General features: G+C 36.5%; 1 long non-coding RNA gene and 2 pseudogenes across 2 annotated transcripts; all 3 read right to left on the bottom strand.

The window, feature by feature from the left end:
• Positions 1-13,692: 13,692 nt before the first annotated feature.
• LOC114421292 lies at positions 13,693-22,928 on the bottom strand (annotated as a pseudogene).
• A 4,437-nt stretch (positions 22,929-27,365) lies between these two features.
• Positions 27,366-29,076, bottom strand: LOC114421380 (annotated as a pseudogene).
• Positions 29,077-52,010: 22,934 nt separating this feature from the next.
• LOC114414464 lies at positions 52,011-52,910 on the bottom strand. Of its 2 annotated transcripts, XR_003667217.1 has the most exons (3): positions 52,778-52,910; positions 52,631-52,689; positions 52,011-52,537 (listed from the first exon to the last, which is right to left on the bottom strand). It is a non-coding gene; the product is annotated as an uncharacterized LOC114414464 (long non-coding RNA). The 2 variants fall into 2 exon arrangements; XR_003667216.1 differs by having other exon boundaries at positions 52,631-52,908.
• Between the last annotated feature and the right edge of the window lie 19,179 nt (positions 52,911-72,089).

Genomic DNA, 72,089 nt, shown 5'->3' on the forward strand with positions numbered 1-72,089 from the left:
CTGTTAAAACGAAATCTAACTGATCGTTCACGCTATAACCTCGGTTAAACCATAAAAAGTAAAATAATAATAAAATAATCAAAATATCTTGAAAAGTAATAATAAAATAATCAAAATATCTTTGAATAAAATAATAAAAAAAATCAATCGGACGTTTTTCTTTGGAAGTTTCCTTGAATGAATTGATTAATAACCAAAGTGAAACTAAGACTAAAATCAACTCACAAATCAAGTTTTTTTCCGAAAAATCACTAAAAACCGTTTTAAGGTCCAAACGCCTTAAACGGTCCTCTTTGCTTTTATCGGTTAACATGGACCGTTCAAAAGCATAAAATCAACATGTGACTTTACCGCTTTTGCAAGAACTACGTAGGTCTGATTTCCTCATCGCAATTGAGGATACGTAGGAGCAAAAGCCCCGCTTTTGTCGACCACCCCAAGAGATCGTTAATGGTCCAAATGCCTTAACGTTTCTCTCCTTTCAAAAACAAGAGATCGTTAATGGTCCAATGCCTTAACGTTTCTCTCCTTTCAAAATCAAAAGACCGTTTAATGGTCCAACACCTTAAATGACCTTTTGTTCAAATAAAAAACATATTTTGCAAAAAAGACAAAAAACAAACTTAAACCAAACACTTTGTTCCAAAAGAACTACGTAGGTCTGATTTTCTCATCCCAAATTGAGGAATACGTAGGAGCAAAGGGAAACACCCTTGTCGACCACAAAAAGAGAAAATATAAAAAGGGTATAAAGGATATAGAGACATAAAAAGGGAACATAAAAAATCAAAGTCATGTTTGCACATTCGATTAAAGGCTGCCGTCCCTTGGGGCGGACGTGTGGGGTGCTAATACCTTCCCCGTGCGTAAATACAACTCCCGAACCTTTCACTTAAAAGTTCGTAGATCGCGTCTTTTCCGGTTTTTCCGACGTTTTCCTCAAATAAACATTGGTGGCGACTCCGCGCGTATTCCTTTCGTGGAACACGCATCCCGCGAGTCACGCGTCGCCCTCCCGCCGAAGGGTAGGTTGCGACACGTAGTACTAAGCGTAGAATTGATAATACAAACTCAGGAGAATTAAGGCATAAACGCTTAGGTCACATTTCTAAGAACAAAACGGAACAATGTCGGGGGCCTTTTGCCAGGTACCTAGAGGAATGTGGAATCATCCCACAGTACACCATGCCGGGGTCACCTAGCATGAATGGTGTGGCTAAAAGATGAAACAAAACTCTTAAGGATATGGTAAGAAGCATGATTTGTCATTCTAACTTACCAGAGTCACTCTAGGGAGAGGCACTAAAGACTGCAACTTACATTCTAAATAGAGTGCCAAAACACCTTATGAGCTTTGGGTTGGGCGAAAGCCTAGTCTGAAACATTTTCATGTATGGGGATGTCCAGCTGAGACATGGCCTTATAAGCCAAATGAAAGGAAATTGGACTCTCGAACAATGAGCATCTACTTTATTGGTTATTCAGAAAGATCCAGGGGCTATAAGTTTTACGATCCCAAATTAAAGACAATTTTTTGAGACGGGAACTACCACATTCTTTGAGGATATTGAGTTTGGGGGGAAGAATAAGGTTAGAGACTTTGTCTTAGAGGAAGAATCAGTAACAATTCCAGAACCAATTCAAATAGTTTCTTTTGATAAAGCAAATTCGGAACCTCTACAAGATATTGTTATTAAATCTCTCACTCAAGATAATTTGGTCTTTCATGAAGAACAAACTCAAGATCCTCAAGAACCTATGTTTCATGAGCTAGTACCTTTGTAGAGATCTACAAGAGAAAGGAGAAGTGCTATTCTAGATGATTATGTGGTATTTCTCTAGGAACATAAGGAAAATAATGGTATGATGGAAGATGACCCAGTCAACTTCCATCAAGCCATGCAAGATTCCAACTCATAAAAGTAAATTGAAGCAATGAATGAGGAGTATAAGTCCATGCAAGACAACAAGGTTTGGGAATTTGTCCCATTAGGTGTGAAACCCATTAGTTGCAAGTGGATATTTAAGACCAAGTGGGATTCCAAAGGTAATGTGGAGAGGTATAAGGCTCGTCTTGTGGCGAAGGGCTATACCCAAAAGGAAGGGATTGACTTTAAAGAGACTTTCTCTCCAGTTTCATCGAAAGACTCCTTTAGGACAATCATGGCTCTTGTTGCACATTATGATTTGGAGCTTCATCAAATGGATGTCAAGACGAAATTTCTCAATGGAAACATTGATGAGACAATTTATATGGTGCAACCAGAAAACTTTGTGTCAAGAGACCCAAAGAATATGGTTTGCAAACTGACAAAATCCATTTATGGGCTACAACAGTCATCTCGTCAATGGTACCACAAATTTCATCAAGTAACTCTCTCATTTGGTATCGAGATGAATCTTGTTGATGATTGTGTGTATCACAAATTTAGTGGGAGAAAGTACATTTTCTTGGTCTTATATGTTGATGACATACTGCTTGCCACTAATGATATGGGCATGTTGCACGAAACCAAGAGATTTCTATCAAGAAACTTCAAAATGAAAGATCTTGGTGACCCCTCCTTTGTATAAGAATTCAGATACACCGAGATCGATCTCGGGGTATTCTAGGATTATCACAAAAGAGCTATATCGAAAAGGTACTTAAAAGGTTAGGCATGCAGGAATGTAAATCCAAGGATACTCCAGTTGCTAAGAAAGACAAGTTCAGTCTCAAACAGTGCCCAAAAGGAAATTTGAAAATTCAAGAAATGCAGAAGATTCCCTATGCATCAGTTGTAGGGAGTTTGATGTATGCCCAAGTATGTACGCGTCCGGATATAGCATACATAGTTGGCGTATTGAGCAGATATTTAAGCAATACCAGAATGGATCATTGAAAAGCAGCCAAAAAAGTTATGAGGTATTTGAAGAGAACAAAGTATTATATGCTTACATACAAGAGGTCAGATCAGTTGGAGATCACTGGGTATTCTAACTCGGATTTTGCAGGATGCCAGATATTTTGAGATCCACATCAGGTTACATTTTCATGTTAGCTAGTGGTGCAATTTCTTTGCGTAATGCCAAGCAAACCCTTACTACTTCATCCACTATGGCGGCAGAATTTGTGGCATGCTATAAGGCATCAAATCATGGAATATGGCTGAGAAATTTTGTCACAAGGTTGCAAATTATGGAAGGAATAGAAAGACCACTTAAGTTATATTGTGACAACAAATCAACTGTATTGTATTCTAACAACAATAGGAGCTTGACCAAGTCGAAGCATATTGACATCAAGTTCTTAGTTGTTAAGGAAAGGGTACAGAGTGAACAAAATTCCATAGAACACTTAGGGACAAACTCCATGATAGCAGATCCTCTTACTAAGGGACTTCCACCCAAGGTCTTTCATGAGCATGTTGCTCACATGGGTGTTTTACAGTTCAAGGAATCTTTGGTTTAGTGGGAGTTAGTCACTTTTATGTATTTTATGTTCTATGTTAGATTTTATGTATGCATACATTGACTTTTGGAAATATTTGGTTATATATATATGGTTTATTATTCAGTTATTACACTTTGTACATTAAGGTTATTAAATGATCTCATTGAGGTAAAGTAGGACCAGTTAAAAATTGACGTGTACAGGCCATCTTCATGTAATTTTCAACTGGTCCTACTTTACCTTAATGAGATCATTTAATAACCTTAATGTACAAAGTGAAAAATTTAACCTTCCTCAACACAATGATTTTGATTCTAAACAACAACTGGTTATGGTTATTGAATATATGCAAAGTTAACCATCAAATCCTTAATGTTATGCTCCAACAGTGCATAGTGGAATGAACTGAAAAGAAAAACATGAAAGTAAAAACAAATATATGAATGTACAAAGTTTAAGGTGGCATGGATATACACTTTTACCTGATGTTATTGTGTTAATCATCCTTTGTAGTGCAGCGAATTGACGTTGAGGTTGTATGCTAATCAAGACACAATTAGATTAAATTATGAGTATCTAACTTACCTGTGGTAGACCTCCAATGTTTACAACTAGTGCTCCAGAAATAGGGGGCATATCAATCCAATGATTATGGACCAAAACTTCTAGTCCACCAACATGATCTTGAAGCAAAATTGAGAGGAAATCAGGATCTGTGTGGCTCCTGGTTCCAATAGTCAGTTCAGCCTCAGGACATAATGGATAGCAGTGATAGAAAAATAAATGTCCCTTTGCACAATCCATTTCTTTAAGATGATCAGGCTTGAGTCCAAGTGCTTTTGATAATAACTCAAAACAAAAGGTTTCCCAATACTTAACCTTGCCTTGAGAATTCCATTATTACATCCTTGAAAATTTTATTGCTATATTAATAATCAATAGCCATCAAATGAATTTTTTTTTATCAGTAGCCATCAAATGAAGATGGACAAGATAACCATGCTACAATGAATATATTGAATACATCATAAGACGTATTTTTAAACTAAACATTAATCTATTGCTTGGACACTAACATGATGCTTACCGTAAAACCTAAGTTATGAAGTGTCAGGGCAGTCAACTTGTGAACAATAAGATTTATAAGTTGCACCATGTATCTGCTTTGCAAAATACAAAACATGAAAATAACCAATTACTATATAACAACTAACAAGAATATTCTGAAATAATAAGGATTTATTACCACTGGTTGAAGTAAGTGAAATAGGATATGAAGATACATTGCAATCTTAAGAATAAAATGAAGTATTGCCTACCCAAAGCACTTGTAAAAATGAATTATGTATGCACATAAACCTTAGACAAAAGAAAAAAAACTGCCTACCACAAAGAAGTGGAAAGCTCTTTTGATTGAATAGAGTGGGGATCTAGTGCTCAGGGTAATTGTGCATTACAAGTTTGATCATATTGAGCACTACAAACATCCCTTCTCTCTCCCTCTATGACCACTTGACCCAAGAAAGACATCAGCACCATAGGCATGTTTGAAAGGGGCATAATAATAGAACAGTATAACACTACAATTGTGTTCATTGTTACGATGTCATACATTGACAGAAAATGATTGTGAAACAATACATTACTTGAGTCCAAAAACTTACCAATAAAGAAAATAGTTGCCTTGCATCTCAAATGTTTCTCCTAAAGGGAACCTTATTCTTCTTAAGTTTTAATCATATCAAACCAATATTTTACATGTTTCTCTTCCCAAGTAAAAAACACAAATCTCAACAATGTCTTTTCCAGTGTGATAGAATTTTTATTACCGTTTCCTTGAGAAAATACATATAAAAACCATTAAAAAATCTCAACCAGCCAAACAATTTATAATGTATGCAACCATTATTATTGAGATATTAAAAAAAATAATTTAGGTCTTATAATGAGTATTCCCACTATTTAGTCATGTTCAGTTAATATAAAATCTTCCTTTCTTACATGGACCACACATGTTACTTTATTAGCAGTAACCATATCCACTTTTTAGCCTTCTTGTAATGGCTCTAGTTAATTGGTTATACTTGAATGAAGAACAACTTTATCTTTGGTTCCTAGCTTGTAAGAATATGAAAGACCTTGTAAAACATGGCTTTCTGGTGGTATCTAATGAGGAAACATATCTCTACTTGCCACATATACAATGAGCATTGAAGAGATCAGGTTGCAGAAAAGACTTTCACTTACTGAAATATTTTTATGCATATAATTCATACTAGCTTTGATGGGTTAATTATTAATTCTTTTTGTTCGTTGGCATTGTCTAACACTTTCACAGCATCACAACAATTTATTGACTAGGTATATATTATAGCTTGATTTTTTGGTTTTATCTCTTAGTTTACTTCTTTGACATCCTTGTAGTGTGTATATCACTTACGTGTTAGAAGCCCTTCAATTGGAAGACAAGATAAAGAATTTTGAATACCGCAACTCAACTGGTTGGTTTGATTTTAATTATGTTTTCCCCTCTTTTAATATCCTTCTATAGTAAATATATTAAAGGCTTTTTGGCTCACCTTACTCATTTTTTATTCGTTCATTACAGGAAATATATTTCAAGCTTTAGACCTGCTTGGACTGGTAAGTTTGGGTCTTTATCTGACACTTTAGGTAATTAAGTACTATTAACCTATTTGTTGTTAACTTTAGTAAATCCTTTTCCCCATGCAACTAGAACTGTATTTACCAGTTTTAACTAGCCATGTTGCTTAGAATTTGGGCTTAGGGCATAACTTAACCCCACAATACCAACTTATAAAGTGAGGACTACCCAAGCTTTATAAGTACTACTTAGGTCTTATCTCTAGTTGATGTAACCTTTCAACCCCTTAAGAGTCGATCTCCTGATGGCTATACACTATTATGCTTCACTTAGCCTTTTTGGTCAACCCCTTCATAGTTTTCCCTTTCTAAGACATTAGCAACTAACTTTGTACTCCATATGGCATAATTAAGGCAATTTTCTAACATACCCTCTCACACCTTGGGATATGGGCTTGGAGTGTGGAAATGCAGATTGCTCACTAATGAATCTAAGATAAACTCTGATATCAAATTAGAACTTGGGCTTAAGGCGTAACTTAACCCCCACAAAAGCTAGCTTCAAAGGTGAGGACTATCCAAATTCTATAAGCACTATTTAGGCCTTATCTTTGGTTCATCTGGGATCATAACCCTCAAGAGTCCATGTCTCAATAGATGCATACTACACAATGCTTCACTTAGCCTTTCTCTGGTTCATAGATAGCCCCGCATTGACAACCAACTCTAAGAGTCACAATTAACGCAGGCTAGGGGTGATCGCAATTAAGGTGGCTTTCCAACATTCTATTAATTTCCATAACATGTTACCTTTCTGTTTATGATGATATGAATAACAAATAATGCAACATATTTTAACCCTCCTTAATGTAGAAGCAAGCTTCATGATGATGAATCAAGATTGATTCAAGGTGTTTTGATGATAACAAAGATGATGACAAAAAGCCCATGAGAATGATTTCAAGATTCAAGATCAAGATTAATTTCAAGTTTCATCAAGAAGATTCAAGAATAATCAAGATCAAGATTCAAGACTCAAAGATTCAAGAATCAAGAGAAGACTTAATCAAGATAAGTATTAAAAAGTTTTTCAAAACATTGAGTAGCACAAGAAGTTTTTCACAAAACCATTACCAAAGAGTTTTACTCTCTGGTAATTGATTACCAGATTGTAGTGATCGATTACCAGTGTTTTAAAACGTTAAGATTTTCAAAATTCAAAATGAAGAGTCACATCTGTTGATGTGTAATCAATTACACCTTTATGGTAATCGATTACTAATGACTGTTTTCGAAAAATTCATTTCCAAAAGTCACAATTCTTCAAGTGACTTGTTTCTGAAGATTCTTTCAAAAGTCATAACTTTTTAAGTAATTAGTTTTAAAGGAATTGCCAAGAGTTACAAGTTTGGACTTGAGTCATCAAGAAATTATAAATATGTGACCTTGGCATGAAACATATTTATTCATCTCAATCATCTCTTTCAATCAATCTTCTAATATTTTCTTTCATCTCTTTCAACAATTTTTTTCTGATTCATCTTCTCTTCATCTTTCTAAAAGTTTTTGTTCAAAACTTTCTCTTTCAAGAAAAGTTCTTTGTTCAAAAACTTGTGCTATTCATCGTTTTCATTCAATTTTCCCTTTGCCAAAAAGAATTCGCTAAGGACTAACCGCCTGAATTCTTTTTGTATCTCCCTTCTCCCTTTGCCAAAAAGAATTCGCCAAGGACTAACCGCCTGAATTCTTTTTGTATCTCCCTTCTCCCTTTGCCAAAAAGAATTTGCTAAGGACTAACTGCCTGAATTCTTTTTGTGTCTCTCTTCTCCCTTTTCCAAAAGAACGAAGGACTAATCGCCTGAATTCTTTTGTGTCTCCCTTCTCCCTTTGCCAAAAAGAATTCGCCAAGGACTAACTGTCTGAATTCTTTTTGTGTCTCTCTTCTCCCTTTTCCAGAAAACAAAGGACTAACCGCCTGAATTCTTTTGTGTCTCCCTTCTCCCTTGTCAAAGAATTCAAAATGACACAGTCTGAGAATTCTTTTGATTCTTCCCTTTCCCATAAACAAAAGATTTCAAAGGACTAACCGCTTGAGAATTTTTTTGTTTCCCCCTTCACAAAGTTTTGAAGGACTAACCGCCTGAGAACTTTGTCTTAACACATTGGAGGGTGCATCCTTTGTGGTACAAGTAGAGGGTGCATCTACTTGGGTTGTTGTGACTGAGAACAAGAGAGGGTACATCTATTGTGGATCAGTTCTTGTGGAGGGTACATCCCTTGTGGATCTTTGGTTGTAAAGGATTTTACAAGGTTGAAAAGAAATCTCAAGGACTGCAGGTCTCTTGGGGACTGGATGTAGGCAAGGGGTTGTTGCCAAACCAGTATAAAAATCTTGTGTGTTTGTCTTATTCTTCCCTACTCTTTTAATTTCCGTTGTGCACTTTAATTACCGCTTTTACTTTTGGTTAAGTTTATATTTATGTTCTTTACTTTCTTAACAACATAGTAAAAGCCTAAGAAGGGTAAATTTTAATTAGTCAAGGTTTATTAATAATTAATTCAACCCCCCTTCTTAATTATTCCGAGGCCACTTGATCCAACAAGTGGTATCAGAGCAGGTATCTTGTAGAAAGTTTAACCACTTCAACATTCATGGCCTCTTCAAATTCTTTGTTTCCTGAAGGAAATTTCATTCATAAACCACCTATCTTCAATGGTGAGGGTTACCACTATTGGAAAACCCGTATGCAGATTTTCATTGAAGCCATAGATTTAAACATTTGGGAAGCAATAGAAATAGGACCACACATACCCACTTTAGTAGATGTAAGCACTAGTACCACAACACAAAAACCTAGAGATAAGTGGACAGAAGAAGATAGAAGAAGAATCCAGTATGATCTTAAAGCCAAAAACATTATTACTTCAGCCCTAGGAATAGATAAGTATTTTAGAGTGTCAAACTGCACAAATGCCAAGGAGATGTGGGATACTCTCCAACTTACACATGAAGGAACCACTGATGTAAAAAGATCTAGAGTCAATACCCTTATACATGAATATGAATTGTTTAGGATGAACCCTAGTGAAAACATCCATAGCATGCATAAAAGATTTACACATATAGTCAACCATCTTGCCTCTTTAGGAAAAATATTTCCTAATGAAGATTCAATTAATAAAGTTTTAAGATGCTTAAGTAGGGAATGGCAGCCCAAGGTAACTGCTATTTCTGAAAGTAAAGATCTTTCCTCTATGTCTCTTAATACTTTGTTTGGAAAATTGCAGGAACATGAGATGGAACTTCAACGTCTTAATCAGAATGAAGAAACTGACAAAAAGAAAATAAGTATAGCACTTAAAACCTCATCATCAATGCAAGAAGAAAATGAAGAAGAAGATTCAGATGATGAAGAAGACTTCTCACTCTTTGTGAAGAAGTTTCAAAAATTTGTCAAGAAGAGAAGAATCGAAAGGCGTCAGAACTTCAACAATGGAAGAAGATCTCAAGAAGACTCTCAAGTTCTTAGATGCTACAAATGCAACCAACTTGGCCAGATCAAAGCAAATTCCTTCAAATGAAGAATGGCCTGAGAAAAGTGATAAGAAAAGGTATGATGAAAGAAAGACCAAGAAAGCTTATATTGCATGGGATGACAATGACTCATCCGATGGTTCAGAGAAGGAGATCAACCTTCTAACCAAGGACTATGAGAGTGATAATAATATCTCTCAAGAAGATTAAACAAAAAGTAAAAGTATGACTTCCATCTTTGAAGATCTAGACATTTTTATCATGAAAAAGGTAACATCAGAACCATTCTCTTTTTAAAATTTATTTTGGTTGAAATTTTCCTTTCAACTAATTTGATTATGATGACTAACAAATTTTTATTTGTTTATCTTGATTGATTGAAATTGTGAATATGTGGTTAAATGTTCTTGATTAAGTTAATTTTCTTTCTCAAAGGATGAAGCATCTTTTTAGATGTTTGATGATATCTATTCTTCAAAACTTGTGTTTAATTATTTTAATATAATTGAACAGATACAATGACCATTTTTTTTAATGATTATGCATGATATTGAATGTGACATGTGAATTACTTGCTTAAGGTTCATTCATAAAGTTTTTCAAAATCCATTATGTTATATTTATTTATTTTTATATAAGAATTTTCAGATATAAAGTACTTTTTGATTCTGAAAAATGTGTTATCAAGCATGAGCATGATAAAGATATTGAGCATATAGGTCTTAAAAAAAATAATGTTTACATGATTGATTGAGTTCTTTGAACTTTCTAAGTTTTTAAATTACCTTTAACAAATATGAATGTTTAATGATGCCTATGATCTATATCCTTCAATCCTTGTATAATTCTTATTTGATATGTTTAAATTGCTTGATTGATTGTTCAAAATATTTTTTATGCTTTTCAAAATTATTATATTTTATTTCAAATAAAATTATTTTGATATGATAAAACCTTCTATGTTAATAAAAACTCATCTTGGTAAGTGTTGATAGTCAATTAGCAGTTAGTCTTAGGAAAAAGGTGATTGTGTTTTAAAATTTGTAGATACTAAAAACCAACTTGCAGACATCTTCACAAAACCACTAATGAAAGATTCTTTCTACACCATTAGAAGAGAATTAGAACTTCTAGATGCAAGTGACTTAGACAAATGATTTATGTTTTGATGACTTATGACTTATTTGTTATTTATGCACATCTGCTTCTATTATAATGTGAGGATAATTTATTATCTTGTTTGATTTCTATAAGCTTCTTTCTTTTCTTGTTTAATTATTATATTTTGTTTTTAAGCCTTGTATTTGGCTATGTTTTTATGACATTTGAGCACTTAGTATTTCTTTTAAATATTTGCTTAGTATGACTGAACATGATGATTATATTTACTTGCTCGTGGTTGTTTATGGTTATGAAGTTTTAAACTTAATTAGTTTTGATGATATATCACTAGAGGTATGCATTTTTATTTGGTTATTATGAATGACTTTCTGGATTATATGACATCCTATGAAGTATTATTCTTCTAAGTTTGATAAATGGTTAAAATTATCTTGTTTAATTGTTTTCTATTCTCTTGTATGATTAGTCATTTATATATGTTTTATATTTGCTACGCACTTTGGCTTTTTTGTTGATGCCAAAGGGGGAGAGAAAATAGGGATTAAATCAAGAACTCACATAATTAAATAACTTAATTTCAAGTGAAGCTTAAACTCAAAAACAAGGGGAAAATATGGAGAATTAAGTGAGTAATCCACTAGGAAAAAGAATGTGTATGTGTTTCTTCATTTAAGGTTTGTCATCATCAAAAAGGGGGAGATTGTAGAAGCAAGCTTCATGATGATGAATCAAGATTGATTCAAGGTGTTTTGATGATAACAAAGATGATGACAAAAAGCCCATGAGAATGATTTCAAGATTCAAGATCAAGATTAATTTCAAGTTTCATCAAGAAGATTCAAGATTCAAGATTCAAGAATAATCAAGATCAAGATTCAAGACTCAAAGATTCAAGAATCAAGAGAAGACTTAATCAAGATAAGTATTAAAAAGTTTTTCAAACCATTGAGTAGCACATGAAGTTTTTCACCAAATCATTACCAAAGAGTTTTACTCTCTGGTAATCGATTACCAAATTGTAGTAATCGATTACCAGTGTTTTAAAACGTTAAGATTTTCAAAATTCAAAATGAAGAGTTACATCTGTTGATGTGTAATCGATTACACCTTTATGGTAATCGATTACCAGTGACTGTTTTCGAAAAATTCATTTCCAAAAGTCACAATTCTTCAAGTGACTTGTTTATGAAGATTCTTTCAAAAGTCATAACTTTTTAAGTAATTAGTTTTAAAGGAATTGCCAAGAGTTACAAGTTTTGACTTGAGTCATGAAGAAATTATAAATATGTGACCTTGGCATGAAACATATTCATTCATCTCAATCATCTCTTTCAATCAATCTTTTAATATTTTCTTTCATCTCTTTCAACAATTTTTTTTCTGATTCATCTTCTCTTCATCTTTCCAAAAGTTTTTGTTCAAAACTTTCTCTTTCAAGAAAAGTTCTTTGTTCAAAAACTTGTGCTATTCATCTTTTTCATTCTCTTCTCCCTTTGCCAAAAAGAATTCGCCAAGGACTAACCGCCTGAATTCTTTTTGTATCTCCTTTCTCCCTTTGCCAAAAAGAATTCGCCAAGGACTAACCGCCTGAATTCTTTTTGTGTCTCTCTTCTCCCATTTTCCAAAAGAACGAAGGACTAACCGCCTAAATTCTTTTGTGTCTCCCTTCTTCTTTTGCCAAAAAGAATTCGCCAAGGACTAACTGCCTGAATTCTTTTTGTTTCTCTCTTCTCCCTTTTCCAAAAGAACGAAGGACTAATCGCCTGAATTCTTTTGTGTCTCCCTTCTCGCTTGTCAAGGAATTCAAAACGACACAGTCTGAGAATTCTTTTGATTACTCCCTTTCCCATAAACAAAAGATTTCAAAGGACTAACCGTCTGAGAATTCTTTTGTTTCCCCCTTCACTAAGTTTTGAAGGACTAACCGCCTGAGAACTTTGTCTTAACACATTGGAGGGTACATCCTTTTTGGTACAAGTAGAGGGTACATCTTCTTGGGTTGTTGTGACTGAGAACAAGAGAGGGTACATCTCTTGTGGATCAATTCTAGTGGAAGGTACATCCACTAGGTTGTTCAAAGAGAACACGGGAGGGTACATCCCTTGTGGATCTTTGCTTGTAAAGGATTTTACAAGGTTGAAAAGAAATCTCAAGGACCGCAGGTTGCTTGTAGGCACAGGTTGTTGTCGAATCAGTATAAAACTCTTGTGTGTTTGTCTTCTTCTTCCCTACTCTTTTAATTTCCGCTGTGCACTTTAATTACCGTTTTTACTTTTGGTTAAGTTTATATTTCTGTTCTTTACTTTCTTAACAACATAGTAAAAGCCTAAGAAGGGTAAATTTTAATTAGTCAAGGTTCATTAATAATTAATTCAACCCCCCCTTCTTAATTATTTTGAGGCCACTTGATCTAACACTTAAGTTAAAGCTTATTAAGGTCCCATTTTGATACAACTAAAAGCAGAAAAAAAAAATCAAAATTTGAAACAACTTAGTTCAACTCAACCAAAGATGTTAAACAAGTAGTACTCACATTGACAGTCTTGAAAATCATTGGCTTAAAATACTTGAAGAACCCTTTGGCATTCTCACACGTATGCAGTTCTTGATGTCTTCAATCTCCTGTGTCTTACTAGTACCCTTGACATTTTTGGCCCCTTGACATTCTTCCAGCTACTCCATGTATGTCTGTACCACCTAACAACATACACAATTCCCTTACTAGTACACAGGACTCACAAACTCCCAAATTTCAAGGTAGCAAGAAAACCAAACTCTCTTGGGCCTGATGACACCACCCATGGTTTTTCCTGATCTGCTCTTGAGCATCATTCTCCACAGAAACCCTGGATGCACCTACAGGTTGTGACTCTCTTGGTCACTGATCACCCCTACTTGCACCCACTGAGTTGGAATACAGCACCTCAGTATGGTACCAAATACCCCATCCCCGCAATTCCCTTAGTCACACTCATTTGGCCTATCTTTGTGGTCATGGCTAAACATAAAAAAATATGTCATTTGCATTGACCCTAGATTCCACAATTTCGATGTTGTTGTAATGGAAAGAAGTTGAAATTGCAGCTTGTTGCAATAATATTGATGCTATTGAAAGAGTTGGTGCAACCAAGACGCCTTCACATCAAAGTTAAATCATATGCCACAAAAAGAAAAAAAAAATCGCTTAGTAGCAAGTTTAGAATTTAGACAAATTAAAATTACAACATTTTCAATTCAAATATGGACGATGAAGTGTCAAAATAACAAAATGGACCATAAAATAGAAAGGAGAACAAAAATATTGTCAAGTAAACATTGTATTGTTCTTATTTGTCCCACCCCGTACTCAACATGCCGGTCTTCTTGTAGAATGCAGATAATGCACCTACCGTGTCTAATTTGATTTAGGGCATGTAAACTATGCTTTTTATGCCAAATGATGTTGCCTAATGAAGAATCAATTGATGATTAACAAACACTTTGCACATGTCAAAACACATGTCTAATGTCACATTTATAACTTCATAGGCTAGTCTTCAATCTAATGTCCAACTATCCTAGCTTATAGTCATAGTTGTTTTCTTTTGCTATGAAACATGTCTTTAAAAATAATAATCTATTTCTAAATTTATGGACAAAAGATACACATTTTTCTAAACATAAATAATTTATATACGCTAAGGCCACATTCCTTCAAAGTAAATTTGTAGCTAGCCAGAAATCAAACCTGTTTCACGTTGTCATATACAAAGGAAGGGTTGGTGAAATCAACTACAATTCCTACTGCCTGGAACTGCAAATTGCCATTCAAAATGTTATTCAAGAAAACAGATTAAGAGAAAAAAAATACCAACTTTGTTACTTGAGATATGGAGCCCAAAATCATAGTAAGGCCATTTATGATGGGTATTTGAAGGATCTCTTCCATGCCACATATCTAAAAGAATTAAAAACAATCTAAAAATAGATTAAGGAGAACATAACAAATAAGTTGGTTTGGATAATGACACCAAAGGAAAAATAAAAAAAATAGAAAATCTTTCCAATGTTTTCCCTAATATGACAAGTATCCACCGCTCCTGCTACCTCCATTCTACATGCCTTAGTCACTGCCACTACTGCTGCCTTTCCCATTTCCTTGGTTGCTCCATTAATCACAACCTGTTCCACAAACCAATACCACCATTCTGTCCATGATAAGTGCCAGTTAATGATTGTCCCCACAGCCAATTTGTTGTATCATTAGTACGTTAAAGCTTTAACGGGATGATCAACGAGCAAGTCACTATGATCACCATGACCCAACTTGGGAAAGTCACCCCTAAAAACCCATAATAAGATCTGCTAAACAACTTATGACATATTTGAAGATACATGTACATGCATAAGAATATAAGCATTACCACTACACCAACAAGTACCAGAATGGGACTCATCCCACTCCATTAATGCAAATAATGCATCAGGGAAGCCTAAGTATTGTTAGAAAGACTTAGGCTAATAAAACCTATTTCAACCAGTAACTTATATTAAAAGAACCTTCAACAACAAAGATAAGGTGATGTAAGCTCCATTGGAGCTTGTAGGCCTAGGATCTTCTTCATCAATGGATTCCTTTGCTTCTTGAAAGATGAATGGCAGCGGAATGGAGAAGGAAGAGAGAGAGGAGACGCCACTTCAAGGAGAAGATGAGTCTAGAAGAAGCTCACCACCATAGGAGGCCATGGATAAGAGCTTGGAGGAAGAAGGAGATGAATGAAGGGAGAGGAAGAGAAGAACACGAAATTTTGTGCTCTAAAAGAGCTCTGAAATCTGAAGTTTAATATTCAAATGATCAAAGTTGAAAAAAATGCACACACATGACCTCTATTTATAGCTTAAGTGTCACACAAAATTAGAGGGAAATTTGAATTTCAATTCAAATTTCACTTGAATTTGAAATTGTATTTGTGGAGCCAAAATTTCACTAATTATGATTAGTGAATTTTAGTTATGGTCCAGCCCACTAATCCAAGATCAATTCCAAGATTCTCCACTAAGTGTGCTTAGGTGTCATGAGGCATGTAAAGCATGAAGGACATGCACAAAGTGTGACTATATGATGTGGCAATGGGGTGTAGTAAGCAAATGCTCACCTCCCCCTCTAAAATTTAATTGTATTGTGCTTCTACCAATTCAATTAAATTTTATTTCCCAACACACACATCAAATATTCACTTAGTGCATGTTAAATTACAAAACTACCCCTAATACAAAAACTAGTCTAGGTGCCCTAAAATACAAAGGCTGAAAAATCCTATATTTCTAGGGTACCCTACCTACATTATGGAGCCCTAAATACAAGGATCAAATATAATGACATCCTAGTCTAATATGTACAAAGATAATTAGACCCAACCTTGGTCCATGGGCTTATAAATCTACCCTGAGGTTCATGAGAGCCCTAGGGCCTTCTTCAGCAGCTCTAGCCCAATCCTCTTGGAGCCTCTTGCCCATGGCTCTAGTGACTGGTCCCTTCCTAGGGAGGATTGCATCATAAGGTTGTGATGAAGCTTCACAACCATGTTCCCACTCGACATGCCTGTGTAAGAAACAACTTTATGCATTCAATATTAACTCAAAATAAAGAACCTAAACATCAACATCAACCTTAGCTATATATGCACAAACGTATCCTTATTCCCCACACATAATTTGCAGAAATGCATCCTCATTCCCCATATATAATTTGTTGAACTTACAATCGTTTAGATAGACATGTACCTCTTTCCAATAACGAGGCACTTGCTAAACTTAGAAACACGTAGACAATGCTCCATCCATCCAACACATTAGTAATTTTGACGTAGCAAGGACATGTTAAGATATAATTTATAGTATGAATTAGTTCAAAAATTGGTAATAAACACAAATTATAAATAACATCTTCATATGAACATACATGAATGTAGTTGTGGAACCTCATATTTCTTGATGTCAATTGGGCTATCATTGGCACTATGGACATCCTCAGCTACACAATGACCTGCAAAATGGGCAGTTTGGTTGCACAAAAATAACTCATCCTATTGACGCACCTACCAATTGTGATAGCAATGCATTGTCTAAAGGGCTTTGTTGCAGAGAAAATGAAATAAAGAAATATGTATATTAATTCTCAAATAATTGTCAATAATTGTACAAACTTGTTTATAACAAGTACGTTAAACATTGAATGCACCATAGTGCTTCTTCCTATCTTATCTAAAGGTATGTACATCAGATGTTTTTAACTTTTAAAAAATATGTTGCCCATTTCTTACGAATTGTTTTGATGCTCTCGATGTCTAATGGCGTGCCATCACCAAACCACTACAAAATTTAAAGTATAGAAATTAGTGACCTACATGTGAAATGAAAAAAAAAGTGATAGTTAACAATTAATTTTTTCTTAAAAGTAAACATACCATGCTCCAATCATTCTTCAACCCCTGCTTACTATGTTCCACATCTAGTGCATGACATAATAGCCACACTCATACCCACCAGTTTGAACATGACTCTACATTCAAAATAAAAAATGATTGAATCAGACAATTACAAACTTACCAAACATCAATAGTCGGAAATAAACATTCATTATATGACTAACCTTTATTTCAATCCACTGCGTTACAACTTTAGCAATATGACCATCCAAATTACTCTTTAATGTCTTCATTGCACTGCTTAATAAAAACATCAACATGTAAACGAGCACAAAAATATTAATGTGTTGATGTATAGAATATATTAAATGACTTATGATATAATACTTAACTAGTTAACTACAACTTTGATATGAATTCCAGGCTTCTTACGTAGTGAATAAAACCAAATGACAACATCCTTCATAGGACACAAAACAACCAGCTCCCAATGGGCCCTACATTTGAAAATAATTAGGTACTATCGCAACCTACCCTCTAATGGGCGTGCGACCGAAAAGCAAAAGTGCATCTTCTGAAAAGGAAACGCGTGGAGTCGCCACCAACATTTATTTAAGGAAAACGTTTGAAAAACTAAAAAGAGGTATGTGAATTTTGAAAATAAGGGTTTGAGAGTTGTTTACACATAGGGAAGGTATTAGCACCCCAAGCGCCCGCCACAAGGGACGACAGCCTTTAATCGAGTGTGCACAACGTGACTTCAAAATTATTTATTTTCCCTTTTTATATTTTTTTTATTTTTTGGGGTCAACAAGGGAGTTGCCCTTGCTCATACGTATCCTCAGGTGTGATGAGGAATTCAGACCTACGTAGTTCTTTAAGTCTGAATGTTTGTGCGTTAAATTGATTTTATGTTTTTTGAATGATTTATTTTATTTGCAAACAAAGAGTCGTTAAGGTGTTGGACCTTGAAACGACGTTTTAAATTTTGAAAAGTGGATGGAGTCGTTAATGCATTGGACCTTGAAACAATCTCAAGTGATATTTGATAAAGAGAAGTTTGGTTGTGAATTGATTTACTCTATTTGTTTTTTTTTTTGTTTACTAGTTTCTAGTCCCACAAAAGGAGGAAACAACTTCATGACACTAAGGATCGGCTAGAACTAAACCTTACAAGTAAAATGAAATTGCAAACCGTAAAGGGGAGACGATGAGTACAAACAAAATAACAGAGAGGACCCATAAGTGTATATGGATTATATTCAACTCTTAAAGAAAAAAAAGAAAAATGAAGAAGAACTAACCGGATCATGCACAAGGTACAAGGCTAGCAAGAGAAGCGATGTAGGGAATGACCCATGGTCACGATTTCGCGACGCCTCAGCTTCACTTTTCTTCTTCTCTTCCTCTTCCTATGTTTTTTCCTCTATCCCAAACTTGTTGAACCCTTAAACCCATCCCGTAGCATGGTTATTTATAGGAAAAAGGAATTTTGGGGCAAGGGAAGCTCGCCCAAGCGAGCTGGTTGCTTAAGCCTGAAGGCTTTTAGTGGCCCAGGCGAGCCAAATGCTAGCCTGGGCGAGTTGGGGTCTAGAAAAATCCACAAAATGACCCTTTTGCCCCCTTCCTTTGTAGCTTTTTGTTTTCTTAACCAAAACACTAGTGATTCTTGGCTTCATGTTGTAACCGGCACCAAACAACGTAATTCAACTAGCAAGGATCAAAATATGATATCAAATGATATTCCCCAGACGAAATTAAGGTCTGACAGTTGCCCCTCTTTACTTATCTTTTTATTGAAATTAAAAGGTAAGTAAAGATAAGGACACTGATTTCATACAAGCGATCTTGCTATTCAAAACAGGACGCCATAGAAAACAAAAGAAGTGAAACCGAAAAAGCAAAAGGACATTGAAGTCTTTAGAAATGTAAAAGACTGAAGAGGTTGAAGTCTTTGGAAACGTTAAAGACTGAAGACATTGAAGTCTTTGTAAATGTAAAAGACTGAAGACATTGAAGTCTTTGAAATCATAAAGCAAAAGACATTGTAGTCTTGGAATCATAAAACAGAAGACATTGTAGTCTTCGAAAGTGTAAAAGACAAAAGACATTGAAGTCTTTGAAAATGTAAAAGACTAAAGACATTGTAGTCTTGGAAATGTAAAACAAATGACATTGTAGTCTTTGAAACCATAAAAGACTGAAGACATTGTAGTCTTTGAAAATGTAAAAGACTAAAGACATTGAAGTCTTTGGAAATGTAAAAGACTGAAGACATTGTAGCCTTGGAAATGTAAAACAAAAGACATTGAAGTCTCGTAAATCATAAAGTAGAAGACATTGTAGTCTTGGAAATCATAAAGCAGAAGGCATTGTAGTCTTTTGAAACATAAAGCAAAAGAATTTGTAGTCTCTTGAAAAATAAGGCAAAAGACGTTGAGTCCTATGAAAAAAACAAAGGATGTTGAGTCCTATGAATCATGCAATTGGATTTTGGAAATTGGTATATAATGAGAAATCTATGGACTCATAGCCTGATGTGAAACATGAGTTTTGGAATACATTGAAATGCAAACTTCACCCTAAAATGCAGTAAATGCAGGCTTTGTACGCAACAATGCAATGCAATGAAAAATTATGCAATGTTCATGACATTCTTTCCTCTTTTTGATTTTTGATTTAGTGTGAAAAACACATATTGATTGTTTTTTCCTTAAAGACGTAATAACTTATGCAACCTTATCCTATCTTTTGCAAATATCTTTGGGGACTCCCTCAGAGTGCATGTTTTGATTTAATCACTTGACAACTTTTTTTGGGTGATGACAGTGGAGCCATTTGACATTTAATCAATCAACTGAAATATTGATCGTAGGGTTTGTCCCTTTCCTTTTTATTAAAAACTTCGATTATTCTGCACAGTAAGAAAAATATAAGGCTTTGGGACAAATCGCATGCACCATTGAAGGATGGCAGTGGATTGTTACACTTGGTATATGACCCAGTGAAACTTTCTCGATTTAAGGTCATAGAGTGATGCCAAGGGTCTGTCGATCCGCTGAAACTTTATGACATGGGCTGATCATGAAAGAATTTATATAACAAGGGCCACCCTTGGATTCAAAAGGAATTCTAAGGAGTCTGCATGAGCGACTAACATCAAACATACCCTACTATTATGATTGTCTTTGGGCATTTTCCACGAGCTCCTGGTCGAATGAGTTTTCTTCTCAAATGTTCAAGTGCAAAACCTCGAGGATTCTCTTTTTTTATACATATTTTCTTCTACAATCACAAGTGTGTGCAGGTTCCATTCTAGGATCCAAACTTAAAAGCATAAATAGTCATTCCTTGATCAACATGGGCTTTATTGGGATTGTAACGTGGTCAGGGGTAAGAGGGCTATGAAAGAAAGTATCGGAGAGGCTCAAAGAGTGTTTAAGGGTTATATTGAGTAAGAACCTTGAGAGTCTTGTTTGTACTTTTATGCATTTCAACTTTTTTATTTGGGTTGGGGTCTACTCCTTTTGTCTTATTCATTAATCTTTATTGCACTTTGTGCCTTTCTTGTAAAATTTGGAGATTTTTTGTCTCTCTTTTCTCTTCACTCGCCTTTAGCATATTTTTTTCTTTTTTTTTTCATTGTTGCCCAACTTCATGCATGTGTTGTTTGCATTGCTCTTCCCGCTAATTTAGCGGTGGTTCCTACTCGGGGTTTTTATTTTGTTTATTTTTGTTTTTTGTGTTTGTTTTTAGAAAACAAATATACTTTGGCTCGGAGGGGTAGCAAGGGATAAATTAATTTTTGGGATGTTGAAACACGACCATGTGTCATTTCAAATCTTGACTAGCTACTTTTATAGTTTGGATTTTGGGACCAAACCTCTGATAAACATGCTCGTTATTCTTTCTTCTTTTATTTTTTATTATCCTAATTTTTTCTTAGGTCTCCCTATCGAGTTTTGAACCTACCAAGTGAGAACTTCTGATCTACCCCTAGGTTCACTTGAGGCTCATGCATGGTGCCTCTCATTGCCCCAATGTAGGACTCTAAGGTATCTATTGATGTCTTTTCATGACCTTGTAGCAAGGAAAAATGAAAGAAACTGTGCAGGTTCTCAAAAATGAATTTTCAAGGACGAGAAATTTTCAATCGACAACTGGCTCTTGACAACTCACTTTTCTCTCAAAAAGATAACTTTTAAGAATGATAAAATGAGGTCACATGAATGTCTGTACTTCTTATTTTTGATTTGAAACACAATCAATCAAACGTTTTTTTTTCTTTTTTTTTGAACTTTACTTGTCGTTTTTGGAACCCCCACCAAACGGCGTAGAACGAGCAATTTCTAATTGAACAGACTTGGAGATCAACTCAGGAGTGCAAGTCACTTAAGCAAACAAGCCAACGACATACATTCATATTCTAGTGAATGTTAAATAAATACACAAAGATGTAATTGTGAGAGAATGAAAGGCAAGGACATCAAATTTATCCATATTATTAGCATTGCGACTGTTGTTTGCAGTAATGGCATAAACTTGAAAATCCTAAGGAGTCATTGGAGACATCTAACAACAACCTTCAAATTACCCCAAGCATCATGCATAGTATCACTCGACAATGTCAGAATTCACAAGCAATTGTCCTCCTCGAATATTAGCCAGCCTGCATCAATTAGACTTTGCACCTTATGTTTTAGGGTCATACAATGCTCAATGGAATACCCCAGAACTCCTCCATGATAAACACATATTGCATTCGAATTGTATCCTCGGGAAAATGGAGGTTGAGGAATATTTGTTGGGATTATGGCTACCATTGCATTATTGAGTAGATATGGGAGTAAGTTAGCATACGACATCAAAATTGGGGTGAATTCTATAGGCTTCTTTTCTCAAAAATTTATTCCCTGGTTGGTGTTTTGGTTTGTGTTAAGGGTGGTGTTTGGCCTCGGATGTGCAGCAGGCGGGTTTTATGGTCAATTTAGAGGCGACCTTTGTGGATGATTTGGTGTTCTTGGCTGGTAGGGTGGTGGGTAATGAGATGGACCGATATTGACTAAGTATTGATATTGTTGAGCTAGTAGGAAATTTGGCCATGTAGGAATGACAGTCACAACATGGGTTTCTCCCTCCTTATTCTCTCCATTTGCCCCAACCTTCCTATCCATCAAAGTAGCATAATCAAATTTGCCTCTTCTCAGACCCACTTTGATCCTCTTGCCCACAAACACTAAATCTGCAAAGCTTGAAGGCATGTAACCCACTTTCTTCTCATAGTAGAACATCGGTAACGTGTCCACTATGATTGTTATCATCTCCCTTTCCATCATTAGGGGTGTTACTTGAGTAGCGAAATCCCTCCACCTTTGGGCGTATTCTTTGAAAGATTCATGCTCTCTCTTACACATGTTTTGTAGCTGCATTCTATCCGGAGCCATATCAGAATTATATTGATACTGCCTAATGAAAGCAACCATTAGGTCTTTCCAAGAACGGACCCATGAAGGTTCTAGATTAGTGTACCAAGTCATAGCTGCCCCAGCCAAACTCTCTTGAAAAAAAGCATCAAGAGCTTTTCATCCTTCACATATGCCCCCATTTTCCTACAGTACATCTTCAGGTGATTCTTGGGGCAAGTAGTCCCCTTGTACTTATCGAAATCTGGCACCTTGAACTTCTGAGGAATGACCACGTCAGGCACTAGGCACAACTCTGCCATCTTAGCAAAGACATAATTTCCACCTCGTTCAATGACCCTCAGTCTTTCTTCTATACGATCAAATTTCTCCCTTTCCACCATAGCAAGAGGCCCTCCTTCCATCGCAAAATGTAAGGGTTGGGGTTGTGGGCAATATTGCGGCCCCCCAAAAGTGTTTGGCGGGGGTACACTAAAAAATGCCTCCTCCTCAATGGGATATCCGAGGTGAGGCTCAAAGTCGGCTAGAGTGTGGCCTCAGGGTACTTCATGTGTCTCCTCCGTGGGTTGAGAGACATATGCATGATCAGATGGGGGTTGTTGGCTCTCAATGGGTATGGGTGCGGAGTTGCCGACATTCTCATCCGGAGCATGTACAACATTGGGTGGTGTATAGTTGGGAGGCAATCCACATGGTGGGAAGGAATGCTTGTTCTGAACCTACACAAAATGAGGGTCGATCGCACTTCCCAACGCATTGCCTCCCTGACCTACCATATGCGAGGCTAGATGATTTACTTGATTAAAGCCAGGTGGGTGAGTCGGGTCCACCTCTGTGGCAGTACTTGCGGCAACAACTGTAGTCGTATTGACCTCCATCATCCTTCCTATACTCATCAAGGCCTCCACATTGTGGTCATCTACCCTTTCATGGCCTCCATGTCGGCCTTCATCTGCTCTTGCACCTCCTCTATTTCACTCATCACTCTAACTTTGGCACGCATTCAGTAAGGACACTGTAAAGCGCGTTCTTTCCTTTTAATTACAATGATTACAGTTCTGATTTTGAGGAAAGAATGTAATGAGCAATGCAACCAATGTGAAAAGAAAAATAAGCATGGATGTATGTGAATGATACATTGTTGAAGTATTGCAAATTTTACACAGGATATTCAGTAGAACATAGGGTCGAATCAAATCAGATTTTCATTAAAACAACATTCTTCATTATATCTTGTCAGAGTCAAAAGGCAACTGGAGATAAAAACATGGACATTAATAGTCCCTAATTTTGTAAATTATTCAGCTCAATCATGTATTGACGGTAGCCAAAGAAGCTATGTAAACTCAATCCATCTTCTGCCCCAACTTTTGCAAGCTGGTTACTTCCATACTTGACCTTGACTTGATGAAAACCTTTTCTTAAAAGCATGTGCTTGGTTCGACCCCATAATCCAAGGAATATAAATTTTAATTGTCAATACTTCGACAACCTATCATAGAGATGAATGATTAGGGCATACTTATGCTAGCATGACAAATGTAATTATGAGATTGACATGAGACGCCCGAAGAACCATCCTTTCCTAGTTAACAATGCATTAGGTACCATGTTCACGCAATTTTCAATCATTTTTGAAGAGAAATGAGTGTATAATCCCAACATGGTTTTTTTACAGCTATCATCATGGTATCCAACACATGTAACTAAGAATGTGGTGTAAACTCTCACGCTTCATTGTAACTTTCTTTTTGTTCATTTTCTTTTGTTTTCTTTTTTTCTTTTTTGAGGAAAATGCAAGACATGAGCAACTATATGTCATAATCATGCATAAGTGAACATAACATGCGAATGATCAAAATAGAATGTATGGAGATGGCAGAACAAGAGCATGCTAAATGAAGATGTATGATAATGCAATGACTTATGCAAATGCAATGCATGAATATGATAAATGATAAATGCAGGAATTATGATGCCATGAAGAGATGCATGATGTGATCAAGGAACAAGCCAAAGTGAGTTTCTCTGTGCCCCTAATTCAGGAACCTAATGGAGAGGATCCAAAAGTCCACTTCTAGTGACAACTCCCAAGGGTACTTTCATGTAACCTTATCGGTCTCTAGAGATATCATCCTCTTAGATAATACATTGTGGTGATAGGGACTATCAACGACAATGCATCACCAAAAGAGGGAAACTCTAGATGAGACTTCACTGTTATCAAGCGAGTCAGAGACCCAACATGACCACAGATCAACCTCCATTCCCTATGGCTTACATAGACCCAAGTATAGGCCCCAACAACTAAAGGTGTGTGAAAAAAGTGTAGGTGTCATGTGTGAATAGAGCAACCTAAGTATAGCACATGTCGTCTATCCTAGGGTTCAATGACACATTTTATTTTGCAAAAATAAAATAAAGAAAAAGTCATGATAAAATTACACACTCGATGAAAATGGCTTAACTCTCTAACAAGTCCCTAGTGGAGTTGCCATCTGTCGCAACCTACCCTTCGACGGGCGTACGGGTGAAAAGAAAAAGTGTGTCTTCTAAAAAGGAAACGCGAGGGAGTCTCCACCAAAGTTTATTTAAGGGAAACATTGGAAAAAACCAAAAAGAGGTATGTGAATTTTGAAAATAATGATTCAAGAGTTGTTTATGCATAGGGAAGGTATTAGCACCTCATGCACCCGCCACAAGGGACAACAACCTTTAATTGAGTGTGCACAACGTGACTTCAAATTATTTATTTTCCCTTTTTATATTTTGGGGTCGACAAGGGGGCTGCCCTTGCTACTATGTATCCTCGGGTGTGATAAGGAATTTAGACTTACGTAGTTCTTTATGTCTAAATGTTTATGTGTTAAATTGATTTTATGTTTTTTGAAAGATTTATTTTACTTGTGAACAAAGAGTCATTAAGGTGTTGGACCTTGAAACGACATTTTAAATTTTGAAAAGCGGATGGAGTCGTTAAGGCATTAGACCTTGAAACGATCTCAAGTGATATTTGATAAAGAGAAGTTTGGTTCTGAATTGATTTCCTTTATTTGTTTTTTTACTAGTTTCTGGTCCCACAAAAAGAGGAAACAACTTCACGACACTAATGATCGGCTAGAACTAAACCTTACAAGTAAAATGAAATTTCCAACCGTAAAGGGGAGAAGATGAGTACATACAAAATAACAAAGAGGACCCATAAGGGTATATGGATTATATTCAACTCTTAAGAAAATAAAATAAAAATGAAGAAGAACTAACCGGATGTTGCACAAGGTACAAGGCTAGCAAGAGAAGCGATGTAAGGAATGACCCACGATCACGATTTGACTGTGCCTTGGCTTCGTTTTTCTTCTTCTCTTCCTCTTCCTACGTTTTTTCCTCTATCCCAAACTTGTTGAACCCTTAAAGCCCTCCCCCAACGTGGCTATTTATAGGAAAAAGCCATTTTGGGGCAATAGAAGCTCGCCCAGGCGAGTTGGTTTCTTAAAGCTGAAGGACCTAACTCGCCCAAGTGAGCTGGTTGCTTAAACCTGAAGGCTTTTGGTGGCCCAGGCGAGCCAGATGCTAGCATGGGCCAGCCGGGGTCTAGAAAAATCCACAAAATGACCCTTTTGCTCCCTTCCTTTGTAGCTTTTTTTCTTGACCAAAACATTGAGTGATTCTTGGCTTCCCGTTGTAACCGGTGCCAAACAATGTAATTCAACTAACAGGGATCAAAATATCATATCGAACGATATTCCTCGGACGAAATTAGGGTCTGACAGGTATGTAAAATACAAACATTATATACATCCATTTGATAAATTTTACTTACTGATTCAGGTAAGCTCCTAAGTAGACCTTTCGTTGGGATTCCTTAACCCATGTTTCAATGTAATGTTGACATTCAACACGTCTATCCTTTGCATTGTGTATGGACTGAGGCTCAAGGAATCCATACACCGAACCATGACCCAAGGTCGAACTCCACTCATCCATAAACGTATTTTCATAATTTGAAATGAAAAATTGAAAATCATGTATGTTATAACCAATATTAATTAATAGTTAATCATATAGAATGTACTTACATCTTCCACAACTATAGTAGAACTTTGTTCAAACATTTGTCACCAAATATTATTTCATTTACATCAGAATATGTTAAGAAGAACAATACATCGGCATTTGGAACCCCAAATTTACTCCCATCCCAGAACAACTCAATAGGCTTGTCATAAATGTCATACAGGGTCTTAATCAACTGATGCAATGGAATCTCTGTACCAACATCATTCTAGCTTTGAACATGTTTAGCCATTTCTTAGGAGTAACATGTGAATCCTATATGAAGAATGAAAAGAAGAATTAAAGTAATGTTAGTAACTAATTTATATCAATCTACGATTTTCTTAATACATGTTAAACATAATAAAAATTACCTCATGTGATACAACTTTGACAAGATTTGTTGGCCATGCAATGAATGTGTCAAGGGCCTCCTTGACATACTTAATTTCTAACGTTGGAAACAAGACTTCAGCGTCACTGACATAAATTTTCTTAACATTGACCCTAACCACATCATCTGCATAAGCGACGCCATGTATGGTAGAGCCCCCATCATATATGTTTCCCAAGGCCACCAAGCGTGTACAATTATCACCTTGCACATACAACCCCATAGTCGGTATAATATTAGCATCATGTTCTTCCCCTGATGCATTGACAACATTTTCAGCATTGCTACCCTTTGTGCTGACACATGCACCTAATACTTGCATATCCATGTTAATCAGGGGTGTGTATTGCAATTCCCTCTTAGACAACTCTATTTTGATGGCCTTCTTCAACTCCTATTTCATTTTCTCTAGAGTCCGCTTGTTTTCTTCCTTAATTTCATTCCTCGTTTTTTCCTTAAGGTTGACTACAATCTCATTCCTCCACACTTCCTTAAGGCTTCCAATCATCTTAACCAACTGTTGTTGGCGGATGGATGTAGAGGAGGTGTTTGAGCCATGTGATGCCCTTGAATAGTATTGAGATATTGTCACACCAGATCCTACTGCACGAGCACAACCTCCATGCTCTAGTTGCCCAATGGCAGTGTTAAGTATGTCATCACGACCTTGGGGAACAAAGGAACCATGTGTGATCTGTTCTTCTAACGAGTCCTCTATCAAGCTTAAACTCACACTGACGTTTTTGTTTTTTTAAAATAACAAATTAGTCAAATAAAATATGAAAGATGCACTCACAATTTTATCAGATATTTCTTTTGCTACCTGAGATGTCATACGCCCATATTGCTTTGTTCGGGCCAACTTCCACTTAACATGTCTTTCGATGGGAGATGGGGGGTCGTCAATCTGTGGCATATTCTCAGTCAACATTGCCTCCCGTTGGATTTTCTTTTGATATAGATATTGAATCTACATAACTCAAGACCATTTCTACCTCAATCAAACCCATTTGTACAACCATAAGAAACTGCATCATTTTGCGTATTTTAAAAACTTAACACTAAAAACAGTTTTATTTTTTTCCTCTATAACCACAACCACAGATGCCTCTTCCTATTGTGCATATCCAGAATCTAAAAAAAAAATATTCCAAGATTTAGTAAAGGCAATCACAGACCAGGACCAGAAGAAGGGGATTGAATCAATGTACAAGGTTGCTTGTCTATTACAAATGAGACTCATGGGGCCTACCTTACAAAATTCTAACTCTTGGAGAAGTTGGTATTACCATCTGAGTTCACATGTGATAATGATCATGGCTCAATACTCTATCTTTGCAATAAACCTAACAACAATTTTAGGCTTTTACTCTTATAGGAAATAAGATTACCTCCAATTAGGAGAACCTAAAAGCCTTGAATTGGAGGGGAAACTACTTGGAGGTCTAGGAATTTCATAAAGCTCACTTATTTTGGGTGAAATCACAAGAGTAGGAGAAGCACTAGGTGATACTTTTGGAGATGATGTTGGAGGCTTAAGGATTGGAGTCAGTAAAAGAGGTCCATAGAACAATTGAACACTTTCTACTGAGACTAGCTTGGTAGGTCCATAGAACAATTGATTACTTGTCAATGGGCCAAAAAAGGCATGTCTTTTAATCTTTTTAGAGTAAGCAGAAATGTAATCATGACCTGAGTTATAAAAGATTATTTACTAAAGGAGGCGGCAATCTCGTGGAGGCAGTATTGCTATTACTTTCCTTGAGTACTAACTATGCACTTCTGACAATTGAAGCAGAAAACTCATCTCCAATACATTTTTCATGTTCCTTTTGTTCCAATGGGGATGAATGCCACAAGTTCTTTGTAGGTTCACTTAATTTTCCCTGCATTTTAGAAGGCTTTGTTTGGATTATTTACCTTGAAGAGGTTGGACTCTTAGCATCAACTAGTGTTCATAGCACATATGAATTGATCTTTCGTGATACAGATCGGTCCATCTGTCTCAGTTTTTCACTTGCAATAGGTTTATTATGAGCAAAAAGCGAGGCAGATTGAAACCCTGCCCTAAAGTTAAAGGAAAACAAATTCCTTTGATGGTTATCTAAGTTTTGCATAAAATAGAGCAAAAGATATTCACTATCCATGCTCATGCATACTTTAAATTTTATGGGCAAAAAGAAATTTCAGTAATAAATGTCTTTTTTTACCTTAGTAGCTTCAGCTGTAGAACCTCTAGGAAGTGTAAGTTCCACCTGATCCAACTGTAAAAGAAACAAATTTCTTTGAAGGTTATCTAAGTTTTTCTGAAAATACTATCCATGCTCATGCATACTTTAAATTTTATGGGAAAAAGGAAATTTCAGTAATAAATGTCTTTTTTACCTTAGTAGCTTCAAATGTAGAACCTCTAGGAAGTGTAAGTTCCACCTGATCCAACTGTAAAAGAAACAAATTCCTTTGAAGGTTATCCAAGTTTTGTTGAAAATAGAGCAAAAGATATTCACTATCCATGCTCATGCATAGTTTAAATTTTATAGGCAAAAGGAAATTTCAGTAATAAATGTCTTTTTTTACCTTAGTAGCTTCAACTATAGAACCTCTAGAAAGTGTAAGTTCCACCAGATCCAACTATAAAAGAAACAAACATGGTTAAGCAGTAAGTCATCAAGATGAGTAATATAAGCCATTCGAAGTGTTTTATAAACTTGAAAATTGAAAGTATATGTATTATGTTTTGATCCAAAATATTCATAATCAGAAGTTCTTTACTGAAAACTTCCATAGCATTTTTATGCATTGACCAGAGTAGTTGAAACTCAATCTTCTTGAAGAGCTTCTTGCTCAATCCATCCATCTAGAAGCATTTTAATTAAACTATTTACTCATGTGCATAGAGTAGTTAGTCGCATTTAAACAAACAAGGATGCAATGTTTCTGTGCATAAGACTACAAAACAACTTTGGCCACAACTCTAATGCTCATGGAGTTTGTATCCTAAAGGCCTTCCTACATAACATAATATCCACCCCCAGGAATTCATTCATTCACCAATTAATTTTTATCTTACTTGTATTCTCTTTAGCATGCAGTAGGATTCAAACCCCTCAAGCGCCACCGCATGAGTGCACAATCATTCACCTACTCATTTTTTCTTGTAAGTAGATTTAGTTGCTTAGTCTTCATTAGACATTCATTTCTAAATAACTTGGAGAAACATAAAAAGGGAAGAAAAAGATTAGAAATTCCTAGTTTCTTAAGGTAGTCATCTTGACAATTTCAAGTTCATTCAAGAGAGAGTCTAAGGGAATGGTAATTGTCTGGAATATATGAGAACGTTGAAAGGGGATAGGAAAGAGTGTTGAAAAACAGAGAAAAAAAGAGAGGAAAGAATAGAGAGAAGGAATTAGGAAGTGACATGATGACCAATGAGTTTGTGTAGTTTGAACTGGATTTTGCCAAGCATGAGGAGAAGTTTACTTGCAAGAATAGAAATAAAACAAAATGTCTAGGTTGCCCAAGCGAGCTCGTCAAGCTGGCCCAGAGGCTAGATGAACTTGGAGGAAGCATGTTTGTGATTGTGAAGTGCCAGACCTCACAATTTTTTCAAAGAGCTCTTCATCCTTGCAAATTGAAATTGTTTCTTCTCTTCCTTTCTTTCTTTGTAAAACGAAATCAATTCAATTGCAGTTGGCATTCATTAGAGTGAGCAACGAGAAGGAGAAAGTCAAATATCCATCCTCATCTCAATTCTCAATCAGACCATTTATTTCTCCAACTGCTTCTTTTACTTACGCCAACAACTCACACAACCTATCATTATTATTATTATTACTAGGGGAATTGAAATCCAAAGAGTAACACAAACCTAGGTTTCACAATGTCGACAATAGACAACAATGGCGCTAGACTTCAAAGTCGGAACAGTACCACCATGACAAGGGGCGACGCGTAAAACACGTACCACGGCCTCAGTGACAGAGATAGTAAGGTCAGTTAAGGCACACTATCACGCATGAAGGTAACTGAAAACATGAGGGTGACTCTGCCAAAGAAAGGGTTCATAACCTTAATTAAATGACGTGCATTCGATGACAGTGTATCTATAAAATGTCTTTGAAGTCTCCTTTCTATTACGGTTATCCTTGACCCATCGTTGTTTGCGTCATTCGAAGACGGTGTTTGTAAAAGCCGTCTTCATTTTCAAAGACAATATTACAAAAATGTCACCGGTTCAATATACTATGATGGCGCCAATGGATCAACGTCGTAAGTGTGTCATAAAAAATGTATTTCTAGTAGTGTAATTTGTTCTAATTGTGTTCAATAAAAATATTTAATTGTTAATAGTCGTCAATAGAATAAATTAGAACTTGTTTTTTTGAGTTAGTGTCCTTGTTAAAAATGTTGATGTTGACTAGGAGGATATGTACAAAAAGTGTAATACAAAATGAGTACAAAACCAAGCTAAATATAACATTAAACAAGTTTATATGGCTTTAAAAGCCAAACATCCAGAAATTCTCTCTCTCTCAATTTTCTCATATTATGAAAAATGAATATGGCTTGGTGTTATATAATGTTAGCCCAAAAATACTGGGTAGGCAGGATGTTTTGTTTGAATGAAAAAGGCAAAGAAAACTTCTGAATAATGTTAAACTTCTCAGGTCGTTTTAAATTTTTAAGTCAATTTTATTATATTGCCAAGTTTTGCGAAGGACATATGAACTTATGATCTACACTCTAGAAAGAAAATCAATACAAATTAAATATGGTTACAGAGTAGTAAGGAAAATTATTGCGTACCAACCTATGGCTAATGTGTGTATTAATCCTCAGGTCTGCCACTCGATTTATTTCTCTCTTTGCAAGCGTAAACCATTAAAAAACAAGCCATTGATGATCGATATATGACAAACTGTCACATTATATAAAATAATTTAAATACAAATCCTAATACATTTAGTTTCATTTATATATATTTATTTTAAAGAAACTTATAAAACAGTTTCAAATGAATTTCTGTCCAGTAGGTTGCTTCTTGGTTGTTCTGTTCAAAATCAAAATGAACGATTTATTTCCCTTATGCTATTTCCAATAAGGCTAAAATATATCCGTGCTTTTGGATGTATATTTAAATTTTATATTTGTTCTATGTTAATTTTTTTCTTGATATTTAATTTTTTTATCGTAGGTCTTTATTGTTAACATCTATCAATTTGGTGTTGATGTATATGTTAAGTTGACACGTTATCATGCCCATATGTTACTACATGTACTCGAATGATGAATTTATAAGAAATAAATGTAAAAATCCAAAAGTTATAAGAGCAAATGCAAAATACTAACTCATTCTTCCAGCACATATGACAATGTGCATGACACATGCAGACAAGTCAACTTAATAGACACGATAAAAAATTTCAAATATTAAAAAGCAAAAACGAGAAAAACACCATCAAAGAATAAATTAAAATTTTGGATATATATTAAGAAGCACAAACTTATTTTAACATTCCAATAATTATTATTTTATTCTTTAATTTAAATTATCAGATAGTTATTAATTTTGACTACTTCCACTTACCTCTTTATATACAAATTAAATAATTTCGGCTCTCAAAAATAAATGATCAAATTAATAAATTATCATAAAATAGGTGATTCAAGTAATATTAGACTTGATCTTTTTAAATGAGATCTTATAAATGGAAAAAATGTGGTTAGAAGAAAAGAATCCCATTAAAGATGATGAACTAAATTTTTTGATGGAAATTAATTATCGATAAAATTATTGAATCCTCCGCATGATTAAAAAAAAATTTAGCAAATTAACTCGCAATATTATATTCTTACAATAATGTTGTATTGAATATTTTCACATGTAACTGATAAAAGAAAAAAAAAATCACATGTTATCACTAACTTCGTTCACTGTATATTCCAAGGTACATGTATCCAAATGTGGTGCATTTCAGAACTGGAGCCAGAGGGAATTGTTTGTCACCTTACTCTAAATTAAATGCAGGCATCATTCGAAATTTGACAGCCGTATTCTGATTCTATCCTGGAAATTCTAACAGATAATAATTAGCCTGGTACCAGGAATTTAATATGATAATTTGCTTTCATATAAAACGTAGCTAGGGACTACACAAAAGAAATTAAGACTATAGTTATAGATACAGCTATAGTGCAAGTCACAATTGCTTGGTATATTTATGGAAATAGAGGGACATAGATGATGACATTGCCAATCCAAGTTGCCAATTTGACAATTGACAACGCACGAGTCAATTCATAGTACAGTGATTAGTCTACATTTTCTCTATCCAATGTTGCATATGGATTTGGACTACTATATATAAGGATAACACGGTTTGAGAATTAATAGTTTTTCACACTGTTCAAACTCTTTTAAGTATCCGAATCACGAATCAACCAAAGAAAAATATCGTTGGTCTAATAGATTAACGCAGACGTAATTAATGTCCTATAACATTTTTGCCCCGAAGTTATTGCCTATCGTTTGAACATTGTGCAATTATAAAGTAAAAAATGTCACATATATTTGACTCTTTCAATGTCACGTATACAAGATTTTCCTTCATCTCCAACTTTACCTTAATACAAATGTTAATGAAACAAAAAATATCATACGCTTTTCTTAGTATTTCTAATAAAAGTTGGAACTAGATTAGAAGGGGTCTTATCGAGGCCAGAAAGAATATCTTGCACAGTGGATGTGGAAACTTTTGTCTGTTCCAAAAATAAGAGATGGAACTTGAAGAAGTGGCATTTTCACCTCATTAGTTAATTAATGGCATGAGGTCACAGCCACAATTATTCTAACCTAACGTAGCGTAAGAGAAGAAGGAAAGTATGGGTTATGTCTACCGGTCAACTCTCATGAATAAATGATTTATTTTTGTTGCTTTGTTTAGATACTTGTCAATTTCACACGGGCCACGGCACTGAGATTCCAATCATGATCTACCTTTAGTATTGTCACCCCACCACACGACACGTCCTAGAAATTGCATTTCATCCATGTGATTCATGGGTGAAGTACAACAATATAGACTCAACCTACACACAAGTTTTTACGCGTAACCTATAAAGCAGAGACTTACTACCAAAACATTTTTTATTTTGTTTTAATGTGTTAGCTTAATAATGCCCACACGAATTCATTTCGGACTCTTGAAATGGCTATTATTCAATGACTATGGTAGTGGTAGCAATGTCTTAATTCCTATTGCGGGAGAACCAAAATTTGCAGAGCCACGACAACTTGACACATTTACACGTGAAATAGAAAGGGCTGCTAAGAGGTTGAAATTTTGGGTGTCATACTTACAATTTCTACTTCACTCTCATTTCAACGGTGCCTTGTGAAAGAATTATTGACGTTACACCCGTGTTACATTTCGGAATTCGAATAATGTTTGGGTATAGGTTTCTTCTAAATTTGAGGTTGACTACCAGAGTATGAATATGTGTAATCTGCCTTACTTCTAGTAAGACTTATATAGTAGTTCCTAAGAGATAATAATCTTATGATATATCATTTCTTTAATTTTTGAAAATAAGATATGATGATATAGGATCAGATACAAAATTGTAATAAGGTTAAGATATCAGGTAAAATATGAAGAAATATATATAATAAGATATTATTGGACTCGATTTAATACCAATCTAATGATACGCAGTCCCTTATACTTGAGTATAAAGTTAAAGAAACTAAAAGTAATATGGACTCGACTCCATAGCGACAAAAAGATACACAATTCCTCATGTTTGAATACATAGTATGAGAGACTAAAATAAAATGGACTGAACGTAATACCAACCGTAGGGTACAAAGATAAATATTTACATATAATACATATATGTTGCTAGTGAAAAAGTATCTTACACTTTTTTAAAGTCACAAATTTAAAGGGTTCACGTGAGCTACAAATAAGGGAAGATGTCCAACGAATGAAATTAAAAGAATGTGTCACAAGATTCCCCATTTTCTACCAAGAATATGAGAACAATATTAGGTTAATGAAAGTAGTATTCTTAAATAATTCAACAATACACAAAATTCCAACGCCCCCCCCCCCCCCCAACAACCTCTTTATCCTGGCACTTTTGGTCTTTTCCCACATCCAGACAACAATTTTAAGAGTGCATTACAAACCACTATACATATTATAATAAGTGGAGATATAAAGTTGATTTTATGGTGAAGGAATAATAGAGGAAGGAATAGGTTGTGAATTCGAATTTTCTTTCTATGAAATATTGACAACTAATATTTGTCGATTAAAAAGAACATAATATAATATGTTAACTTTATAATAAGTTATAATATTTTTATTGATTCACTATATAAAAACTTACACTATCGTGCATACAAATTAAACTCTTAATATTATTATATCAATCATGACCCTTTTATTAAAAGGTGAAAATGGCACCATAGATGGTCAGGGTGAGTTTTGGTGGCAGCAATTTCACGGGAAGAAGTTGAAGTACACTCACCCATACCAGATTGAATTGATGTTCTTAGACAACATTCAAATCTCAAACCAAATTCAAGCCTATATATATTATGGTTAATTCAATACTCAAATAACATGCATATGGACCATAAAGTGTAGTAAGATTAATTTATTTTCACAAATGTTTGTTGGATCGAGTGGCCTCAAAATAATTAAGAATGGGGGGTTGAATTAATTATTCCTAAACCTTTACTAATTAAAAATTTACTCTTCTAAGGCTTTTACTTATGTTGTTAAGAGAATAAGGAGTAGAAGAGAAACTTAACAGAAAGTAAAAGCGGAAATTAAATGCACAACGGAAATTAAAAGAGTAGGAAAGAAGGAGACAAACACACAAGAGTTTTTATACTGGTTCGGCAACAACCCGTGCCTACATCCAGTCCCCAAGCGACCTGCGGTCCTTGAGATTTCTTTCAACCTTGTGAAAATCCTTTTACAAGCAAAGATACATAAGGGATGTACCCTCCCTTGTTCTCTTTGAAACCCTAGTGGATGTACCCTCCAATAGAACTGATCCACAAAAGATGTACCCTCTCTTGTTCTCAGTCAACAACCCAAGTAGATGTACCCTCTACTTGTACCACAAAGGATGTACCCTCCAATGTGTTAAGACAAAGATCTCATGGCGGTTAAACCTTTGATACTTTGTGAATGGGGATACAAAAAAATTCTTAGGCGGTTAGTCCTTTGAACACTTTTGTATAAGGGAAAGGGAAGAATCAAAAGAATTCTTAGACTGTGTCGTTTTGAATTCTTTGACAAGGGAGAAGGAAGACACAAAAGAATTTAGGCGGTTAGTCCTTTGTTCTTTTGGAAAAGGGAGAAGAGAGACACAAAAAGAATTTAGGCGGTTAGTCCTTGGCGAATTCTTTTTGGCAAAGGGAGAAGAGATGAAAAGAATGAATAGCACAAGTTTTCAAGGTTTAGAAAACCAGAAAACTTTGGAAAGCTTTTTGGCACAAAGAAGAAGAAGAAGTTCAAAAAGATTCAAGGCTTGTAAAGGATTGTATTGGATTGTTAAAAAGATTGAATGAATAAAAATGCAAAACAAAGTCTTGCTTTTATAGACTCTTCATGTCTGGTCAAGAGAACCATTAGAAGAGTTATGACTTTTAGAAAACCTTTAAACCAATTTGAAAAAGTCAAAAACCATTTGAAGAGTTACATCTTTTGATTTATTCAGAAATAATCGCTAGTAATCGATTACCAAATCAGTGTAATCGATTACACAAAGCTTTTATATGAAAGGATGTGACTCTTCACATTTGAATTTGAATTTCAATGTTCAAAGGCACTGGTAATCGATTACCAAAACATTGTAATCGATTACAGGTTTTTGAAATCAATTGGAACGTTGTAAATTCATTTGAAAACTTTTTCAAATTCATTTTGCTACTGGTAATCGATTACAACAATCTGGTAATCGATTACTAGAGAGTAAAAACTCTTTGGTAAACATGTTTTGAGAAAAATCCATGTGCTACTCAGTTTTTGAAAAAACCTTTTCATACTTATCTTGATTAAGTCTTCTCTTGATTCTTGAATCTTGAGTCTTGAATCTTCATCTTGATTCTTGGAAGCTTGATCCTTGAATCTTGATTCTTGATCCTTGAAATTAACTTTCCTCTTGAATCTTGAAGTGTTCTTCAACTTTCCTCTTGAATCTTGAACTCATTCTTTGATTGACCTTTGAGCTTTTTGTCATCACCTTTGTCATCATCTTCTGTTATCATCAAAACATCTTTGAATCACTCTTGATTCACCATGAAGCTTTGCTTCTACAATGTTGACACAAACAGATAAAGTCAAACATAAACCAAAACACAACAATACTTTTACAAAAACAACAGCCTGAATCATAAAATCTTTAATCACTCTATGAAATTGGAAACCCTTGTAACCAACTGGCAATCCTACTTTCCTGCCAATAAAATCAAATCATTACAGGTATTAGTTAACTTAAACTCACAGACTAAAAAGGCAAACATTCAGTATCCTTTTGGTAGTCAATACAATAATAAATCAGGAGGGGGAAGGGGCTCAAGAAAATACCAAAAGGTTGTTAATTTACAAGATCGTACCTAGTCTCATATTTTATTTGTCAATGCAGTTGCAAATTGGTATTTTATTTGTCAATATTAATTTTATAGGCAACCATTAAATTTGGTTTCAGATTACTATCTTCCTGACATTGTTAGCTGTCATACCCTAATTTCGTCTGGGGATTATTACTTGATGACATGCAATAAAAAAAGTCCCGAGACGTCTCAAAAATCAAAAGGAAGCAGGCTTACGCGTTCCGTGAAATTCCGTAATGTGGCGGAAATCGAAAAGAAGTATTTTTGCGCAAACCGTGAGTTTCTGTAACTTCTTCGAAAGCTAAAAAAAGAGTAAATACATAATCCGTAAGGATTCGTAACCTTGCGGAAGGAAAATAAGTATCGTTACGAAATTCGTAAAGTTTCGTAACGTTACGGAAAAAGAATTACAAAAAAATAGAAAGGGGGTGCATTTAGTAAACAGGGGGGTGTAAATAGCAACCAGGCCCACTTGGGCCCTCTAGAAGATTCCTCCAGAAGGCTGTTGCTTCTGGAGGAAGCAACCTTGCTCGCCTGGGCGAGCTGAGCTCGTCTGGCAATGACACATGAAATGCCCCACCACAATCTAGCCGATTTTGAGCCTTGCCTCGGATATGCCACGGAAGGGCAAACAGTTGGTGGTATACCCCTACAAAACCCTTTGGAAGGCCCTTAGTATCACCCCCAGCTACACCTCTTGCATTCCACAACAAGTAAAAACCCTCATGCTATGGCAGAAATGGGAAAGTTGAACCATCTAGAGGAAAGGCTCAGGGCCATTGAAGGAGGTGAAGATTATGCCTTTGCTAACCTAGAAGAGTTGTCCCTTGAACCCAATATCATCACCCCTCCCAAGCTCAAGGAGCTGGACTTTGACAAGTACAAGGGGACTACTTGCCCCAAGAACCATCTAAAGATGTATTATCGGAAGATGGAGGCATGCGCAAAAGATGAGGAACTGCTGATACATTCCTTCCAAGAAAATCTTACTAGGGTAGCTGTTACCTGGTACACTAACCTGGAACCTTCTCGAGTCCACTCTTGGAAGGACATAATGATTGCCTTCATTAGGCAGTATCAGTACAGTTTTGATATGGTTTCGGATAGGATGCAACTACAGAACATGTGCAAAAAGAAGGCACAGATCTTTCAAAGGATACGCCCAAGGTGGAGAAACCTGGCAGCTCAAGTGGGACCTCAATGAAGAAAAAATGATGACAATGATAGTAGACACATTACCAGTATTCTACTAAGGAAAATGGTGGGTTACACACCTTCAAGCTTTGCGGATTTGGTCTTCACCGGCAGAAGGATCAAAGCGGGTCTGAAAAGAGGCAAATTTAATCATCCCACTTGGACGAATGAAAAAAAGCTGGGGCAAATAAAGAGGGTGAGGATGAAGGAGAAGCCCGTGCTGTGACTGTCATTCCTATACAGCCAAGTTTCCCACCAACCCAACAATGTCATTACTCAGCCAATAACCAACCTTCTCCTTACCCACCACCCAGTTATCCACAAAGGCCATCCCTAAAACACCCACAAAGTCTGTCTTCCGCACTTCCAATGACGAACATCACCTTTAGCACAAACCAAGAGCACCAACCAAGAAATGAATTTTGCAGCGAGAAAGCCTGTAGGATTCACCCCAATTCCAGTGTCCTATGCTGACTTGCTCCCATATCTACTTGATAATTCAATGGTAGCCATAACCCCAACCAAGGTTCATCAACCTCCATTTCTTCGAGAATACGACTCGAACGCAACGTGTGCTTGTCAAGGAGAAGCCCCGGGGCATTCCATTGAGCATTGTAGGGCTCTGAAGCGTAAGGTGAAAGGTCTAATTGATGCGGGCTGGCTGAAATTTGAGGAGAACCACGTGTAAATCCTGACATTGACAAAAGATGCCACACATGGGGCAATTTTGAAAGCTGTTGTAGATGTCTCTAATGACTCATCAGGATTTTCAAGTTTGCACCATTATTGTAAACCACAGTTACAATGTTAAATGAAATGGATAAAGTTGATATCTTTGTCCCTCATCCTCTCACAAACGCATCTTTGCTTATTCAACTTTCACTGGAATGTGGGTGCAAGCCATTGGTCTGTTTGCTCAAGCAACCTGTGCTCCTGAGTTTGGACTTCCAAGACCGCTCAATCAGAGATTACTCATCTTGCACGTTGGTGGGGGTGCCGTAAAACAACAAATAAATTTCAAAACAAATAAGTTTCAGAATAAAAATAAAAATAAAAAGTTAAAAAAAAAAAGGCATTTGATTGACTGTGTTTTCAAGACGTTCATGTGAGCTCATTTTATCATTCCGGAAAGTTTGTCTTTTTAGAGAGAAGTGAGTTATCAAGAATAGGATGTTGGGTAAATGGCCTCAGTTACCTTAAGAAAAAGGGGGGGTTGAATTAAGATATGAAGATTATTCCCCAATTAAACTATCACTCTCTTTTCGGATTAACGATGCACACAGGGACAACCCTTCCCTTGTGTTCAAGAATCCCCTATAACAAGAGACCCACGGTCTCTTAATCCCTTTTCAGAAATAAGAAGGAGAGAAGAAGAGATCTCTCTTAAAAGAGATAGATTGTACAATGAAGATCAATCAAAATTCTTTATTGAATATGCAAGTGATTGACCAAGGAATCTTTTTGAAAGGATAAGACAGTTCAGTTCTGAAAAACTCTTAATCTTTTGAGAGGATAAAAATTTTTGGACAATGAAAACTCCCTTTAAATTCATGTTTCCAAGTCACCTTTGATGGCCAGTCATAAAACATTTGAATAGAGGTGACACTTAGAAATTATTTTCTGAAAATCCCCTTTGGTAATCAATTACAAGACTTGTGTAATCGATTACAGGTTTTAAAAATTTGAATTAAAACGTTCAATAAACTGCTGGTAATCAATTACCGTCCATGTGTAATCAGTTACACGTTATAAATTTTGAATTCAAATTTCTAGTGACTGTTATAAACATTTTTCAGCTGCTGGTAATCGATTACCAGAGAGCAAATCTCAATTTGAAATGATAGAATTCTTTGATCAAACCTTTTGTTTTTTCAATTTGGAAACTTCTTCCTAAAGATTCTAGAAATCAACTTGATCATATATCTTGATTTTCTTGGATTCTTGTCTTGAATAAAACTTAGAAGCACTTGATCCTTTAGCATCATCAAGACATCAAAACATCTTGCTTCTACATAGGAGTCATTTGACTTAATCCATCAACTGAAAGATACTTCAACTATTTCTCGTCCTTGGAAAATTCTTTTTGCAAGAATCAACTGCATCTTTCATTCTTCCTCACTGCGAGGTTGTGAAAACAAGACAACAATTGGTACCTCTAAGCCCTACACTGGGGCAATGAAAGGCCCCATGCATAAACCTCAAACGAACCTAGGGGCAGATTAGAAGTTCTCACCCGATAGGTTCCCAGCTACAAGGTCATGACGAAAGACAACAATTGGTACCTCAAAGCCTTACACTGGGGCAATGAAAGGTACCATGCAAAAACCTCAAGCGAGCCTAGGGGCAGATTAGAAGTTCTCACCCGATAGGTTCCCAGCTACAAGGTCATGACGGAAGATAACAATTGGTACCTCAAAGCCTTACACTGGGGCAATTAGTGGCATCGTGCATGAGCCTCAAGTGAACATAGGGGCAGATCAAAAGTTTTCACCCGTCGATGTTTTTAAACAAGAAAAAATGGGGGGAGACAAACCCTGGAATTTCAATAGATTGATTAAACGTCAAACGGCTCCATTGCCGTCACTCCAAAATGGTCAAGTGACTAAATCAACCAGAATATACACTCTGAGGGAGTTCCCGGAGAGATTTGCAAAAGATAGGATAAGGTTGCATGAATTATCACCTTTTTGAAAAGGACAGTCAATCTGTGTTTTCCAAAAAGATTAAATCAAAATCAAAATCACAAAATAGGGAAAGAATGTCATGAACAATGTGCAACTTTCCATTGCATTGCATTGTTTCATATGGGGTCAGCGTTACCAAATTTCACAACAAAGGTTGCATGCGTCTGCATTCCTAAAAATCATGTTAACTGCACGGATTTCCTACATCTCGTGTCCAATCTTGTTGGATGACCGGCCTTCTCGATGGGCCGACCTCTTGTTTTCTCATAAAGGTGGACCCTTGGGTACTAGTACCTATCTTCTTCAGAGGGCTACATGTCCTCGCCATCAGAGGACTACACGTCCTCGCCTTCAGAGGGCCGCACGCCCTCGCCTTCAGAGGACTACACGTCTTCAACTTCAGAGGACTACAAGTCCTCGTCGTCAAAGGGTCTTGTACCTTCACCTTTGTAGGGCTACACGCCCTCACCTTCAGAGTACTACACGTCCTCGCCTTTAGAGGACTACACGTCCTCGCCATCAGGGACTACATGTCCCCCATTTTCAAAGGGCGACACGCCTTCACCTTTAGAGGACTGCACGTCCTCGCCATCATAGGACTACACTCCCTCAGACATGGTCTGTGCCATCATGACATAGGTAAGTATGCACATGGCTCAATTGATTTCTGATGTCATCTATTTGTTTGCAGGGATCGCACCCACAAAGACACCCAGTGGACCCGGAGAAGTCCAACAGGGCCCTGGGGTTTCCAGCTCTGGTTGCGGGCCTCTGTCAGTCCTACAGGGTGCCCATTCCCCCAGCGAGGTCATGACATCGTGACATAGGTAAGTATACGTATGGTTCAACTGATTTCTGATACCATCTATTGTTTACAGGAATCGCTCTCACAAAGACACCCAGTGGACCCGGAGAAGTCCAACAGGGCCCTGGGGTTTCTAGCTCAGGTTACGGGCCTCTGTAGTCCTACAGGGTGCCCGTTCCCCCTGGCAAGGTCACGTCATCATAGGTAAGTATGCACATCGCTCAACTGATTTCTGATTTCATCTATTGTTTGCAGGGATCGCGCCTGCAAGACACCCAGTGGACCCGAAGAAGTCCAACAGGGTCTTGGAGTTGTCAAGCTCTAATTACGGGTCTCTGTCAGTTCTACGGAGTGCCTGTCACCTCCAGCAAGGGCATCAGGCCCCTTACTAATCGAGCTTTCATCAAGAAGTACTGCGTCCCCAGGCAGGCGTAGGGCGAAATACCACAACAGCCTGGGGATGGCCGGCAGCGGGCAACAGACACACCGCCATCACCTCTAGAGTTCACCTCAGCTCATCCACAAAAGGTTAGAGCGTTGCTTACGACCCATGTCTGACCAATAGGCGACCAAGTCCAAAGCCAAAGGTAAGCAAAGTACTAGGTCCGTGACCGACAAGCCATCACGCGTCCAGCTCAAGACGTTAAAGAAGCGCTACTAGGAGGCAACCTAGTACCTTTTAAATCTCTGCTTGTTATTTGATCACTTTTGTTTCTCAAGTCATAGTAGGACACACCTAGTTGCTCATGATCCTAGGAATTTAAATAAAACAAGCACAAGCTCGGAAGGTAGTCATACCTCACAAAATATATATATATGTATGATTAGGTAGTGAAAATACCTAAGATATGCATGTATGTAAACAAAAATACTTCACAAAATATATATATGTATGTTTAGACATGCATGTATGTAGGAAAAATACTTCACAAAATATATATATGTATGTTTAGGTAGCAAGATACCTTGGACACACATGTATATAGCGAAATACCTCACAAAAATATACGTATGTTTAGGTAGCAAAATACTTCAAAAAAAAAAAAAGAGAGAGCAAAAAGAGAGCGAGCAAGAAAAGAATAAGAAGGAAGGAAAAAATAGAAAATAATAAAAAAAATAATAATAAAAAGTTGTCTAGCTAAAAAACAACATGCTTGTGAAAAGAGATCATTTCCAACTTTTCTTTGAAAGATTTTATTGATCATAACTAGTTTTTGAAAAAATGTGTGTACACATTTGAAGGATAAATGCTGTGAAAAGTTTTTCGAACACCCAAGATAGACTCGGATGAATGCACAAATTGATAGAAGAACATATTTTGGAAATACTGGGTTGACTTAAAATAGGGAAAATGAATCCTGAGCCCTAGTGTCACATGACCATAAAAACTTGATGCTTGAGTGTCCACATGGGTGCATGCATGACCAGTTTTGCATAAAATTTCTTAATCATCATTGTTGCATGTGTATCATGGAAATAATGTAGGACATCCCCTTTATCCCCGAACCGCTGGCCAAACCCTGACATATATCATGACCAGCCGTTCTACAAGCCTTGAGCCAGAATTCCAACTTACCATAAACCTTGACCCAGGGTGAGAATGTCAATCCTTGCCCTCGGAAGAAAACACAAAAAGAAAAGAAAATTCCCAAACCAAGAAAGGGAGAAGACACAAAAAAAAAAATTCCCAATGAAAGAGTGGGAGAAAGCAAAAATGAAAGAAAAAATTCTTGATCAAGGATCGGAAGAAAACAGAAGAAACATGCAGAAAGGTCTTTAGACCAGACAATATCTGAACAATATAGAATTATCACCAAATAAACAAAAAAAAGAAAGGAAACCACGACCAAAAGTGGTCCTCTCCCTTTGATTGCCAACCCAAATCCTGTGCGCTAGCGACTTTCTCGCCCCGCACTAAACAAAAACAGAAAAGGAGAAGGAAAAAACACTCAAAGCCAAATTCCCCACCTAAAAACCATTCCCAAAATAAGTCCTATTGATCCATGGTCACGCATGTAATCTTTGATTTGATAGGAAATGATTTGCGAAATCAAGTTATGACATATCTATGGTTCGGAATTAGGATGAAACACTTACCTGTGTGAGATTGATACACTTTGAGTGATCTTCTTCTATTTTTGTTGGACCCAGTGTTTTCTCTAAATGGTCGTTTAGAAACGAAATGCTAACATCCAAAATCTCATTTACGGTTATGAGAAAATTTCATCAGCATACTCTCCTTCCCCGATAGACACATTGTCTTTCATCCAAAAAGCATATGTTGCTCTGATCAGTTGGAAGTTTTGTCTCTTTACTAAAGCATGTTCGCATTTTGGTGAAGAAAACACCGAGACTATTTTTAGTCTCACAGTTAGCAAGAACTACGTAGGTCTGAGTTCCTCATCACAAATTGAGGATACGTAGGAGCAAAAGCCCTGCTTTTGTCGACCACCCCACTTTTTGTTACCGTGACCCAAGAGTCCGGGGGCATGCGGAGCCACATGACCGTGGGATCCCCAAATTCGTATGTTCCATCATTTATCATTTGTATGCTATCTTTTGGACTAACGTTTGTTTCATTTTGATTGACTTTTGTTTTGTACATACATATCGTTTGAGTTGTTACGTCGGTACTTGTTTCGTTGTTGTCAATAATGTTTGTAGAAATTCCTGAATCGCGTAGAATTTTTTATTATTTTAGGAATGTCGTCCTAAAAATAAAATGAACCAAAATCATGATAAAAAAGGAGAGAAGTGTAGTGAATAAATGTCTGCGTATATAAAGAAAAAGGAAAATGTGCATAGAAGGGTTTTTATAAAAAAAATGCGTGGAAAGGAATTCTTGTGTGTGTGAGCAATGAGTGTATATGAAGAAACTTTTGTATGAACCATAAGTGTGTGGGGGGAAAATTGAAAAAATATTTGAACGTAAATAGGGTTTGTATATAGACCGTGTGACGTAAAGAGAAAGAGTTCCAATGCGTGTACAGAAAAAGTTTGTCATGTATAAGAATGTAGATGTACAAAGAAAAGTTTTCCTCATAAAGGACAACAGGTGTATAATTTTGTGAATATATAAAAATGAAACAAAAAGTAAAAAGAAAGAAAGACCGCGAAGGTCGACATGTTATAGTTAAGAAGTATAAATCATTCGTAAAGAGCAAACGCATCTTCTGGAAACAAGGGACTAATGCTAAGAGTTTATTTTCCGGAATGAACCGAGATAAGAATGGATGAATGCATTGAACTGATGAAAGAACATAACTTGGAAACGTTGGGTCTGTCTGTGTAAATTCCCAACCGTAGTATCACAATGCCATAAACGGGATGCTTGAGTGCCCACCTGGCTGTAGCCATGACTAATTTTGCACGTTGTTTTCAAATCATCATTGTCACGCGTGCCTTATGGAATAATGTGGAAGTTCGGCCCGAGACCGACACCTTGACACCCAAATTTGTTTTGCCCCAGATATCAAGATTGGGTTCCCACGATAAAAGACCCCATTGAAACACAACCTTAGACTTCTTTGAACCTTGGTCTATCAAAAGAATCCTCCTCCTTTCCCCGAAGCAAAGGACAGTGAAATCTCCTCAAGGGAGAGCGAATGGAATGTTAAAACCCGGTTTCCCAAAGAAAGGGATGGGGAAGGAAAATTGAAGGAAGAAATGGAAAGAAAGAAAAAGAGAAAAAAAAATAGAAAAAAGAACAAAAGAAAGGAAAGAAGGATTCCCGATCAAAGATCGAAAGGAAGTAAAAAGGGAAAAGAAGCAATTCTCGATCAACGAAAGAAAGAGGATAGAAAGTCTCCAAAAGCCAGATTGCCACTCAGAATCATTCTTGACTGGCAATATCCCACCCCACATGAACAAAGAGGAAAAGACCAAAACACCCAGATTCCTCTCCAAAAACACTGACCTCGAGAAAATCCTATTTGTCTGTGATCGTACGTTTGATTTATGATTCGATAGGAAGTCGCGTGCAAAATAGAGTCCTGGTGCAGTTATGGTTTGGGAATAGGATAAGACACTTGCCTTGTGAGTTTTATACACCATGAGTGATTTATTTTCAGCTTAGTCCCATGTTTCCCCTACGTGTTCATTTGAAAGCTAGAAGTTGACGTCCTACCCTTCATTCTCGGTTACAAGGAAGATTACCCTTGGTACAAGTATATTGTTTGTCTAAGATGTGGTGCTCTCGCGAATGATTTATTTTTCTTTGCAAAAAGCATGTTATCCTTTTAGGTGGAAAAATCCGATGGACCGTTCGGTCCTGCCAATCTTTTTCGGAGCCACATGAATGTTATTGCTTAGGGCTGTTCATGTGTTCTCCACTTTCGAGTTTGGAGTTGTGTTCCATGATTGCCTAAGAGAGGACCCTCAAGGCAATCCTCCATTCTCATCTTGTTCCGGAGCCACATGAATGAATTGCGTTGTCATTCATGTGTCCTCCATTTTCGAGTTTGGAGCTGTGTTTCATGATTGCCTAAGAGAGGACCCTCAAGGCAATCCTCCATTCTCATCCTGTTCCGGAGCCACATGAATGAATTGCGTTGTCATTGATGTGTCCTCCATTTTCGAGTTTGGAGCTGTGTTCCATGATTGCCTAAGAGAGGACCCTCAAGGCAATCCTCCATTCTCATCCTGTTCCGGAGCCACATGAATGTTATTGCTGAGGGCTGTTCATGTGTCCTCCACTTTCGAGTTTGGAGTTGTGTTCCATGATTGCCTAAGAGAGGACCCTCAAGGCAATCCTCCATTCTCATCCTGTTCCGGAGCCACATGAATGTTATTGCTTAGGGCTGTTCATGTGTCCTCCACTTTCGAGTTTGGAGCTGAGTTTCATGATTGCCTAAGTGCGGACCCTCAAGGCAATCCTCCATACTCCACCTTTGTTCGGAGCACCATGAATGCCATTGCCTAGCGCTGTTCATGTGTCTCCATTATCAAGTGCGAAGCTTCTAGTGACTGGGAAGCACGTTAGTCTGTTGTTTTCCCGATCGGTTCCTTCGCCAAGTATGTGTATATGTGTATATGTGTATTATGTTCGTTGTTCTTTGTTATTGTTTGTATTTTGTTTTGTGCAGAAGAAAAAAGAAGAAGTAGAGATGAGAGTCGTCATCACGGAAAGGGCAGGGCGGACGAAATCAGCGTCCTATCTTTGCTTTCCTCTTATCTCCGATGAGAGGTAAGTAAAGAGGGGCAACTGTCATGCCCTAATTTCGTCCGGGGATTATTACTTGATGACATGCAATAAAAGAAGTCCCGAGACGTCTCAGAAATCAAAAGGAAGCAGGCTTGCGCGTTCCGTGAAATTCCGTAATGTGGCGGAAATCGAAAAGAGGTATTTTTGCACAATCCGTGAGTTTTCGTAACTTCTTCGAAAGCTAAAAAAAGAGTAAATACATAATCCGTAAGGATTCGTAACCTTGCGGAAGGAAAATAAGTATCGTTACAAAATTCGTAAAGTTTCGTAACGTTACGGAAAAAGAATTACAAAAAAATAGAAAGGGGGTGCATTTAGTAAACAGGGGGGTGTAAATAGCAATCAGGCCCACTTGGACCTTCCAGAAGATTCCTCCAGAAGGCTGTTGCTTTTCGAGGAAGCAACCTTGCTCGCCTGGGCGAGCTGGGCGGCAAGCTTCTCCCCTATTTTGCTATAAATAGGGGAAAAAGTGAAGAAGAAAAGGGTTCAGCCCCTTAGGCACTTCTCTCTCTCGAAATTGCTGAGGAAAATTATTTCTGTGAAGAAAATCCAAGCCGAGGCACTTTCGTAACGTTTCCGTGAGTAATTATGCGAAGATTCTCGACCGTTCTTCAAGATCCATCGTTCGTTCTTCGTTTTCTTCAGTCTCCAATGGGTAAGTACCTCAAACCAAGTTTTTCAATTCATTCTATGTACCCGTGGTGGTCCACATTTTGTTGCATGTATTTTTATTCTTGTTTTCATTTACTTTTTATACCCCCTTTTGACGTGCTTAAGCCATTTATTTAAGTCATTTCTCGCTTAATCTAGAAATAAAATAAATTTCCACCGATCGTTTGAATTGTATCATCCGTTAATTTTGGTTAAAATGAATTCCGACCGTTCGGTCGTGCCGTAACCACGTTGGAAATAAAAAAAGAGGTAAAATAATAATATAATAATAAAAAAAATACCTTTTAGTAAAGTAAAGCGAAAAATCAATCGGACGTCTTCTCTTTGGGATTTCTCATTCTTAAATTGAATTGACTAATAACTAAAATAAAACTAAGGCTAAAATCAACTCGCCTAGTCAAGCTCGTCCACAAAAATAGGTTTTTTTTTAAAGTTTATCATGTCAGTTTCTTACTAAGTAAAAAAGGATCATTTTCAAGGTCCAACGCCTTAAAATGATCAACCCTCAAGTAAAAAAGAATCATTTGGTTCACGCATAAAAAAGAACTACGTAGGTCTGACTTCCTCTTTGATGGAGGGTACGTAGGAGCAAAAGCCCCGCTTTTGTCGACCTCAAAAAATAAAAAGAAATAAAAGGTAAGGTAACACAATTTCCACAATTCTTAAAAATATGTTGTTGTCTTTCGAGACAAACGTAAGAGGTGCTAATACCTTCCTCAAGCGTAAATACAACTCCCGAACTTAGAATTTTCATTTTGACCGGTTTTCTTCGGTTTTTCCGACGTTTTCCACAAATAAACGTTGGTGGCGACTCCGCGCATCTTTCCTCCTTTGGAAAGCGCACCCGTGAGCCTTGTCCTCGCTCGCCCGTGAAGGGCACGTTGCGACATTAGCAATAAGTTTTGTAACTATTATTGGAGACAACCATGATATAACTACAATAGGAAGATGAGTAACAGCACCATAGAGTTTTCATATAAAAATGAGCTTAAAAACTGATCCAAATAGATAAGGAGGTGTGCTGACAAAGAACAGAATCATCTGAAGAGAGATAAGGATGAAGCCAGAAGATTAAGACCAATAGATCAATACCAATTCAAAGCAAAGAAAGGATGGAAGAGGAGGAGGCAAAGGCAGAGGGAACATAAAAGCTTCGCAATTTTGGTCCTTATAATTTTGTCCATTTTTTTAATAACATTTAATCAAAGAGATCAAATAAAACAACCAATACATCTAACCGTAGGATGAAGTTAACATGTTTGAACAATGTTTGATAAAAGCTGTCTACTTTGTCCGTGAAAAGTGGTGGATAAAATAAAAATATATAAAAATATTGTGTGGTTTTCATTTAGATTAAATATAATATCAAATTCAAATTAATCTTTTACTCGTTAATTTAATTTTATTTGACGTTTTTTAATCTATTATCATCATATAAACATGCTAACTAAACTTAATTACATAATTATTATACTATATTAATTAAAGAAATTATCTTTTAATAAACTTTGTTTAACATATTTTAAATTGCAAGTTATTTTTGTTTATTTCTATTTAGTAATATATACAAACTCTTTTAAATTATAATATTAAATCTGCAGTAAAAAATAATAATATTAATAATTTTTTTATCATATGAAAATAAAATATGTACTTTGATTACAAAGTAGAGAATGTAATAAATTCCAAATGGTATTTGGACAGTTCCTTTTCAAGACACATGGCTATGTTCCTTTTTTTTTTTTTTTTTTGAGAGGGCATGGCTATGTTCCTAGACCTTATAATTAACTTCTTGAGAGAGGAATATTAATTGTCTTTAGAAACTACCACAGTAAGACATAATCGGTGGAATAGATAAAGTTAGTAATTAGTGTCCTTTATCTACCATTGATAATGCTCTATATGTTAAAGGACTGTCCTAAAAAAATGATAATCTACTTAGTAAAAACTACTTTTGTGACAACAAATTCTATGTTTCCTTCTACAAAGAGTCATGTATAGTTAAAACAAATAACAATTCTAATATTCGATTCCTTTTTTCTGTCAAGAGACACAATAGTTTGTATAAGATTGATTGAAGAGATAAAAATAAAAATGTTGTAACTTATTTACTCTCCGTAAAAAACGAAAAACGGAAGTTAACATGTTTGAACAATGTTTGATAAAAGTTGTGTCTACTTTGTCCCTAAAAAGTGGTGGATAAAATAAAAATATATAAAACATATATGTTTTATAAAAGCTGTGTCTACTTTGATAAAAGCTGTGTCAACTGTGACTGACATAACTACATTCTCTTCCTACCACTAATCATAAATGTGTTAGAATTTCCTCTTACAAATTGTCTTTTCTAGGTAGTCCCTTACTTAAGCCTTCAACTTAACATTTCTCCCAATTCCATTTTGATAGCTCATGAAATTTCACATATTTGCTGACAGTAATTCTTTTAGTGTCTAATTCGTGGTCATACACTAGTCAAATAACAATAAAACTACAGTGCAAAGCAAACAACCTTGATCATCTCTCAAGGATATGTGATTGTTACTGGGAAAGATAAAAGGTTGATTTAAGAACAAAAACAGATTGCAAATAGAAATACAAACCAATTCAATAAAAATGACCAATCCATTTGTTCAACATCAAAATTATTGTTTCAATTCTATTTTGACCTTGAATTCAACCAATTAAGCATCAATAATTTCAATAGAATATCCACAGAATTAAGCAGCCAAAATTTAATTAACTTAGGTTTGACAATCAAGTGCCTGCCTTCTAAGTCACCAAACCAATTTCTAAATCGATCATTTTTTTAATCAAATCGTTGATTAAGCATCATAGACCCTATCAATCTCAATTTGAGTATGACAAATCATGCATCACAGTCCCTGATCAAGAATACAAACCCAAATTTAGATGATGATGCATCAACCCAAAAGAATTCACAATCAAGATTTATAGAAAATGAAAAATATTGATAGAGAAATAATATAAACTAGAATTGATAAGCAGTTTAAAACTAAACCTCAATATCTAAAAAGAAATCTCAAATGGGTAATATACCCAAGCGAGAAATAAAGCACAAAAAAAAAAAAAAAACTGTAAAGGATCTCTTATCAAAAGTCCTAAAAATAGGTTTAAATAGAGTATATCAAGGATAAATTAAGACCTTAGCCTCAAATTGGAGCTCATTAGTGTTTTACTAAGAGCTTAAATACAAAACCTATTAAATCCCCTTATCAAGTAGAGCAAAAAGTAATTAGAATAGTGTGCAAAATTAAATATCATTAGCCTTCAACTAGTTGTTACAAACACAAGCAACCATTAATCAACTTTAGAAGCGATTTGAAACTATAGAGAAAATATTTTATTTTAAAAATCTCAAATTCTAACACATTCATTGAAGGTTTTTCTTTGTAACAACACTCATTGAAGTAGTTGATTTCTTCTAATAAATATTAAATATTTTTCCATACATGTATAAATATACAAATCAAACATCTAATTATATGCTTAAGAATGGTTATCTATTAATTATACCAGACCATTGTTAATGAAAACTTCAACTAGTTGTGAGACTCCAAGTGCCATGTGAAACCTGTTAAATTAATTGTCAAAGGAGCAAATTCAGAAGTTTCATCTCAACTACAGGGAGTTGTGGCTTTTTGATTGGTCAAGTGCTAGTTATGTACAGTAGACAGAAGAGATCTGGTTTCTGCTCTCCGTCAATATTAAGTTGACTTTCAAATTCAAATAGCTGACTTTCAAATTCAAATAGTTGACTTCTATATCTTCCAACAGTGACATAGTAAGCTATCTTCTTAATGAAAACAACCAACTCATAAAGCAGCCAATATGCAATACTACTCCTTGTTTCTTATTCCCTTGTTTAGCAATTCTATGAACCTACATGACAATTGAGGCATAAAAAAGGCAACAATTTTACATCCTTTACCCTTTCTGAATATTTTCTGATTAAAAAATGGAACACAATCCAATTCAAACAAGGTACAAAGGAGGAAGGCAGGACCTAAAACAGTTATAACTTGAATGAAGATTGGAGCGCCTCTGTTATTGGGTTACTGTACTAAGAGTTATGGAATTGGACAGCTATACGATGATGAATGCTCAAGTTCCCAAATGGCTAATGATTTCAGGATCCAGTAATATCTCCTGTACTTGGGAACAGAGAGAAGAGCGAGATCTACATATTTTCAGACACAAAGGGAAACTCCACTGCATCCAAGCAAGGAAACCGAAGACAGCTACCCTCCTACTGCCTTAAATTTTCAATAACTCAACCCCCATCCCCTTGATCCTTTCTTGATAATTTTATTGGACATCAAAGCAGCTTCATTTTGAAAGTCAGGTGTTAGATTACCTAAGTTCAGGTGCTAACAGTTTAAGGTCATAGGGTAACCACAAAATAGTAGTACTTAAGTTAAAAAAAAGGCAGAAAATTGTAATGATTTACCTTCTGATGGAGCCAGGAACCTTTCCCACAAAGGACTTAAATTTGTCCCCACAAAAGTCCTGGAAGAAAGATTAACCAATAATTAATAAATAGAGGAAGTAGAACTGATAAGCAAAATACAAGGAGAGAATAGCAATAAGATTCAACTAAGCTTAAAGGCAGCATGGCAGAGATATCCTCCATTGGTTTCAGAAAAACACCGAAAATAACTGTACAGTATATATGACATTTGCTGCAAATAACATCTGACATTTGTATGTCAGCTGATATATTATACAAATTGTTTAATACATCAATCATGCACATGTTTTTAAGCCAAAGGCTACCTTCTGTTGAAATTTAATATGGAAATACAAAAGTTTCCCACTAATTTACCAAATATGACTTTTAACTATTTACTACCTATCAAAGATAGATGTATATTAGAAGTCATGAAAAAGAACAATGAAAAAGATACATATTAAGATCATTGAAGTATCCACGTGAAAAATGAAATTATAAATTATCATTCAAGATTATATTCTCATTAGCATCCTATCCATATCACTAACCATGCTATATAAAAAAAATGTAACATTTAAAACAAGGGCACTGACACGAGACCTATAGGAAGAGGAGTCTGCAAGTGTGAAAAAAAGGAAAAGTTTGAATCGATAAAACGTAGTGACACTGGCTAAGAATAGGAAAGAGGAAACCTTATAGTCACGAGGAAGTGAGCATTACGGTGACGGGGCATGGTGTGGGGAGTGCTATGGTGATTTTGAGCGCTTGCACTACTAAAACAATTAGAATGCAAAAAGTAGTGTACTCTTACATAATCTTGAGGCATCCATTTTACTATTTTTTTTGTTACTGATTTACGGTCATCATACTTGCACAATGGTGCTTATGTACTTATTTTTCACATTATCTCATAAATCATTGAATAACACTCTTGGGGTCTACTAAAGAATCCACATTTTTTATAATAAAAGAGGAATTTGACTATTATTAGAGTAGTACCGAAAGAAGACACAAACAAAGTATTTTCTGTACATAAGCAAAAAACATGAAGGGTGCGTAGATATACTACTACTATAGAAAAGTACTTTTTTTTAACACGCGCACATTGTAATATGTCATTCTGTTATATACCTCACTTTGGGACGTATTAGCTACTTTCTAGACTTTTGTGAAGTCTATAGTTGTATACCTCTCAGAGCAAAACTACTTTCCATTACCATCAAGCGCTTGTTTCTTTACAAATTACATAACTAAACTTGCCCCTCTTTATATTCATTAGTATTTTCAAATTTCATCGTTTCATCTTTTGACTTTTAATGCTTCTTTTTCCTGTTAATAACATTGCTTGTTACATGTTTTTTTAGTTAAGGGCAGTAGATTGATTAATAAGTTAAATAGCTGAATAGTTACTAAAAAGTTGTATAGATAGAACATGTATCTTTGGGCTCATTTTAACTAATTACATTTGGTTGATTTTTTTCTTCTCATTTATTATTGTCTTTTTTGACTTAATCGTGTCTGTTAACAGTTGTGGTGTGAAGTATTAATGAGGATGGGATTTGAGGCTTCTTTACACGGTTTGGTTTTGTATTTTGCAGACAAATTCATTACCAAGGCAAGGATCAAACACAGGTCTTTCACTCCAGCTACCAAACAATGCACCTGCCTGGCAAGGTCCTAACATAGGACTTGCAATTCAGCCCTCAATCTGGTGTACAAAAAACTTGTAATACATTTTTGTTTCTAGGGCGTATTTCAATCTGTTTGTAAGATTTTTAAGATACTCATATCTGTCATACACAAATTCTGGTGTAGTTGTTTGAGTATATAATGAAAGTGTTATCAAGTTTCATCTATTACATATTTGTATTAATGGAGGGAAGAAGAGAATTAGATTTAATGTACAGGATAGGATAGGATAGGATAGAAGTATATGTAGAAGTTCTTTTTGGTTTTACTATATCAAATTAGATGCTTTTTGTGAATTGTGATGAATGTTGTCATGACTTAAGGCTTAAGCAAAGTAGGATTGGTCAATAACAGTAGTTCATTATGTGGAAAAACTGATGCAATCCTACCCCCCAAGGGTATTGGATAGAAGACTCAAAGATGCCCTAGGGTTTTCATGAACCTTAGGGTAGATTTTTGAGTCCTTGGGTCAAGGTTGGATCCACTCTTCTTTGTAAATATTAGAATAGGTTTTTCCTTCTTTTGGGCCTTGTATTTTGGCCATTCTAGTAGTATAGGATTTTAGCCTTGTATTTCAGGGCATTTTGAGTAGTCATTGTAGTAGGGACTTTTTATTTTGTATTTTCATGTATTTTTGGAATGAGGGTGAGCTTAGCTATTATAGGGGGTGTGTAGCTAAGCTCTAGTTTCTCATCTCAAGGAGGTGAGCTTAGCTATTAGAGAGGTGTGTGTAGCTAAGCTCTAGCTTCTTTATGAATCTTTTTAAGGAAGCTTCTCAAGGAGGTGAGCTTAGTTATGAAAGGGGTGTGTGTAGCTAAGCTCTAGCTTCTCAAGGAAGTTTTCTCAAAGAAGCTTCTCAAGGAAGTTTTCTCAAGAAAGCTTCTCAAGGAAGCTACCTAGTCTATAAATAGAAGCATGTGTAACACTTGTTGTAACTTTGATGATTGAGAGTCTTGTGAGACACAATTCAAAGTTCAACTTCTCTCCCTTTTTCTTCCTTCAATTTTGTGCTCCCCCCTCTCTCTTTCTCTCCCTCTTTCTTTTTCTCCATTGAAGCATCCTCTCCAAGTTTCTTATCCAAGGCTCATCTTGGTGGTGAAGCTCCTTCTTCCATGGCTTATTCCCTAGTGGATGGAACCTCCTCTCACCTCTTCTCCTTTGTCTTCCACTGCATCTCCATGGTAGAAAATCACCATTAAAGGACCTCATTGAAGCTCAAAGATCCAGCCTCCATAGAAGCCCTACAAGCAAGCTTCTATCAAAAACCCCGAGGCTTAATTACCACATTAAGATCCTATTTTGCTCAATGTAAGATTCACAACATTGCTACTCCCTTTAAGAAACATGTCTGTAGTGGCTTCACTCTATTTCCCCTTACATTGGCAGACTCTCAAATAATAATTCAATACATTGCATCTTGCTCTAGCCTATAATTAGGTATTTCAGCAGCTAAACTCTGAATTACCACCCATGGTGCCTTCACTATGGTTCCCCTTACATTGGCGGGTTGACACACCAATGTATGCAGTAGGTTGCATATCATAACAGCAGACCAATAAGTTGATTCTCATTCATTCTCTATTGTCATCATACTATCAATTTGGATCTGCAAAAAATGTCTACCCAAATACACAAAACCTTAGACAATTACAAGCTTCCAACAGGCACACAACCTAACAAGGTTTCACAGTTATACAACAGGCACATCTTCTGGCTAGCCAAATCAATTATTCTAACAAATACACACCAAACAAACAAAAAAATAAACCCATCTTGCAGAAATTCACATTACTAACTAAACCCTAAAATTTTAAGAAATTAAAAGAAGTTAATTCAGTAAAAATAAAGATAATATTGTTACCTCTACAGTTCTTCGAAAAATTATATGCTTTCTGGGTCACCAAATTAACCTTCCCAGCAATGTAGCTATAACACTAAAAGACTGGAAGCTCACAATGCAAGTCTTCTGCTTTATGCCACATGCAAATTAACCCCGTCAAATTCGGAAGAGTGGAAGCTCAAAATTATATGAGGGAAAAGAAGCAATTACCGTACATCAATGAATCAAAACGGCGCGTCAATGCGCACGGGAGGCAACGGGGGCGGTGTTAGGGCAACACGACGGCATGGCAGGGGAGTGCGACTTATGGAGGCGGTGCTAGCTTGCAAGGTAGGGTTAATGCACAGAAGAGACTAGCTACGACTGAATATGAATTGCGATTCCATGCACACCCCGTGCACGTGACTATTAAGTGCCTGAACAATGACGGTCCTTTGGCAAAACCACCTTTGAACTTGACCAACCAATTTACGAAATTGCCATTATATGCACGACTCGTGCACTTGACTGTATGAAATGCGCATTCAACGATGGTCCTCTAGATGAACTGCCTTCGAATATAACAACCAATTTACCAAATTGCCATTCCGTATTTACCTATAAAGACGGTCTGCCATAAACATCGTCGTCATCTTCGCAATAATTACAGGACTTCCACCGCTAACCAATCTACATCGGGTCAATAGAACCGTAGTAGATTGAACGTCGTTAAAAATGGTTTTTTTAGTAGTGATGTTAATGTATGTCAACTAAACTTGGATTTTAATTTATACTATTTTTCATAAATAAATCATTATTAAAATTTTCAGTTATACTTTTAAAGAAATACCAAACTTAAATTCGTGGATGAGAGAAATATACACAGGTTAATAATTTTAGCTTAGATAAGTGAAGAAAATAATACAGTGACATGGGTTTTCATGGGCGAATAGCACAGTTCCTAAAGGGTGCATCTTGGGTCAATATCAATAAACTATTGGATAATTCTATTCTCATCCTTCCTTTTTACTTGTTTTCTTTCTCTTCACATCTTATATGTTTGAAATTAATTTCCAAAATTATTTTATATGCTTCTCAAACTAATTTTCAAAATATAAAAAAATAAAAAGTGAAAAAAGTGCAAATGGAATTACCCTTAACTGTTTGGCGTAAGGTGCCTCACTTTAATCAATTGGATATCATACATCCACATGACCACTAAAATGGAGGGTTCCAACTGATTAGGTAGGCCGATTTATCAGTTGTTTTAACTGGGTAGGGCTTGGACAAAAAACATAGGCACTTGTTATTTACACCCCAATCCCCCTTTTTACATCCTAATTATCCATTATACTCTTTTTACTTAAAGGAGTACACCTTCAAGAACCCATTTTCCTTTCCCAAAGTGTCTTTCTAGAATATCATATATCTATTTCAGAACTATATATCATAGTCTCAAAAATACATTTTTTTGGGATATGTATATGTTATTCTAGAAAGAAATTTTCAATAATAATAAATTTAAGATCGTTAAAGTTATAAATACTTATCTAACACTTCCATATTTGTTAGTCTTATTTTCATCTTATCATTAGTGCTTTTTAAAGTCTATCTAAAATCTTATTTTCATTCTACCTTTATTATTCTTTAAACCCTAATTTTAAACCCCATGCTCACCTCTTGGTATGGAAAAAAATACAATTTTGACTATGTTATACCAAAAGTTATACCAAACTTCATCAAAAGTGCTGAAATCTTTTGAGATGGAGTGTCACATCCATTAAGAAGCTCTATCTTACTGATGGTCGATTAAGTTTAACTTTAAAATTTAAATTATAGTATGTTTCTTATATTCTTGTCATCATGTTTTTAAATTAAATAATATTTTAATTAGAATATATATTTAAAATATGTATATTCTTTATACTGCAATCCAATAAGAAGAAGTTGTTATATGATTGGAAGTGATTAAATTTTGTAATAATTATTATAAGAGTTATATTTAAATGCTTTCTAATATATATATATATATATATGTTGATTCACAATGTAAATTTTTGGCTAATAGCTAGTATATTAAAATTAAATTATATGAAGTAATTATATAACACATGAGGCACTTTTTTTAAAAAAATACGATTTGTTCTTGATATCTTTTTGATAATTTATTTATTTATCTACCTTTTATGAATCATTGAATTGGAATAAAATATGTGAATGGTGAACCAAAAGGTAGATGTGGTGGACGAAGAAAACTACATGTACTAATACACACAAGCTGAAGACAATGTATTATTAGACTCATTGGAAAAAGTGTTATATATGAGTACAAATTGGTGGCAAGCCTTGATACAAAATGCATAATCAAGTCCACAACCAAATACTATACCAAAGGCGATGCACAACTCACAGAAGAATTTTAGAAAAATGACTTAAATTTATATAATGAAGATGAGATTCAAAATTAGGGTTTAAAGAACAATATAAGGTAGAATAAAAAGAAGATTTAAAGAACACTAATGATATGTTGAAAATAAGATTAACAAGCATAGGGTGAAAGAGAAGTGTTTACAATGTCAACGATCTTAACTTTATTAATGTCTTTCTGGAATAACATATACCTATTTTGGATATATATTTCTCGAATAGATATATGGTATTCTGAAAATGGAAAGGAAAACAGATACGCATGGGTGTACTCCTTTAAGGAAAAATTGTATAATGGGTGATTAGGCTGAAAAAAAATGAGAGTATTGAGGTTGTACTTAGAAAAAGGGAGTGTAAATAGCACAGAGCCCCTAAAGTAATTTTCCACACTATTCCCCATTTGCCCACCTTCCTTCTCACCCCACCCTTCCCCTTTCCTCTCATTTCTCCTTCAACTCTCTTCCCTCTTCCCCACCCTTTTTTTCTCCTTTGTGTGCGCACTCAACTCTCTTCTCCTTCATCTTTCCATTAAAACTGTGAAGGTAAGTTTTGATTTTGATTTTTTATACACAACAGAAATACGATTCTATTGAGTTTTGGGTTGAGAAACACAACAAAATCATACTTTTATTGTGTTTTGTTTTTTTTTGCAAAACAATACAAATGAATCATGATTCTATTATGTTATGTTTAAATGAAAAAATTGTACAAATACAACGAAAACATAATTTCATTACCCAATTTGGGGATGAAAAAGAAAATACAACTGAATGTTGTTTCTGTTGTGTTTTATGTTTTTCACCCCATATAGGCAACCAAACCACAAATTCATTGTGTTTCCGTCAAAAGGCGTTTTTAAAATACTATTAAAAGCATTCACGTTGATAATAGCATTAGCAACTCCCACACGTGAAATGGACATAAGCCTCAACCACCAGACACGTGCATTGCTCGTAATGCTCATGCAAACTCAAGTATATATCCATTACTTTGTTTGAATATAATTAAAGATTACTTTATTGTGACTAAAACATTGATGTTATCAGCATAAAAAAGCATTTGATATTATATTATATGAAAATATGGTAAAAGAAATTTGTATGATAATTGTCTTCATAAGGACATGACTATTAAGTTTGTTAATCAAAATAAATATGATATAAAAAACAGAAAGAAAAAGAATATTCAATGATAATGTGAAGCTATTTTTTTATACTATTATTTAATTAAAAATTATTATGTATGATAAATTTTATTAACTTTGATAATAATCAAGTTAAAGTCACAATGAATTTTTTTATTTAATTAATTAATCATACACTATTAATTGTAAAATATAAACATTTTTATGTGTAACAGATTATAATCTTTAATTAATACCTGATAACGTTCGTAAATATGCAATATCGATAGACAGAACTGGCCTCCATCTCGTTTATATTATTCTCGGGTATAGGGCTATTTTGCAATTCATCTCTCCGATTTGACTGCATCTTTTAATGGAAAATTTTGCAACAAGGAGCGGTGTCTTGCCGTTAATACTAAATTGCTGTGATGTATTAATATTGGGGGACAGTTCTATGGGATTTGTGTGAGAGTAGATTGTTTGTGTTGCGGTGCATTTATCTAGGATGGTGCATAGTAGAGGGGGCCACGTGTTCTGCAGTTATGGATTTTTATGGCCTTTGACAGTAGTTGTTACTTAACATTTTTCATGCGTGTATGTTGAATAATAGTGGTAACCAATGTAGCTTGTTTACTTTGTGTTTTGTTTTGACTTGTTTGTATCTTTCTACTCAGTTTTCATTTTTAATATAAACTTTTGGCCGAAAAAAAATGAAAAGTATAAGATTGCGGTAAAATTATCTCTTGATGGCGATAGTTGAATATATGCTATATTCATTGGGGATATTAACATTGCAGCAATCATAACTCATTTCTGCATATCCATTTTGATGGAAAGTAATGTCAATCTTGAAGAATGTCATAAATAAATTGTATTGTTTAAGGTCCACAAAATACACATGTCATGTTACAGGACACTTAATTATACACGTCAATTTTCTATGTCAATCCTGACATAGGAGCATGAACACCAATTCCTTAGTAGTCAGGCTTTTCAACCAACAGATTATCTCTAATCTTTTATTATTTGAATATATTGTCATCCCTTTATCTCTTGACAGGTATTCAACTATCTATAAAGCTATACATTATCTGTAAGGTACAATTATCTACTAGTTTTTATCTTTAAGCTATATATTATTATGCAATCTTACCCCCCCGGGCATTGGATAGAAGACTCCAAGAAGATTGGACCATAGATGCAAGAGAAGGCCCTAGGGTTCTCATGAGTCTTATGGTAGATTTCGGGCCATGGGTTAAGTATGAGCCCACTTATCTTTGTACATATTAGATTAAAGTTTCATTATTTTTGGGCCTTGTATTTAGGGCTCCATAATGTAGGTAGGGTACCCTAGAAATGTTGGATTTTTTAGCCCTTGTATTTTAGGGCACCTAGACTAGTTTTTGTATTAGGGGTAGTTTTGTAATTTCACATGCATTAATTGAATATTTGATGTGTGTGTTGGAAAATAAATTTAATTGAATTGGGAGAAGACCAATCCAATTAAATTTTAGAGGGGGAGGTGAGCATTTACTTGCTACACCCCATTGCCACATCATATAGACACACTTTGTGCATGTCCTTCATGCTTTACATGCCTCATGACACCTAAGCACATTTAGTGGAGAATCTTGAATTTGATCTTGGATTAGTGGGCTGAACCATAGCTAAAATTCACTAATCATAATTAGTGAAATTTTGGCTCCACAAATTCAATTTCAAATTCGAGTAAAATTTGAATAGAAATTCAAATTTCCCTTTAATTTTGTGTGACACTTAGCCTAAAAATAGAGACCATGTGTGTGCATTTTTTTGGAACTTTGATCATTTGAGAATTAAAATTCAAAGTTCAGATTTCTTTAGAGACACTACATTTCGTGCTCTTCTTTTCCTCTCCCTTCATTCATCTTCTTCTACCTTCAAGCTCTTACCCATGACTTCCTATGGTGGTGAGCTTCTTCTAGACTCATCTTTTACTTGAAGTGGTGTCTCCATTCATCTTTCTCCTTCTTCATTCCGCTGCAATAAGATCTCAAGAAGTAAAGGAATCCATTGATGAAGAAGATTCAAGGCCTACAAACTCCACATGAAGCTACATCATATTATCTCTAAAGTTGTCTATAAGCTATCGACTATTATATGCAAGGGCTCTAACAGCCCCTACAAATAAAGACCCACGACACCCGCTACACACTATAAGTACCAGGTTTCCTCGTACTCTCTCGACACACTTACGAACACACACCTGGTCACATACGCATACATTCTCATTCATACTCTCCTAACTCACATACTTAATTGAGTGTCAGAGTCTTATGTTTTGTAGGTGCCCCCTCTTGTCCTTCTAGCAAAGGCCACTCTCCACACCGCATCTAAAGATGAAGTTCCCCACCTTGACAGGAGAGGTCGTGACTGTCAAGGCAGATCTAAAGCAAGCACGACAGTGCTACGTAAAAAGGCTGAAGGTGGCACCTTATCCTCCTGTTAGGACTATTGGCAAGTGTACCAATTGTCGTTGTAGGTTTCACATTAAAAAAGAGTTTGTTTCCATAGGGACTCGAGTTTACTTAATTCACTTGGATAAAAGTTATCAGTTTAATAGTTATGTACAAATTTAATCTAATGTCATTGGTTTTGGTTTAATTAACAAAAGATAGCTTAAAGTAAAAGAATAGTAAAAATAATGGATTTATAGAAATAGTGGAAATTACAGGAATAACGGAATTCATTGTGTCGAAAATACGTAAATTACAAAAACAATAATCATAACTTTAATTAATTCAAGAAAACATAGGATTGGATTTCATCGTTTATACCCTTAGTATCCTAATAAGATTAACATATATAAATCATTTTCTAACATTACTGATACACACAAGGTTATCCCAAGCATTATAATTATATTCTCATGCTTTTTGTAATCAAAACCTTATGCTCTATTCCTATCAATATAACATAAAGAGTAAAATCATTCAGTTCAAATTCTAAGATTACTTTCCAGCCTCACTTAAAATTCAATTTCATGACACTAGTGATCAAATTGAATTAAGCATTACGAGTAGAATGAAATTACCAATAATGAGTAGAAAAGGCTCATACATATATAATATCAAAAGGGATACATAAGGGTACAAAGACTACATCAAGTCCTTAAGAGAAACTAACCGATCATTACGTAGAGCACATGACTAACAAGAGAAATGACGAAGGAAGTGATCCACGGTCACAACTCTACAACATCTCGACTCCACTTTTACTTTTCTCCTTCTTCTTCCTCTTTCTTTGTGTTTTTCTATGCTTTTGGTTCAGTTGGGATCTCTTTCTCCTTCAACATGCATGACTATTTATAGAAATCAGCCTAGGAGAGCAGACAAATTCGCCCAGGCCAGTTGTAGCTCGCTTGGGCAAATTTCTTGCTTACTGGTGAAGGCATCCACTCATCTAAGCAAGTTGCTTGCTTAGGGCTCAAGTTAGATCTTTAGCCTAGGTGAGATGGATGCTAGCCTGGGAAAATTTGGGGTTAGAAATCTTTGTGAAAAGACCATTTTCCCCTTCCTTTTGGCTTTGTTTCTCGATCTAACAAACAACCATCAAAACCAACAAAATCATGGATGAATCTTTTATATTTAAACAACATTAGTAAATGTACAATATATATAAACAACTAGATTTAATGGTTGTTTATAAGAAAACTATTTACAATCTAAGGATAAGTGCTAACAATTTAATCCTAAAAATAACTTAAATTTGGCACTTATCACCTCCCACCAGGGAGCCTGCCAAACCTCACCCCACAGCGGATGGCATCACTCAGGTCATGAGCATGGACGAAGGGTCTCTAGTCCAAGCCCTAGCTGTCTACCAAGCAAGCCTGGACGACAAATTCGATGTAGATCCAAGCGACGACGCTTCTGACAGAGGCGCAAAACCTATTGAAGAGCTCATCAAGCTACAACTTGAACACAAACCGGACAATGTACGTAGCTCAGTAGGGACCTCACCAGCCATGAGCACAAATGCATAACTGATGTCCAACATAGGAACGTGGATGTGTTTGCATGGCAGCCATTTGACATTCTGAGAATTCACCCTACCATTATCTGCCACAAGTGTGGCGTCCCCAAAATAATGACTGGTTTAATAGTAATGGTTTAATTAACAAAAACCATGGTAAATTTTTTTTTTCTTCTTTTTCTTTTTCATTTCTTTCTCTTTTCACCAAAACAAGGTTTCGAAGGAAAATCCTCACTACAGAGTCCTGAATGGCCAGTTCACAACTCTATTCGGAGTCATTTCTTTCTCACCGCTCATAATCTCTAAACTATTTTGCTTTTTCAAAAGAAAGAATGTACCAGCCATTACTTTAGGTCGTCACATGAAAATAAAAGAATAAAATACGGTCGATAAACTCTTTCACAAATAAAGTTGCTAACTCTTTCTTTTCAAATAACAAGATCAATCATAAATGCATTCATCATTTAAAGCTGTCCAAAATATGGGAGTTTTACAAAATATATAGTGTCATCCAGAGCAAAGGTGTCCATAGTGGTGGCTTCAGCCACATGTATACAATCATCAAATTCCTATACATCAGGCCTACCCATATAAAAACAAAAGAGTAAACCTAACAGTCAGTCCTAGATACACCCACCCTCAAAAAGTATACAAAACTAATCCAAAAAGATGTCCACTAGGATGAAGAGCCTCTGCTGATCGCCATCTCCCTCGGGCCACTATCCTCCGTAGAGTCTGCCTCAGATGCCGACATGACTTCCTCGGGAGAATCCACCTCAAGAAGTGGATCCTCATCACCCTCTAGAAAGTCAAGGGCATCCACAGCAGGCTCAGGAGGTAGCTCCTCCAGGTCCTCCTCAGGGTCTTCCTCGGATGACGTTACCTCGATCACTTGAACGGGCTCCACTAGACGATATGGTGTAGGCGTGGGTAGTATCCACTCCACAGTACGCTGAAGCGTCCGTGCAGGTTCATCTGGATGCACCAAAGAAGTAGCCGTGAATCGAATGGTGCCCCGGAATCGGCACCTCGTGTTGCCGTCGAGGGTCTCCCAAACTCCCTCTAGGCACTCCATCTCTACTCGATCACGGATTAGCTGCGCCGCCATCACGATCTACAAGAAGGAAGAGAAAGGGGTAGACTCTTTCACAAGAATCTAACTACGCTACACACAATTTGTCTCATAACCACTACATGCAAGTAAAAGGGGTATTTTAAGGCTTTCCATCTCTGGTAATCGATTACACAGCCTTGGTAATCGATTACCAGAGGCTAAACTTGAATTACACAGCCTCAAGACATGAAATATGGAATAGTGCACTGTGTAATCGATTACACATGCCTGGTAATCGATTACCAGTGACCCATTCCTCTGTGTAATCGATTACACAGGATGGTAATCGATTACCAGAGGCTCCCTAAGTTTCCTGACTTCGTTTTCAAGCCTGGTAATCGATTACACCCCTTGGTAATCGATTACCAGAGACCATCTTAGCCTCCTGTCCTCAATTTTAAGCCTTGTAATCGATTACCCACCCTTGGTAATCAATTACCAGAGGCCACAATCCACATATTACACAAAATTCACAGCTGGCCAGCCACCACAAGCCTCCTTGCTTTGTGGTCTTGTTTTCCTTTTATCTGTTGACTGCCAGGAGCTCGCCTGCTTAGGTACATCACAGGTTCTCACTGACCGACTATGCCCGGGTTGGGTCGGGATTGGTCAAGCTTGGTTTTGGGCAATAGCACCCCACCTGACGTCCCCAAGGTCTCCTGACCCCCACGACATATCTCCAGGTACCACTCTGTGGTCAACAATAAAAGCAAGAAGTTTCACCCTTCAACACTTCCTCATCTCGAGCTTGTAGGATTATGGGGTACCCATCACATGTGGTACTAGGTGGCGGTCGGGCGATGGTGCACAACAAGTTTTCCACATCCACAAAGCGCGCATAAACCCACCATCCCCTGTTGCCCACCTCCATCTGAGCTCACGTACTCCCACGTAGCCCATATCCTCGTTTCTCTCAACACCGGGTCCCCATCAATCCTCTCAAGCTTCCACAACATCCAAGCAAAACAACATTCAAACCGCACAAGCTATCACAGCCAAGCAAAACAGAGCATAGGCAGAAAACTCTGCTGAACACATCAACCAAAATCACAACTTTTCTCACTTAAAGACCACAGTAACAATTCCTTCGATCCAATTCGTTAACCGTTGGATCGACTCCAAAATTTTACTGGAAGTCTATAGGGCATATGCCTACATTGTGACCGTTGGGATCTACTAGCAAACACCCAGAACTCATTCTGTACTACTCTTTCCACAGCCAACCACACAAGCATTTTTCTGCACTTGTGCAAAATTCTGCTGCACAATTTCACAGCAAAAATTCTGCATAAGTGCAGATTTCGAAAATCACACTTTCTCTCATCCAATCTTGCCCAAATCAATTCCTACAAGTCCCAAATCATGTATCAATCATGTCTAAACCAAATTCAAGCTTTAAAGCACAGCAACACAGAATCTAGGTGTCCAACACCCCTCCATTCAATGGGTTTTCTAGGTTTGAAAAGTGAAATTTAGAATGAGGTAAATTTGAAGCAAACTCTCACCTCACACCAGTCCATAACATCTATTTAGACTTGTTCAAACTGAATTTACACCTAAAATTCCACCAAATCAAGATTTGACTCTTCAACACCCACTTTTGCCCTAGAAATGGCTCTTGGTTCACTTTGGTCATTTGTTTTTCTCTCTAGCTCAGCCTAACCTTTCTCACATGTCCTAAATGACATTTCAAGCTAGTATTAACTCACTTTAACCTCCATTTACCACAGAATTCAGACTTAGCCTTCCAACTCTCAAAGTCTCACTCTTTTTCCACTCATAACATCACATTCTCACTTCCTAACCCTAGGTTAACTCTACCCTTCATCTCTAACAGTTTCCATAGGCAATTTCAGCATATAAACATCATCACAAAACCCTAAAACAGAATGGGTATGTTTAACTCATCCAAACATGGCAATTTCAACAAGCTTTCAGCAAATGTCTTCACAAATAATCATCACACAGCAGAACCCTAGCAAGATTACCCATCATATCACCCCAAAACCCCATACCCACGAAATTTAAGAGAGAAAGAAGTCCACCCAAACCTGAATTTTCGAAGTCCCACTCGTAGCCACGCACTTCACGACTCCGGAAATGCCCTCCTTTTGCGATTTGAAGCGGAAATGAGCACCAAAGGTTGGAGCTTTGTTGGGGTTTCAATGGAGAATAGAGGAGAAGGAAAAAGCAACGTGAGGAAGAGGGAGAGCTTCTGAATTTCTGCTTTGGCTGAGTGAGGAGAGAGAAAAGCTTTTTGGTCTTATATAAAAAGGGTTTTCCCTTTTTCCATTATTTTATTCAAGCTCTGCCACATGTCCCTATTTGAGTGGAGCAAGAAGGGCCCACTTTCTCTTTTTGACTGCGACCCATACTCAGTCACAAAAGTGAGGAAAATCTGACCATTGAAATGCTAAAAATACTGCCTCGGTTTACGTGCCGTTTCTCTGGTTCCAGTTTCTCGCGTTTCTCTGCGTCCGTCGGGGCCAGTTTTCGAAAGCAAGCAATATATATATCAAAACGCTCAGAATAAAACCCCGAGCGTGGTTCAGAGGTTGGTTTCGTTAAATTCTAAGTCACACGCAAAACGATGATTTTTAACTAATTAATTAGGAATTAACCCATAACCTCCCAATTATGGATTTCTCTTCCTTAATTAGTCTAACCCGCGTATCTTGCCCCCAGTATTCCTACCCTTACCAAGAACATATATGCATATACACTGAATAATACTTATATATATATATATAATCATTCAGAATACATCGTTTTCAAAAATTCCGGGTAGAAATTTCCAGGATGTTACAACAAGCTCACCATCTGTCCCCAAGTCAACCCGGAATCACAAAAGAAGAGGAAGATGGGAGTAGAACAACATAAAGCAGTCAGAGAAAAAGTAGACAAGCTCCTCAATGCCAACTTCATCAGAAAAATTAGGTATTCCACCAGGCTCCCGAATGTCATCATGGTCAAAAAGGCCAACGACAAATGGTGAATGTGCACCGACTACACTGATCTAATCAGGGCATGCCCCAAGGATGCATACCCTCTGCCCAGCATCGATAAGCTATTTGATCGAGCGTCCAGGTTCGAAGTACTAAGCTTCCTAGACATCTACTCCGGATGCACGCTCCAAATGAGGAGAAAATGACATTCATCACTGAGGATGCCAACTTCTGCTATAGGGTCATGCCCTTTGCCCTAAAAAATGCAGGTGCTACATACCATAGATTGATGGACCAGATTTTCAAGTAGTAGATTGGACAAAACATTGAGGTCTATGTCGATGACATGGTCATCAAGTTTCAGAGCATAACTCAACACGTGGCAGACCTAGAAGAAGTCTTCAAAGAGCTTTGCAAATACGACATGTGCCTCAACCGAAAAAATGAACTTTTGGGGTCGACAAAGGCAAGTTCCTGGGCTTTATGATCATGCATTAGGGAATAAAAGCCAATCCCCACAAATGCACTGCTATTATGGAGATGCATAGTCCTACTAACATCCAAGAAGTCTAGAAGCTGAATTAAAGACTAGCATCCCTGTCTAGGTTTCTCCCCAAGCTTGTTGAAAAAGCGAAGCCATTCTACAAATTGCTTAAGAAAATTGAGCCATTCCCGTGGGATGAAACTTGTGAACAAGCCTTCTTAGTCTTGAAGAAGACCATTGCCACATCGCCAGTCCTGAGTCGACCCAGGCTAGGAGTACCCCTACTCCTATATCTTTCAGTAGCTGACAAAGTCGTTAGCTTAGCCCTTGTACAAGAGAAATGGAAGCACCAGTTCCCTATCTATTTCACCAGCCGCATACTTCATGACGCCAAGAAGTGCTATCAAATGATAATAAAGATGGCGCTAGCACTCATTACATCGGCCCAACATCTCAGGCCCTACTTCCTGAGTGATCAAGTGGTAGTTAAGATGAACTACCTCATCAAATAGGTTTTGCGAAAGCCTGAACTAGTAGGGAGGATGGTTGTTCGACGATCGGTAAGTGCACCGGATCGCGCAAGTAGTATAAAACGGTAAGTGAATACTGTGTATCGAACTTTTGGGGAACTTGTTTTACTTGGTAAAGCTGTGGTTTAGTAAATAAGTGTCTTGGAATGAAAGTTTGGTGTGTGGTATGGACAATTATGTAAACTAAGCTATTCAAAATCAAATCACGTGAGTAGTGGTGTGTGAAGATAGATAGACAACGTGTTGGTCTTCCTACTGGGTGACTGATGTTATTAAGGATGTTCTCTATCTCACAATGTTCATGTGTTCTAAGTTGTCTCATGGACTGCTAAACCCCGATGTTTCATGTATGTTTAGCCTAATCCTAATCAAGCGTCGCCCTCAGATCCCTCTTATTGGACTAAACTTAACCATGATCGCATTAAGACATAACATAACAAAAACTAGGTTATCGTACCCTGATGTATCATGACAATACGATAATCTAGCCCTGTCCTATCAGGTTCTAAGGATCAAACCATTTCCCAATGTTGAGTGACCCTAACTAAGCATGTAGTTACGTGATCAAGGCTAAGGCACACTAGAATTAAGTACTGATAGCACAGTGAACACACAAAACATTATTAGATAAATATGAAAGTATTTACATCAAGTACCCCATAGGAAGAACCAACTGAGGATTTAGCTCTCCATATCAGGGAAGCTTCCTTTACAACAATGAAAAGAGAAGATGAAAGATAGAAGCAATACAAGTAGTGGGGATGTCTCCTCCACCTCAAGAAACCTCACAAACTTTCAAAATCTCATTCAAAGCTCTGCAAGATGGCTTCCTCTTCATGCTCAGTTCTCTCTCAGTCTATCCACAGCCAGAAACTCTAAAAAAACTCAACAACCCTCTTAGAAATCATGATTTCAGCTTAAATAGGCAATCCTATCGGTGGGCGCGTGCTTAGTGGAAGATGAGCTCGCTTAGCGCCCGTTAGTGACTTCTGGCTTAGAACCAGTCACACTCGCTCAGCCTGGAGGTGAAGACGGTGCACTTAGCGAGTTGTGCTCGCTCAACGCCTCTATACAACTCATCTTTCTTCCAGAATTGTCCCCACGCTTAGCCATTAAATGGTGCACTTAGCGGATGACGCGCTTAGCTAGATGATGAGTGGCTTAGCGAGTTCATGAAATCTTCACTTCACCAATCATGCCTATTTTACCTGAAATTGAAGTGGAATGATCATTAAATACATAAAGCTTGGATACAAAGTACCTATTACCTAAATTATAAAAAATTAATTACAATACTACCAAAAACAACTATACATGGGAGGAGTTGTATACAATTTACAACAGTTTTTTACACAAAAGTTAGTCGTATTGACCGACTAACAATGGTGGCCTGGTCTATAGAACTTTCAGAGTTCGATATCTAGTATGAACCCCACAACCCCATGAAGACATAGTTCTGGCAGACTTCCTTGCAAAATTCATTGGGAATGACCAAACCACCCAGACTGGTGGAGCCTGTACATTGACGACCCGTCTAATGTGAAGGGAAACGGGGTAGGAATCATCCTTGAAGGCCTTAACAATGCCATTCTAAAGCAAGCCCTCAAGCTCAACTTCAAAGCCTCAAACAATCAGGCTAAGCATGAGGCGCTTATTGTAGGTCTAAAACTAGCAAGAGAAGTCAGAGGCAAGAAGCTATGATGCTACACAAACTTGCAGCTTGTCTAAGGGCAGATTGCCAACAAATACCCGACCAAGGAAATATTGCTGCTTAAGTACTACCACATTCCCAAAACTCTCATTGACAATTTTGAATGCTTTGAGATGTACTATATACCTAGGGAGAGTAGTACCAGAGCATACCTACTCTCCAAGATGGCCAGCACCAAGATCATGCACCTTAAGACTATCATCTAACAGATGCTCTAAACTCTCACCATAGATACTGAGGAAGTTAAGGCCGGAGAAGAGGAGGAACCAAACTGCATGACCCCCTACAAGAATTTCCTAATTCGGGGGGTGTTGCCATCAGACAAAAATGAAGCCCGATGCCTGAAAGGGAAGGCCAACTACTATGCCATTCTTGATGGCAACATCATCCTTGATGGCGTGCTATTCAAAAGAAGGTTGACATCACCCTTGTTAAAGTACCTGAACAACTAACAGGAAGATTATGTCATGAGAGAACTCCATAAAGGAATTTGTAGTCTCCATACAGGGGGATAATCCCTTGCAACAAAGGTGGTACGTGTTGGCTACTAATGGCCAACACTCAGGGCAAGCGCCTTTAACTTCACAAAGAGATGTAGATGACGCCAAGAGTTTGTAGACATTCCACACACCTCTCCTAAAAATCTCAACAATTTGAGTTCCTCGTGGCCCTTTTCCATGTGGGGAATGGACATACTGGGACCATTGCCAAAGGCCCCAGGAGCAGTCAAATACCTACTAATGGCAATCGATTATTTCGCCAAGTGGATCGAGGCAAGACCACTATGAGAAATTATGGCCAATGAGGCAGAGAAGTTCACCTAGAAACACCTCATATGTAGGTATGGCCTCCCATATGCCATTGCCATCGATAATGACACCCAATTCAAAGCTCAGACCTATGAAGACTTCCTAACGAGGCTAGGCGTCAAACACCTTGTCACCTCCGTTGAGCATCCTCAGACCAACGGCTAGGCAGAGGCAGCCAATAGAGTAGTCCTCAGGGCCCTATGTACTAGATTCGACAAGTCTAAGGGCCTATGGAAAGAGGAACTTGTAATGACCCGCGTCGTCGCTACAATATCAATAACTCTAAAACATGTAATTTCAATTTTAAATGAAAACTCCATTAATTTTATTATGAAAGCAAGGTAATTTTTTTCACGATATGCATGGACCAAACAACACACAAACACTTAAATAAACACACACACACACACATCTCAAACCATTGTACGCCATTCACATGACAAAAAAAATAATTTAGTTGTTGCATGTATCTAAAACTGGGATTTACATGCCTAAATAAAAAAGAATTATGGAACCAACCATGGAGGAGTTGATAAAAAAACACAACTCTCTCCCAAAATAATCCCAATGTCATCGCGTTGGCTTGGTGGTGCCAACAAAAAAATCTCCCTCCACATCCCTACTGTTGTTCATCTGTTCCCACGAATGAAGGTTCACGATCATCATAGGTACCCATCACACAGTACAAAATTGTAATGGTGAGTTTATTATATAAAAGGAAATCAATAAGCATCAAATGACAATAATTAGCAAGAAAACAATAACAATGACCATAGTCATTCTCAATA

Source organism: Glycine soja, chromosome 1, assembly GCF_004193775.1.
Source record: "Glycine soja cultivar W05 chromosome 1, ASM419377v2, whole genome shotgun sequence".
Lineage (NCBI taxonomy): Eukaryota > Viridiplantae > Streptophyta > Magnoliopsida > Fabales > Fabaceae > Glycine > Glycine soja.